This window comes from Passer domesticus, chromosome 4, assembly GCF_036417665.1.
Source record: "Passer domesticus isolate bPasDom1 chromosome 4, bPasDom1.hap1, whole genome shotgun sequence".
Classification (NCBI taxonomy): domain Eukaryota; kingdom Metazoa; phylum Chordata; class Aves; order Passeriformes; family Passeridae; genus Passer; species Passer domesticus.
Window position 1 is genome coordinate 800,022 of NC_087477.1, and position 71,028 is coordinate 871,049.

Below are 71,028 nucleotides of genomic sequence, written 5' to 3' on the forward strand. Positions count from 1 at the left end.
ATGGCTGCCATGGATACCGACCATAGAAACAGGGGGATGGTGATAGTTGCCATGGAAACTAACCATAGCCACAGTGGGCTGGGGATGGCTGCCATGGAAACTAACCGTGGCAACAGTGGGCTGGGGATGGCTGCCATGGAAACTGATCATAGCAACAAGGGGCAGGGGATGGTTACCATGGAAAGTGACCATAGCAACAGTGGGCTGCGGATGGTTACCATGGAAACTGACCATAGCAACGGGGTGCTGGGTATGGTTGCCATGGAAACCGAGCATAGCAGCAGGCGTGCTGGTGATGGTTGCGATGGAAACTGACCATAGCAACGGGGGGGATGGTTGCTATGGAAACTGACCATAGCAACCGGAGGTGGGGATGGTTGTCATGGAAACTGACCATAGCAACATGGGGTGGGGATGGCTGCCATGGAAACCGACCATAGCAAGGGGGGCTGGGGATGGTGTCTATGGAAACTGATCTTAGCAACAAGGGGCTGGGGATGGTTGCCACGGAAACTGATCATAGCAACAGTGTGCTGCTGATGGTTGCCATGGAAACTGACCATTGCAACGGGGGCTGTGATAGTTGCCATGGAACCTGACTTAGCAACAATGGGTTGGGGATGGTTGCCATGGAAACTGACCATAGCAACAGGGGGCTGGTAATGTTTGCCATGGAAACTGACCATAGGAACAAGGGGCTGGGAATGGTTGCCATGGAAAGTGACTATGGCAACTGGGGGCTGGGGATGGTTGCTATGGAAACTGACCATAGCAACGGGGGGCTGGTGATGGTTGCCATGGAACCTGGCATAGTAACAAGGTGCTGGGGATGGTTGTCATGGAAACTGGCCATAGCAACTGGGGGCTGGTGATAATTGCCGTGGAAACTGACCATAGTAAGAGTGGGCTGGGGTTGTTGCCATGGAAATTGATCACAGCAACTGGGGGGTGTTGATGTTTGCTGTGGAAACCGACCATATCAACAGGGGGCTGGGGTTGTTGCCATGGAAACTGACCATCGCAGCTGGGGGGTGTTGATGGTTACCATGGAAACTGACCATAGCAACAAGGGGCTGGGGATGGCTGCCATGGAAATAGACCATAGCAACTGCGGGGTGTAGATGGTTGCCATGGAAATTGACCATAGCAACAGGGGGCTCACGATTGTTGCCATGGAAACCGACCATAGCAACGGAGGGCTGGAGACGTTTTCCTTGGAAACTGACCATAGCAACAGGGAGCTAGGGATGGTTGCCATGGATACTGACCACAGCAACAGTGGGCTGAGGATGGTTGTCATGGAAACCGACCATAGCAACGAGAGGCTGGGGATGGTTGGTATGGAAACTATCCATAGCAAGAAGGGGCTGGTGATGCTAGCCATGGAAACTGACCATAGCAACAGGGGGCTGGGGATGGTTTCCATGGAAACCGACCATAGAAACGGGAGCTGGGGATGGTTGCCATGGAAACTGATCATAGAAACAGTGGGCTGGGGATGGCTGCCATGGAAACTGACCATAGCAACGGGGTGCTGGGAATGGTTGCCATGGAAACTGACCATAGCAACAGGGGGGTGGGGATGATTGCTATGGAAACTGACCATAGCAACAGGTGTCTGGTGGTGATTGCCGTGGAAACTGACCATAGCAACATGGGGCTGGTGATGGCTGCCATGGAAACCGAGCATAGCAACAGGGGGCTGGTGATGCTTTCCTTGGAAACTCACCATAGCAACAGGGGGCTGGTATGGTTGCCATGGAAACTGACCATAGGAACAAGGGGCTGGGAATGGTTGCCATGGAAACTGACCATAGGAACAAGGGGCTGGGAATGGTTGCCATGGAAACTGATCATAGCAACGGGGGGCTGGGGATGGTTGCCATGGAAACTGACCATAACAACGGGCGGGGGGATGGTTGCTATGGAAACTGACCCGAACAACAGGTGTCTGGTGATGATTGCCGTGGAAACTGACCATAGCAACAGGGTGCTGGTGATGGCTGCCATGGAAACCGACCATAGCAACAGGGGGCTGGGGTTGGTTGCCATGGAAACTGACCATAGCAACAGGGGGCTGGGGGTGGTTGCCATGGAAATTGATCATAGCAACTGGGGGGTGTTGATGGTTGCCATGGAAACAGACCATAGCAACTGGGGCTTGGGGATGGTTGCTATGGAAACTGACCATAGCAGCAAAGGGCTGGGGATGATTGCCATGGAAACTGACCATAGCAACAGGTGTCTGGTGATGATTGTCGTGGAAACTGACCATAGCAACAGGGGGCTGGGGTGATGGCTGCCATGGAAACCGAGCATAGCAACAGGGGGCTGGTGATGTTTTCTTTGGAAACTGGCCATAGCAACAGGGGGCTGGGAATGGTTGCCATGGAAACTGACCATAGGAACAAGGGGCTGGGGATGGTTGCCATGGAAACTGACCATAGCAACGGGCGGGCTGGTGATGGTTGCGATGGCAACTGACCATAGCAACGGGTGGGGGGATGGTTGCTATGGAAACTGACCATAACAACAGGTGTCTTGTGATGATTGCCGTGGAAACTGACCATAGCAACAGGGGGCTGGTGATGGCTGCCATGGAAACCGACCATAGCAACACGGGGCTGGGGATGGCTGCCATGGAAACTGACCATAGCAACAGGTGGCTGGGGTTGGTTGCCATGGATACCGACCATAGAAACAGGGGGATGGTGATGGTTGCCATGGAAACTGACCATAGCAACAGGGGACTGGGGTTCGCTGCCATGGATACTGACCACAGGAACTGTGGTCTGGTGATGGTGGCCATGGAAACTGACCATAGTAGTAGTGTATTGGTGATGGTTGCCATAGGAACTGACCATAGCAACAGGGGGCTGGGGATGGTTGCCATGGAAACTGACCATAGCAACAGGGGTCTGGTGATGGTAGCCATGGAAACCGACCATAGCAACAGGGGGATGGGGATGGTTGGCATGGAAACTGAGCTTAGCAACAGGGGGCTGCGGATGGTTGGTGTGAAAACTGACCATAGCAACAAGGCCTGTGGATGGTTGCCATGGAAACTGGCCATAGCAACTGGGGGGTGGTGATGGTTGCCATGGATAGTGACCATAGCTACAGGGGACTAGTGATGGTAGCCATAGAAACTGACCATAGTAACAGGTGGCTGGTGATGTCTGCCATGGAAACTGACCATAGCAACGGTAGCTGATGATGGTTGCCATGGAATCTGACCATAGTAACAGTGGACTAGGGATGGTTGCCATGGAAAGTGACCATAGCAACAGGGGTCTGGGGATGGTTGCCATGGAAACTGACCATAGCAACAGGGGGCTGGTTATGGTTGCCATGGAAACTGACCATATGTCTTGGTTTGAAAAGACAGGAGTCTGTGAAGGAAGGCAAAAAGCCTTCTGTGAAATGGAAAAGGTAAACCCCCTCCTTCCGAATTATCACAATTTCAGAATTAAAAGGGCTCTCAGGCAAAGATATGGGAATAACAGTTTTTTACTAGGAAGAAAAAAACCTAAATAACAATGTAATTTAGCACAAGCAAAAAACCACTGGCAGAGTGAGAAAAACCTGACACCCTGAGAAGTCAGGGTGTTGATAGTAGTCCAGCCAGATGGTGGCTGCTCCTCCTGGAGCGGCGATCTGCAGAAGGGTGTAGATCCTTTCTGAAAATGCGGCGAAGGAGCAGCTGGGCCTTGGTTCCTGATTCCTCTGGGAAATCCAGTGAAGAAGGCTGTCTGTGGTCTCAGAAATGCTTGTTTTATGGTGGCAGGGATGCTTGGCTCCTCCCTCTGGGTGGAGCATCTCCCAATGGGATGATGTAACTAATCTTACCAGCCACAGTGAGTAATTCAATAGCCCATTAGCAGGAGATTATCTTCCAGGCAGTGTCATTGTTCTTGAAAGAGATAAGAAAAACTGCCTAACCCCCAACAGATGGCAAAAATAGAATACATGCTTATTTTACAAGCCAGGACATTATCCACCCCTTATTCTATTTCCATCTGTGTCACAATGAAATCTTATACTCAGTTTTCACTTAAGACCAGGTTTCCCTGTGGTACACAACGGGTTTCCCCATCTTTCTGCATTACCCACCAAGTGTAACCAGGTCCTTGAGCAAAAACAATCCCACGGATGGGTTTGTCTCTGCCTGAGGTGGGATTAATCCAGACAGTTTTCCCTAAAATACCCTTCATATGTACCACAGGGACTTTATCTCCATCTATTGTGTGCAAGGGTTCAGACTGGGCAGGGCCAGCTCGATTGATGGACCCTCGGGTGTTGACCATCCAGGTTGCTTTTGCCAGGTTATTTTCCCAGATTCTAAATGTTCCCCCACCAAGTGCCTTCAGGGTAGTCTTAAGGAGTCCGTTGCACCATTCAACTTTGCCAGCAGCTGGAGCATGATAGGGGATATGATATATCCATTCGATACCATGTTCTCTGGCCCAGGTGTTGATAAGGCCGTTCTTGAAATGGGTGCCGTTGTCAGATTCAATCCTTTCAGGTGTGCCATGTCTCCATAGGACTTGCTTTTCCAGGCCTAAGATGGTGTTCCGGGCAGTGGCATGAGGTACAGGGTAGGTCTCTAGCCATCCAGTGGTGGCTTCCACCATGGTCAGCACGTAGCGCTTGCCTTGGCATGTCTGGGGCAGTGTGATGTAGTCAATCTGCCAGGCCTCCCCATACTTGTACTTGGACCACCGCCCCCCATACCACAGGGGCTTCACCCGCTTGGCCTGTTTGATGGCAGCACATGTCTCACAGTCGTGGATAACCTGAGAAATACTGTCCATGGTTAGATCCACCCCTCGGTCTCGTGCCCACTTGTAGGTGGCATCTCTGCCCTGATGACCCGAGGCATCGTGAGCCCATTGAGCCAGGAACAACTCCCCCTTATGGTGCCAATCTAAGTCTATCTTTGACACTTCTATTCTCGCTGCCTGATCTACCTGCTCGTTGTTTCGGTGTTCCTCATTAGCCCGACTTTTGGGGACATGGGCATCTACATGACGGACTTTCACCGTTAGTTTCTCCACCCGAGAGGCAATGTCTTTCCATATATCAGCAGCCCAGATTGGTTTTCCTTTACGTTGCCAGTTGGCTTTTCTCCACCTTCCCAGCCAGCCCCATAGAGCATTGGCTACCATCCATGAATCAGTATAAAGGTAGAGCTTTGGCCACCTCTCCCTTTCAGCAATGTCCAGGGCCAGCTGAACGGCCTTGAGTTCAGCAAGTTGGCTCGATCCACCTTCTCCTTCGGTAGCTTGTGCAACCTGTCGTGTGGGGCTCCATACGGCTGCTTTCCACTTCCGGTTCATCCCTACGATGCGACAAGAACCGTCAGTGAAAAGAGCGTAACGTGTTTCCTCTGCTGGTAGTTGGTTATAGGGTGGAGCTTCTTCAGCTCTTGTCGCTTGTACCTGCTCCTCATTGTCAGTGAGACTAAAGTTTTCACCTTCTGGCCAGTTCGTAATTATCTCTAAAATCCCAGGGCGATTCAGGTTTCCAATACGGGCGCGCTGGGTGATGAGGGCAATCCATTTGCTCCATGTGGCGTCGGTGGCGTGGTGGGTAGTAGGAACCTTTCCTTTGAACATCCACCCCAGCACTGGTAGTCGGGCTGCCAGGAGGAGTTGTGCTTCCGTGCCAATCACCTCTGAGGCGGCTTGAACTCCTTCATAGGCAGCCAAGATTTCCTTCTCTGTTGGGGTGTAGTTGGCTTCGGACCCTTTGAAACTTCGGCTCCAGAATCCCAATGGTCGACCTTAAGTCTCACCAGGCACCTTCTGCCAAAGGCTCCAGGAACAAACCATTGTTCCCGGCTGCAGAGTAGAGCACATTTTTGACTTCTGGTCCCGTTCTGACTGGGCCAAGGGCTACAGCATGAGCGATCTCCTGCTTGATCTGGGTGAAGGCTTGTTGCTGCTCAGGGCCCCAGTGGAAATCGTTCTTTTTGCGGGTAACCAGGTAAAGAGGGCTCACAATCTGGCTATACTCGGGAATGTGCATGCTCCAAAAACCTATGGCACCTAGGAAAGCTTGTGTTTCCTTCTTGCTGGTTGGTGGGGACATAGCGGTGATCTTGTTGATGACCTCAGTGGGAATCTGGCGCCGTCCGTCTTGCCATTTCACTCCCAGGAACTGGATTTCTCGGGCAGGTCCCTTGACTTTGCTCTTCTTGATGGCAAAGCCAGATTCTAGCAGTATCTGGATGATCCTCTTACCTTTCTCAAACACTTCTGCCGCTGTGTTCCCCCACACAATGATGTCATCGATGTACTGCAGGTGTTCTGGAGCCTCACCCTTTTCTAGTGCAGTCTGGATCAGTCCATGGCAGATAGTGGGACTGTGTTTCCACCCCTGGGGCAGTCGGTTCCAGGTGTACTGCACGCCCCTCCAGGTGAAAGCAAACTGAGGCCTGCATTCTGCTGCCAGAGGAATGGAGAAAAACGCATTAGCAATATCAATAGTGGCATACCACTTCGCTGCCTTGGACTCCAGCTCGTACTGGAGTTCCAGCATATCCGGTACAGCGGCGCTCAGCGGTGGAGTCACTTCATTCAAGGCACGATAGTCCACAGTCAATCTCCATTCTCCGTCAGATTTGCGCACAGGCCAGATGGGGCTGTTGAATAGTGAGTGGGTTTTGCTGACCACCCCTTGGCTCTCCAGCTCACGAATCATTCTGTGGATGGGGATCACGGCATCTCGATCCGTCCGATACTGCCGGCGGTGCACTGTCGAGGTCGCAATTGGCACGAGTTGCTCTTCCACCCTCAGGAGTCCTACTGCAGACGGGTTTTCTGACAGTCCAGGCAAGGTGTTCAATTGCTTAATGTCCCCTGCCTCTACAGCAGCTATGCCAAAAGCCCACCTGAGTCCCTTTGGGTCTTTGTAATAGCCGTTCCGGAGGAAGTCTATGCCCAGAATACACGGGGCCTCTGGGCCAGTCACTATAGGATGTTTCTGCCACTCCTTCCCAGTCAGGCTCACCTCGGCTTCCACCAGGGTCAATTGCTGTGATCCCCCTGTCACACCAGCAATAGAAACAGGCTCTGCCCCCACATGTCCCGATGGTATAAGGGTACACTGCGCACCAGTATCAACTAGGGCATCGTATTTTTGTGGCTCTGATGTGCCAGGCCATCGGATCCACACTGTCCAGAAGATCCGGTTTTCCTGTGCCTCTCCCTGGCTAGAGGCAGGGCCCCTCTAACACTGGTTATTATTCCTCTCCTGGGTATACATACTAGAGGTCCCTTCAAGGGGATCTGACAGATCGTACCCAAAAGCTTGGTCATGGGAGGTTGAGGCTACCTTCACCTTGGTGGAACTCCCCCGGTTAGAGTTTCCCTCCTTGAGTTGACAGACCCGTGCTGCCAGGACAGAAGTGGGTTTCCCATCCCACCTCCCCATGTCTTCCCCGTGGTCACGCAGGAAGAACCACAGATTAGCCCTTGGGGTGTACCCTCTCTCTCTAGCTGGGGAATGTTGGGCTCTGACTTTGGGGCCTGTGACTCGTACGGGTGCTGCATTAACCTTCCTCATTTCCTCCCTCATCTCTTCTTTGAACTCCTTAATCACAGCTGAGATATGAGCCTGCATTGGGCCATTAATCATACTCTCATAATTCCTAAGTTTGTTGGCAACAGAGCCCACTGTCTCTCGGTTAGTGTCAGCATCAATTGTTGCAATGAAAGTGGTGTACTGAGATGGCCCCAGATTTGCCAGACTCCACAGCATTTGCCCTGTGCACCTGACCTTGTCGGGGTCATTATTATGTTGTCCATCCCTCCCAAAGAGTACCTCTAATACTGCCACTTCCCTTAACTGTTGGATCCCTTCCTCCAGGGTCTTCCAACGCATTCTATGGTGGTGCTCCTGCATTCTCTCCCTGTGGACAAACCTCTCTCTGACACTCATTAAAAGCCGCTCCCAGAGAGAAAGGGATCCTGGCTCCCTTACAAAAATCTGATTCATACCTGAGTCCTGGATTAAGGGTCCCAAGTTCCTTGCCTCACCACCGTCCAGCTGCACGCCTGTACCCATAAGGTCCCAGACCCGGAGTAGCCAGGTAGTATAAGCCTCACGCCCTCGTCGCACAATGTCTTTGTGCAGATTACGGAGACTTTCGTACGTCAGGGACTCGGTGATGATCGCAACTCCTGGCTCCCCTGTGGGTTGTGAGGTTCCTCCATTCCTATCTCTATCTGGGTGCTCTGCTTTCATCTCAGACCTCCTTGTTTCTACCGGGGCAACTGCTGCTGGCTGTGACTGCCTTTGTGGTTCAGCTGGAGCCTGGACAGTTGTAACATTTGTGGGTTCCACAGCTGTACTATTAGACTGTCCCTCTTCAAGGCAAAAGGCGGGCTTCTCACCAGCTGGTGAAATGCACTCCTTCAGCATCTCTTGCATCTCCTGCATCTCCTTAACCAGCACCCTCACCCAATCTGGGTGGTTCGTTTCTGAGGCAGGCTGTGGGGCAGGGGCAGGCTCTGGAGCAGCAGCATCTCCAGTCTCTGGGGTAGTGTCAGGCTCTGCAGCAGCATCCCTAGTCTCTGGTGTAGGTGTCAGGGTAGTTATCCAGGTTAATCTTCTCTTATCTCTGAGTGCTAAACATAACAGCAACACCATCCATTGTATGATATCATTAGCACTTAGAGTGGATCTTAACCCTTCGAAAACTGGTGGAGCAGACCCAAAAAGATGGTTAAAAGGTTGGGAGAAAGTTTCCCCCCGTGTCATTTCTACACAGTAGGTACCATTATTAAAGTAACTCCAAAAACATGCAGTTAGTGTGTGATAGCTCTGAATCCATGTACCTGCCATCCAGAGGAAATTAAAGATCCATGAATCCTTCACCCAGAGGACAAACTTGATAACAGACACAGTGGCTTTAGTTATAGGACCCATATTTAGATAAGGGCCTGTAAATGGGAAGAATACACTTGCGACCACATGCCACCCAAACCAGGGAAAACTAGACCACATGGTGGTACTTAAAAATTAAACTACCTAAGAACTGTTAATCCCTTTTTTTTTTTTTCTCAATGCCCTCGAGCCCCTGTTCAGGCGCCAAAATCTGTCTTGGTTTGAAAAGACAGGAGTCTGTGAAGGAAGGCAAAAGCCTCCTGTGAAATGGAAAAGGTAAACCCCCTTCTTCCGAATTATCACAATTTCAGAATTAAAAGGGCTCTCAGGCAAAGATATGGGAATGGGAATAACAGTTTTTTACTAGGAAGAAAAAAAACCCTAAATAACAATGTAATTTAGCACAAGCAAAAAAACACTGGCAGAGTGAGAAAAACCTGACACCCTGAGAAGTCAGGGTGTTGATAGTAGTCCAGCCAGATGGTGGCTGCTCCTCCTGGAGCGGCGATCTGCAGAAGGGTGTAGATCCTTTCTGAAAATGCGGCGAAGGAGCAGCTGGGCCTTGGTTCCTGATTCCTCTGGGAAATCCAGCGAAGAAGGCTGTCTGTGGTCTCAGAAATGCTTGTTTTATGGTGGCAGGGATGCTTGGCTCCTCCCTCTGGGTGGAGCATCTCCCAATGGGATGATGTAACTAATCTTACCAGCCACAGTGAGTAATTCAATAGCCCATTAGCAGGAGATTATCTTCCAGGCAGTGTCATTGTTCTTGAAAGAGATAAGAAAAACTGCCTAACCCCCAACAGATGGCAAAAATAGAATACATGCTTATTTTACAAGCCAGGACACCTGGGTCTAAAGCTTGCATCTCTCAGTTCCTGATGCTATTTGCTACCCTTCAGCCTTGACTGGCCCTGATGTGACTGACTGCTGGGCAAGTGGGGCTGGGGATGCTCAGCCTGGAGAGAGGAGACACTGGGCAGCCTCACTGCGGCTCTGCAGGACTGGAAGGGTCCCGCAGGAAAGAAGGGGACAGAGTGTTCAGCAGGGCCTGTGCTGACAGGACAAGGGGGGATGGCTTTCAACTGCAGCAGGTTGATGGAAGCTGCATCTAAGGAAGCTGCTCTTTTCCACTGGGGGTGGTGGGGCACTGGCCCAGGCTGTGCAGAGAGGCTGTGCATGTCCCATCCTTGGCAACAGGGCTCTCAGCAGCATGCTCTGGGGGAAGACTGCTCAGCTGGGAACAAGATGTTGTTCTTCAGGCTCCCTTGCAAGCCCAACCGTTCAGGGACTCCATCATTCCATGGTCTCCACTGTCCACTTCAGATGGAGCCTGGGAACTGTGATGTCACAGCCCACGCTCCAGCTGGAACGTCCAGCGCCCAGCAAAGGGCACAACACAACCCTTGGCCGCTGTGTTGACACGCTCTGCACCTTGCTCCTGCCTTCGCCTTTCACTCTTCTTATCCCCCCGATACCCCGATCACCTCGATCATTCCTGACAGCTCCTGAGTGCCTGGATTTCATCATCCAGCCCTGCAGGATGCTCCCCTTTCTTCTGAGGAAGGTATGGTGCCATTCCATGGAGGTGGACACCCCCCACCTGCCCGGGTGGGCTGGAGCTCTGTGGGCATGGAGTGGGACAGGGACCCGCTCTGAGCTTTTGCTACCTACCTCTGCAGGCTGTCCCAGACAGAGAGGAGGAGATGGAGGTAGATACCAAGATTGATATGGAGGAGGAGATGGAAATAGACGGAGAAGACCCTGGAGAGGAAGAGATGGATGTGGATGAGGATGATGAAGAAGAGATGGACGTGGATGTGCATGAGGACGAAGAGATGGATGTGGATATGGAAGAGTCCATTGAGGACATGGATATTGATTAAGAAGGTGAGGAAGCGGCCATGATCTTGGCATGAAGAGCAATGCCAGCAGCAGGACAGGCAGAGTGGGTCTCCTGCTGCCAGGCTGGGGCTGGGCTGGGTGCTCCCTGCTCAGGGACATTGTACCCAGGGCACTGGATTCTGGTGGCCATCCACAGCCCGTCCTGTGCCTGCTTTGCTCCACACAAGCTCCATGCCAGACCCAGCCAGGCTCAGTTCTGGTAGCAGAGTCCTGCTGCTGGGTAAGCATGTGCCAGCCTGGGGGCACATGCAAGAGCCCTCTGTGCCTGACTGGAGTGACCGTGCCATTTGCTTTTCTTCCAGGTGCGATGGACATCACCGACAGAGGCACCACCCTTTTGTATATATGTTTTACACTTTGTTGTTGTTTTTTAGAATATAGATTTTAGGGCTATTTTGGACTTCTGTAAATACATTTCACATAGTTTTGCTAGGTAGGTTTTTCTCTATATATGTTCTATCAATTGTTGTTGTTACAAACATTCTTAGAATGTAAATATCTTCTGTATTTTTGCTTCTGTTCTTCTGTAATAAACAAATTTTATTTTTCACATCTCAGTTCTCCTTGCATTTGCTTCAGGCACAGGCAGCATTTTGACAAGTTGTGCTTTCCACTTGCTCCAGGTTCCCAGGGCTGGAGGTCCCTGGCACAGCCTCCCCAGGAGTGGGGGTCCCTGTGCACAGAGGGGTCCCACTGACAGAGGTGAGCCTCTCCTTGCAGTTTCTCTGGACACACTTGGGAGCTGTAGGGGCAAAGCCCAGCGTGCCCTGGCCCATGAATCCCATGTTGGAGCAGGGCTGAGCCTGTGTGCTCCTGCAGAGCTTCAGCCATGGCTCTTCCCTGGGCAGCCCCAGGGCTAAGGAGGGGGCACTGGGCTGTGGGCACCCTGAGGGGCTGGAGCCAGCCTGGAGGGAGCCTCAGCCCCACACGGACCAAGATTTCCTTTGGAAACCCTCTCTGTCCCCAGACTCTGCTGAGCACAACAAGAATTGATCCTCCTAGTTCAAGGTGTGAAGTTCATTGCCACAAATTTGTCCCTTGGACTTTGTCCTGGTTTAGGGAAAATTTGGGAGATAACCCCCAAAGGGGCTTCTCTACAAAAGCAGATTCAATTGCCCCTCCACCCTCCAACCAGTTTGGGAGAAAATATCTCCTTGGAGAAAAAGTGGAAAGAAACCTGTTTATTAAACAATAGAACCCAAACAATATTAAACAACAAAACTTTTCACTGATCAAAAAAAACAAGCAAACTCAGAACAGCCACCTCCCTGGGTTGCAGCTCGGCTCACTCAGTCTTTGATCAGTCTCTCTGGTGCTGGAAATGCTGCTGCCCAGGCTCAGACAGGGGGGCTACAGGTGGAGCTGCTGGTGCTCTTCTGGGTGTTCAGTGCAGAGCAGGCTTGAACAGGTCCAAGAAAAAAGGAAAAAATCACAGTCCAGGGAACTTCTTTGCTTCAGCTAGGTAAAACTAACTAAAAGCAAGAAAATAGGGAAAAAGGAGCTCTGTCCGGCTGTCTGTCCATCCGCAGAAAACACAGTCCAGGAGCAGGAATGTGGAGGAGTGAGAGCAGTCTGAAAACAAACTGTGCGCTTCTTCCCTCCCGTCCTCACTGTCTGGAAGAGAGTCTTAAAGGTTTAAAACATATTATTCAGCGTAAACAGAACAAGACGATTGGGGATAAAAGCATCATATATTCAACCCAGGACAACACTCTTCATGGCAATGCACAGCGTTTGGAGTTCCACACAAAGACCCATCTCTGGCCTCATTCATCAGCACTTGAAGCAAGTGTGCTCCGGCCTCTGGGAGTGCAGCTCGCTCACACGGGCTCACTGTGGACACGCCGCAATCACACAGTCATTGAGTGCACCAGAGAACCTGGCCTCTAATAAAAGGCAGGAATCCCGCAGCCCACCCAACCCAATGCCTTGCATGACTCTACTTTTTCCTTCTCCTCTCATCTCTCATGTCACTTTCCCCATTTCCTCTCTCTGCCAGCTTGGCTTCTCTCTCTCCTGGCTGCAGCTTCAGCCACATGTGTGACCCTGCAGGAACATCCTGACCTACAGGGAAGTGGGAGAGGACTCTTTGTCAGCAACTGAAGTGACAGAACAAGGGGGAATGGGATGAAACTGCAAGAGCTGGAATCCATTCCATGATGGCAAGAAGTTCTTTCCTGTCAGGGTGCTTGTCCCTGACACAGGGACCAGCGCAGAGAGGCTGTGCATGCCCCATGCCCATCAACATCCAAGGCCAGCTTGGACAGGGGCCGCAGCAACGTGCTGTGCTGGGAGGCTGCTCAGCTTGCAACCAGATGATCTTTAGGGTCCCTTCCAAGCCAAACCATTCAAGGATTTCATCATTCCACCATGCCCACCTCCCAGTGTGGAGCGGCCCTGAAACTTCTGTGACATCACAGCCCCCACAGTGTTCCAGGTGGAACGTCCAGCACCTGGAAACCACCACAGCAGACACTCTGCCTGCTGCCAGCGCTCAGTTGGCGCTCGCTCTGCGCTCTGCCCGTCAGCACTCAGCTGTTGCTGCTGCTGCCTGGCCTTTTCCTGCTGCCTGCTCTGGAGCACCAACCCCAGCAGGATGAGCACTGCTGCGCCTGTGGAGGTACTGTGCCATTCCAGGGAGGAGGCAGCCTGCTTGAGCAGGCTGCAGCCATGTAGGAATGGATGGTGTGGGACAGGAACCCCACTGTGAGATTGTGCTGTCTCTTGCAGACTAACAGAGACACTGTGGTGGCGATGGAAGTGGACATGGTGCTGAATGAGGAAGAAATCATGGAGGTGGACGTGGAAGAGCAGGTTGAGGACATGGAAGTAGATGTGGAGGATGACATCGAGCAGATGGAAGTGGACGAGGAGCATGAGGAGGAGCCCATGGTCCTTGGATGAAGATGGAGCCCCACAAGTAAGACAGGCAGATGCTCCCCATGCCCTGCCCACAGACACAGTGGCTGCCCTGACGCCAGGCTGGGGCTGGGCTGGATGGCCCCGCTCAGGGACACGCTGCCCGCAGGGGGCCTGGATTGTGCTGCCACAAGCACCAGCCCTGGCCTGCCCTGCACTTGCCTGGGGCCACACCAGCCCTGCCAGCCCTGTCCCAGCTCCTGGGGCCCAGCTCCCAGCCCAGCTGGGCCCAGGGCTGGCAGCAGACTCCAGCTTTGCTTCTTTCTTCCTTCCAGGACTGCTGGAGATGACGGCCGTACCTATTACGCCTGTGTATATATGTTTGAAAAGTTAGGATATTTTTGTAAATATGTTCTTAGGTTAGTAGTTCTCTATAAATATGTTTTGAAGATTGTTAGTCCATAGGATCCCATGTAAATAAATCCTGTAGATTGTTGTTGTTGTTGTTGTTATAAGGATTTTTGTAATGGAAGGTGTTCTGTAAATCCTCGTCTTTGCCGATCTTCGCCAAATAAATACTGCTTCTTTATAAAACTCCACTTCTCTTTCTCATTCCTTTGGGCACTGTCAGAACCCCGGACGTCTCGCTGACCATCCTAAATGATTCCAGCCCCAGCCAGGGGGCTTTAAATCCCTGGCAGGGGGTTCAGAGACCCTGGCATGTAGCCAAAGACCCCTGTGCCTTTGAATTTAACCCATAAAGCATGTTACCACCTTTATGTCAAGAATTAAAAGTCACAACAATTTAGATAGCCTAGTAATAGTAATCACAAAGTGAACGGAAAACATTTAGAGCACTGTACACAGAGGTTTTGAACCTTGTACGAAAGAGTTTGGAATTGTCTACATAGAAGTCAGAGGTTCTAAGATAGAAAAATTTGGGCGTACCCTATCCTTCCTCTTTCTTCTCCCTAGCATCCATATGAAAGATGATGTTAGCATCCACAAATTGGTTTCAAGTAGAAAGTCACTATCTAACTTAAGTAATAGGTATTAAAACATTCTTGTAAACATAGTATACGCACTTTTTAATATAAAAGATAACACCAACCCGAGAGGCAAAAAGAGTGCCTTGAGCTGAGCTGCTGAACAAACCTCAGCAGGCCAGACAAAAAATGTTTTAGACAAAACATAAAAATCAACCTTAAGAGCGTGAAGCACATACTTCTCAACTCTTCCTTTGACAGCTAAGTTAGAAAAAGAGACTTCTAACATACCTCGAAATCCCCTCAACCAAAGAAAACCCAAGAGGCACAGGCAGCGTTTGAACAGTTGGGATTTCCACTTGTTCCGGGATCCTGGGGCTGGAGCTCCCTGGGGCTGCTGCCACGGCCACCCCGCGGTTGGGGGTCCCTGTGCACAGGGGGTCCCACTGACACCACTACTGCCGCTGGCCACTGCTGCTGCTCCTGGGCTGGGGCACAGCCGCGTCCCCAAGAGCTGAGCTGTCACCAGCACAGAGGGGGCTCTCGCTGCACTGGCCCCTGCAGCCATGCCACCAAAGCAAGGCAGGAAACTTTCAGCCACCCTTCCTGCTGCAGCCACAGCCACTCCTGGCTCCAGAGCCGCCATCAGCCCACAGGGATGCAAAATCCACCTGCCCGCTCTCAAGGCTTGACAGCCTTGGCAACTGTGGCACCTGCATCTGGGCTGCTGCAGGGGCTGATGTTTAAGGCTTGCAGCCTCCAAAGGCTCCGGGCTCTGCTTCCCACCCTGCTCTGCACTGCCCTGGGCCCGCATTGCTCAAGAGACAAAAGCCAAGCCAGGGGATCCTCACCCTGCCCAAATTGCTGAATTGACTGCAGTACTTAGGACCTTCTCCACTTTCAAAGAACCTATTTGTTTGATCACTGATTCGGCAGATGTCTATGGCCTAGTTCAGCGGGCTGAAAATTCCATTTTCAAAGACATTTCTAACCCCAACTAGAGCATTTGCTTTCAGCATTCATTTCTCTTTTGTCCCACAGACAACACCCACGCTATATCATGCACACAAGGCCTCATACCACCCTTCCTGGGTTCATAGTAGGCAATGCTACAGCAGATGCCCCAGCAAGGGTTGTCCAAACTTCCCCACGGAATGTTTTTGAACAGGCTAGGATCCGCCACCACTTCCACCATCAAAACATTCCTGCACCGCTCAGCATCTTTAAAATTACCCAAGATCCATGGCAAACACCTGCCCAAATTTTCAGCAACGTGCCTTTGCTTCTGTCAGAGCTGCACTCAATCCAAGAGGACTAAAGACTCTCCAGATCGGGCAATCTCACATCACACACCAAGCCCCTTTTGGGAGACTAAAATACATCCCCGTCTCAATCCACACCGACAACGCTGCGGTTTTCGCCTTTGCCCATGCTGGTGAGAAATCAAAAGATGCTATAAAACGTTCCTTTTTAGCCTTTTCCACCTTCCCTGTTCCACAGGAAATTAAAACTGATCATGGTCCTGCTTATACCTCCCACTGATTCCAACCGTTTTCTGACCAGTGGGCTACAAAACATGTCACAGCCATACCACACTCTGCCACAGGACAGTCCATCGTCCAGAGGGCCCACTCTTCCATCCAAAGGATCCTTGATCAACAGAGACAGGGAGTCCACATAGTATCTCCCATTGAGAGCCTGGCCAAGGCCCTTGATGTGCTCAACTTTTTCAACACCTCATTTATGGAGCCAACTCCCCCAGTCATCAGGCATTTTGAATTTCATGTCACTGCAGGCCAGTGAAAAGAAAAGCCACCTGTCTTGATCAAAGACCCTGAATCCAAACAAATTATGGGCCCTTTCCCATTCATTACTTGGGGGAGAGGATATGCTTGTGTCTCTACAGCAGCACGCCCAAGATGGATCCCAGCAAAAAACATAAAACCCTTCTGCCAATGGCCAGGCAAACACCAGGGCCACCTTCAGAAGAACAGAATGAAAGCCTAAGAGAGACAGCAGCAGCCTGGAAAAGAAGAAGAAGAAGAAGGACAGAAGAAGATCTCCTAAGCAGTGTGGACCACACAGACCAACACCAAGAGAGCTCAGACACCACTATCCGGGATATATCGCTTAACATTTGGAAAAACTGTACTCTAGCCTTGATATTTGATTCTTCTAATAAGCTGACTTCAAACCCATGCCTTACAGAAGAGAAAGTTTAGTGGGACCAGAATTTAAGTTTCACATTGCAATCTCCCTATCTCTTTACTTTCAGGCCACCCAAGCCTCCACCCACTACTAAATTAGCTAAAGTCAAAGGATGCTGTCTTTTGTTGCCACTGCAGCAGGAAGCTGGATGCTCCTCACTATGCCACATGCCTTCAGCTGGCTGGTTCCACAGCCAAGCCACAATTTCTTGCCCATGGCCACGCTTGTCAACCTCTTCTCACAGAAGGACTCAGTATACCAGAGCGTCCAGCTGCTCACAGATCAAATCAACAAGATCCAGACGAAAGACAACAACGACTGGCTCACTGGACTTTTGAAAGACTGGGACACGAAAGGCTGGCTTTCACCTTTAGTTAAGACTGTTTTGTGGGCTTTGTTTCTGGTATTCATTGTCTTGGTTATTCTATCCAGTTTTGCTCAACGCATGCAGAAGTCCATGGCAGAAGCCTTCATTCCTGAAAACAAAAAGGGGGCAGTTGTGGAGACCCAGGGGCCTGCCATTGAACTGCAATACCTTAGGGCAAAGGGGACCAAGGTGAAACAGAGAAACCCCTCTGAATGCAAGGCTCTCACCCATGGCCACTTGCAGCCTCTTGCAATCTGCAGGTTTTGTTGCTATCACCCACTTCAACTGCCATTTTTTCCTTATATCTACTCTCCAGACAATGTTCTTCCCTCTCTTCTCCCCTCCTTCGCCCCTTCGCCCTCCAATATAAAACCCTCAGTCCCCAGCCTCATTTTCTCTCTGGCCCTGGACCCTCTTCATGGCAATGCACAGCGTTTGGGGTTCCACACAAAGACCCATCTCTGGCCTCATTCATCAGCACTTGAAGCAAGTGTGCTCCGGCCTCTGGGAGTGCAGCTCGCTCACACGGGCTCACTGTGGACACGCCGCAATCACACAGTCATTGAGTGCACCAGAGAACCTGGCCTCTAATAAAAGGCATGAATGCCACAAATCACCCAACCCAATGCCTTGCATGTCTCTACTTTTTCCTTCTTCTCTCATCTCTCATGTCACTTTCCCCATTTCCTCTCCCTGCCAGCTTGGCTTCTCTCTCTCCTGGCTGCAGCTTCAGCCACATGTGTGACACTGCAGGAACAGCCTGACCCACAGGGAAGTGGGAGAGGACTCTTTGTCAGCAACTGAAGTCACAGAACAAGGGCGAATGGGATGAAACTGCAAGAGCTGGAATCCATTCCATGATGGCAAGAAGTTCTTTCCTGTCAGGGTGCTTGTCCCTGACACAGGGACCAGCGCAGAGAGGCTGTGCATACCCCATGCCCACCAACATCCAAGGCCAGCTTGGACAGGGGCCGCAGCAACCTGCTGTGCTGCGAGGCTGCTCAGCTTGGAACCAGATGATCCTTAGGGTCCCTTCCAGGCCAAACCATTCAAGGATTTCATCATTCCACCATGCCCACCTCCCAGTGTGGAGCGGCCCTGAAACTTCTGTGACATCACAGCTCCCACAGCGTTCCAGGTGGAACGTCCAGCACCTGGAAACCACCACAGCAGACACTCTGCCTGCTGCCAGCGCTCAGTTGGCGCTCGCTCTGCGCTCTGCCCGTCAGCACTCAGCTGTTGCTGCTGCTGCCTGGCCTTTTCCTGCTGCCTGCTCTGGAGCACCAACCCCAGCAGGATGAGCACTGCTGCGCCAGTGGAGGTACTGTGCCATTCCAGGGAGGAGGCAGCCTGCTTGAGCAGGATGCAGCCATGTAGGAATGGATGGTGTGGGACAGGAACCCCACTGTGAGATTGTGCTGTCTCTTGCAGACTAACAGAGACACTGTGGAGGAGATGCAAGTGGACATGGTGCTGAATGAGGAAGAAAGGATGCAGGTGGATGTGGAAGACCAGGTTGAGGAGATGGAAGTTGATGAGGAGGATGACATCGAGGAGATGGAAGTGGATGAGAAGGATGAGGAGGAGCCCATGGTCCTTGGATGAAGATGGAGCCCCACAAGTAAGACAGGCAGATGCTCCCCATGCCCTGCCCACAGACACAGTGGCTGCCCTGACGCCAGGCTGGGGCTGGGCTGGATGGCCCCGCTCAGGGACACGCTGCCCGCAGGGGGCCTGGATTGTGCTGCCACAAGCACCAGCCCTGGCCTGCCCTGCACTTGCCTGGGGCCACACCAGCCCTGCCAGCCCTGTCCCAGCTCCTGGGGCCCAGCTGGGCCCAGTGCTGGCAGCTGACTCCAGCTTTGCTTCTTTCTTCCTTCCAGGACTGATGCAGATGATGGCTGTAGATATTACGGCAGTGTATATATGTTTGAAAAGTTAGGATATTTTTGTAAATATGTTCTTAGGTTAGTAGTTCTCTGTAAATATGTTTTGAAGATTGTTAGTCCATAGGATCCCATGTAAATAAATCCTGTAGATTGTTATTGTTGTTGTTGTTGTTGTTATAAGGATTGTTGTAATGAAAGGTGTTCTGTAAATCCTAGAGTTTAGCAATATTTGGCAAATAAATACGGCTTCTTTTTAAAACCTCACTTCTCTTTGTCATTCCTTTGGGCACGGGCAGCGTTTGCACAGTTGGGATTTCCACTTGTTCTGGGATCCCGCGGCTGGAGCTCCCTGGGGCTGCTGCCACGGCCACCCCGCAGCTGGGGGTCCCTGTGCACAGGGGGTCCCACTGACACCACTACTGCCGCTGGCCACTGCTGCTGCTCCTGGGCTGGGGCACAGCCGCGTCCCCAAGAGCTGAGCTCTCACCAGCACAGAGGGGGCTCTCACTGCACTGGCCCCTGCAGCCATGCCACCAAAGCAAGGCAGGAAACTTTCAGCCACCCTTCCTGCTGCAGCCACAGCCACTCCTGGCTCCAGAGCCGCCATCAGCCCACAGGGATGCAAAATCCACCTGCCCGCTCTCAAGGCCTTGACAGCCTTGGCAACTGTGGCACCTGCATCTGGGCTGCTGCAGGGGCTGATGTTTAAGGCTTGCAGCCTCCAAAGGCTCCGGGCTCTGCTTCCCACCCTGCTCTGCACTGCCCTGGCTCAGCATTGCTCAAGAGACAAAAGCCAAGCCCGGGGATCCTCACCCTGCCCAAATTGCTGAATTGACTGCAGTCCTTAGGATCTTCTCCACTTTCAGAGAACCTATTCGTTTGATCACTGATTCAGCAGATGTCTATGGCCTAGTGCAGCGGGCTGAAAATTCCATTTTCAAAGACATTTCTAACCCCAACTAGAGCATTTGCTTTCAGCATTCATTTCTCTTTTGTCCCACAGACAACACCCACGCTATATCATGCACACAAGGCCTCATACCACCCTTCCTGGGTTCATAGTAGGCAATGCTACAGCAGATGCCCCAGCAAGGGTTGTCCAAACTTCCCCACGGAATGTTTTTGAACAGGCTAGGATCCGCCACCACTTCCACCATCAAAACATTCCTGCACCGCTCAGCATCTTTAAAATTACCCAAGATCCATGGCAAACACCTGCCCAAATTGTCAGCAACGTGCCTTTGCTTCTGTCAGAGCTGCACTCAATCCAAGAGGACTAAAGACTCTCCAGATCAGGCAATCTCACATCACACACCAAGCCCCTTTTGGGAGACTAAAATACATCCCCGTCTCAATCCACACCGACAACGCTGCGGTTTTCGCCTTTGCCCATGCTGGTGAGAAATCAAAAGATGCTATAAAACGTTCCTTTTTAGCCTTTTCCACCTTCCCTGTTCCACAGGAAATTAAAACTGATCATGGTCCTGCTAATACCTCCCACTGATTCCAACCGTTTTCTGACCAGTGGGCTACAAAACATGTCACAGCCATACCACACTCTGCCACAGGACAGTCCATCGTCCAGAGGGCCCACTCTTCCATCCAAAGGATCCTTGATCAACAGAGACAGGGAGTCCACATAGTATCTCCCACTGGAGGCCAAGGCCCTTGATGTGCTCAACTTTTTCAACAACTCCCCCAGTCATCAGGCATTTTATATTTAATTGGCAGCCCAATAAAAAGAAAAGCCACCTGTGTTGATCAAAGACCCTGAATCCAAACAAATTATGGGCCCTTTCCCATTCATTACTTGGGAGGGAGGATATGCTTGTGTCTCTACAGCAGCAGGCCCAAGACGCATCCCAGCAAAAAACATAAAACTCTTCTGCCAATGGCCAGGCAAACACCAGGGCCACCTTCAGAAAAACAGAACAAAAGCCTAAGAGAGACAGCAGCAGCCTGGAAAAGAAGAAGAAGAAGGACAGAAGAAGATCTCCTAAGCAGTGTGGACCGCACACACCAACACCAAGAGAGCTCAGACACCACTAACTGCGATATACCGCTTAACAATTGGAAAAACTGTATTCTAGCCTTGATATTTGATTCTTCTAATAAGCTGACTTCAAACCCTTGCCTTACAGAAGAGAAAGTTTAGTGGGACCAGAATTTAAGTTTCACATTGCAATCTCCCTATCTCTTTACTTTCAGGCCACCCAAGCCTCCACCCACTAGTAAATTAGCTAAAGTCAAAGGATGCTGTCCTTTCTTGCCACTGCAGCAGGAAGCTGGATGCTCCTAACTATGCCGCATGCCTTCGCATGGGTGGTTCCACAGCCAAGCCACAATTTCTTGCCCATGGCCACACATGTCAACCTCTTCTCACATAGGGACTCAGTATACCAGAGCGGCCAGCTGCTCACAGATCAAATCAATAAGATCCAGACAAAAGGCAACAACGACTGGCTCACTGGACTGTTGAAAGACTGGGGCATGAAAGGCTGGCTTTCATCTTTACGTCCAACAATATGAAGTCTAATAAGTCTAAGTGCCGTGTTCTGCATTTTGGCCACAAAAATCCCCTACAGCGTTACAGGCTGGGGACGGTGTGGCTGGATAGTGTTCAGGCAGAAAGGGACCTGGGGGTGCTGGTTGACAGCCGATTGGATATGAGCCAGCAATGTGCCTTGGTGGCCAAGAAGGCCAACGGCATCCTGGCCTGCATTAGGACTTGTGTGAGCAGCAGGAGCAGGGAGGTCATTCTCCCCCTGTACTCGGCACTGGTGAGGCCACATCTTGAGTACTGTGTCCAGTTCTGGGCCCCTCAATTTAGGAAGGATATTGAGATACTTGAGCGTGTCCAGAGGAGAGCAACGAGGCTGGTGAGGGGCTTGGAAAACAAGCCCTACGAGGAACATTTGAGGGAGCTGGGGTTGTTTAGCCTGGAGAAGAGGAGGCTTAGAGGTGACCTTATTGCTCTCTACAACTTCCTGAAGGGAGGTTGTAGACAGGTGGGGGTCGGTCTCTTCCACCGGGCAGCAACTGACAGAACAAGGGGACACAGTCTCAAGCTACGTCAGGGAAGGTATAGGTTAGATATTAGGAAAAAAAATTTCACTGAAAGAATAATAAAGCACTGGAACTGTCTTCCCAGGGAGGTGGTGGAATCACCATCACTGGATGTGTTTAAAAAAAGACTGGACATGCCACTTGGTGCTATAGTCTAGTTGAGATGTTAGGGCATAGGTTGGACTTGATGATCTTAGGGGTCTCTTCCAAACTCATGTTTCTGTGATTCTGTGATTTAGTCAAGACTGTTTTGTGGGCTTTGTTTCTTGTATTCATTGTCTTGGTTATTCTATCCAGTTTTGCTCAACGCTTGCAAAAGTCCATGGCAGAAGCCTTCATTCTTGAAAACAAAAAGGGGGCACTTGTGGAGGCCCAGGGGCCTCTCATTGCAACTGTAATACCTTAGGGCAAAGGGGACCAAGGTGAAACAGAGAAACCCCTCTGAATGCAAGGCTCTCACCCATGGCCACTTGCAGCCTCTTGCAATCCGCAGGTTTTGTTGCTATCACCCACTTCAACTGCCATTTTTTCCTTATATCTACTCTCCAGACAATGTTCTCCTCTCTCTTCTCCCCTGCTGGTCCTGGCTTCACCCCTTCTCCCCCCCGAATGAAACCTCATTCCCCAGCCTCATTTTCTCTCTGGCCCTGGACCCTCTTCATGGCAATGCACAGCGTTTGGAGTTCCACACAAAGACCCATCTCTGGCCTCATTCATCAGCACTTGAAGCAAGTGTGCTCCGGCCTCTGGGAGTGCAGCTCGCTCACACGGGCTCACTGTGGACACGCCGCAATCACACAGTCATTGAGTGCACCAGAGAACCTGGCCTCTAATAAAAGGCAGGAATGCCACAAATCACCCAACCCAATGCCTTGCATGTCTCTACTTTTTCCTTCTCCTCTCATCTCTCATGTCACTTTCCCCATTTCCTCTCTCTGCCAGCTTGGCTTCTCTCTCTCCTGGCTGCAGCTTCAGCCACATGTGTGACACTGCAGGAACAGCCTGACCCACAGGGAAGTGGGAGAGGACTCTTTGTCAGCAACTGAAGTCACAGAACAAGGGGGAATGGGATGAAACTGCAAGAGCTGGAATCCATTCCATGATGGCAAGAAGTTCTTTCCTGTCAGGGTGCTTGTCCCTGACACAGGGACCAGCGCAGAGAGGCTGTGCATACCCCATGCCCACCAACATCCAAGGCCAGCTTGGACAGGGGCCGCAGCAACCTGCTGTGCTGGGAGGCTGCTCAGCTTGCAACCAGATGATCTTTAGGGTCCCTTCCAAGCCAAACCATTCAAGGATTTCATCATTCCACCATGCCCACCTCCCAGTGTGGAGCGGCCCTGAAACTTCTGTGACATCACAGCTCCCACAGTGTTCCAGGTGGAACGTCCAGCACCTGGAAACCACCACAGCAGACACTCTGCCTGCTGCCAGCGCTCAGTTGGCGCTCGCTCTGCGCTCTGCCCGTCAGCACTCAGCTGTTGCTGCTGCTGCCTGGCCTTTTCCTGCTGCCTGCTCTGAAGCACCAACCCTAGCAGGATGAGCACTGCTGCGCCAGTGGAGGTACTGTGCCATTCCAGGGAGGAGGCAGCCTGCTTGAGCAGGCTGCAGCCATGTAGGAATGGATGGTGTGGGACAGGAACCCCACTGTGAGATTGTGCTGTCTCTTGCAGACTAACAGAGACACTGTGGTGGCGATGGAAGTGGACATGGTGCTGAATGAGGAAGAGATGATGGAGGTGGACGTGGAAGACCAGGTTGAGGACATGGAAGTAGATGTGGAGGATGACATCGAGGCGATGGAAGTGGATGAGAAGGATGAGGAGGAGCCCATGGTCCTTGGATGAAGATGGAGCCCCACAAGTAAGACAGGCAGATGCTCTCCATGCCCTGCCCACAGACACAGTGGCTGCCCTGGCGCCAGGCTGGGGCTGGGCTGGATGGCCCCGCTCAGGGACACGCTGCCCGCAGGGGGCCTGGATTGTGCTGCCACAAGCACCAGCCCTGGCCTGCCCTGCACTTGCCTGGGGCCACACCAGCCCTGCCAGCCCTGTCCCAGCTCCTGGGGCCCAGCTGGGCCCAGTGCTGGCAGCTGACTCCAGCTTTGCTTCTTTCTTCCTTCCAGGACTGATGCAGATGATGGCTGTAGATATTACGGCAGTGTATATATGTTTGAAAAGTTAGGATATTTTTGTAAATATGTTCTTAGGTTAGTAGTTCTTTGTAAATATGTTTTGAAGATTGTTACTCCATAGGATCCCATGGAAATATGTGCAGTAGATTGTTGTTGTTGTTGTTATGAGGATTGTTGTAATGAAATGTGTTCTGTAAATCCTCGTGTTTGCCGATGTTCAGCAAATAAATAATGATTCTTTATAAAACTTCACTTCTCCTTCTCATTCCTTTGGGCACTGTCAGAACCCCGGACCTCCCCCTGACCATCCTAAATGATTCCAGCCCCAGCCAGGGGGCTTTAAATCCCTGGCAGGGGGTTCAGAGACCCTGGCATGTAGCCAAAGACCCCTGGGCCTTTGAATTTAACCCATAAAGCATGTTACCACCTTTATGTCAAGAATTAAAAGTCACAACAATTTAGATAGTCTAGTAATAGTAATCACAAAGTGAACGGAAAACATTTAGAGCACTGTAGACAGAGGTTTTGAACCTTGTACGAAAGAGTTTGGTATTATCTACATAGATAGAAAAATTTGGGTGTACCCAGTCCTTCCTCTTTCTTCTCGCTAGCATCCATATGAAAGACGATATTACCATTCACATATTGGTTTCAAGTAGAAAGTCACTATCTAACTTAAGTAATAGCTATTAAAACATTCTTGTAAACATAGTATAGTCAGGTTTTAATATAAAAGATAACACCAACCCAAGAGGCAAAAAGAGTACCTTAAGCTGACCTGCTGAACAAACCTCAGCAGGCCAGCAAAAAAATGTTTTAGACAAAATATAAAAATCAACCTTAAGAGAGTGAAGCACATACTTCTCAACTCTTCCTTCGACAGCTAAGTTAGAGAAAAAGAGACTTCTAACGTACCTCGAAATCCCCTCAACCAAAGAAAACCCAAGAGGCACAGGCAGCGTTTGCACAGTTGGGATTTCCACTTGTTGCGGGATCCCGGGGCTGGAGCTCCCTGGGGCTGCTGCCACGGCCACCCCGCGGCTGGGGCTCCCTGTGCACAGGGGGTCCCACTGACACCACTGCTGCCGCTGGCCACTGCTGCTGCTCCTGGGCTGGGGCACAGCCGCGTCCCCAAGAGCTGAGCTCTCACCAGCACAGAGGGGGCTCTCACTGCACTGGCCCCTGCAGCCATGCCACCAAAGCAAGGCAGGAAACTTTCAGCCACCCTTCCTGCTGCAGCCACAGCCACTCCTGGCTCCAGAGCCGCCATCAGCCCACAGGGATGCAAAATCCACCTGCCCGCTCTCAAGGCCTTGACAGCCTTGGCAACTGTGGCACCTGCATCTGGGCTGCTGCAGGGGCTGATGTTTAAGGCTTGCAGCCTCCAAAGGCTCCGGGCTCTGCTTCCCACCCTGCTCTGCACTGCCCTGGGCCCGCATTGCTCAAGAGACAAAAGCCAAGCCAGGGGATCCTCACCCTGCCCAAATTGCTGAATTGACTGCAGTCCTTAGGACCTTCTCCACTTTCAAAGAACCTCTTCCTTTGATCACTGATTCGGCACATGTCTATGACCTAGTGCAGCGGGCCGAAAATTCCATTTTCAAAGACATTTCTAACCCCAACTAGAGCATTTGCTTTCCCCTTTCATTTCTCTTCTGTCCCACAGACAACACCCACACTATATCATGCACACAAGGTCTCATACCACCCTTCCTGCATTTATAGTAGGCAATGCTAGAGCAGATGCCTCAGCAATGCTTCTCCAAACCTCCCTACGGAATCTTTCTGACCAGGCTAGGATCCGCCACCACTTCTACCATCAAAACATTCCTGCACCGCTCAGCATCTTTAAAATTACCCAAGATCAGGCAAGATTCATGGCAGCCACCTGCCCAAATTGTCAGCAACGTGCCTTTGCTTCTGTCAGAGCTGCACTCAATCCAAGAGGACTAAAGACTCTCCAGATCGGGCAATCTCACATCACACACCAAGCCCCTTTTGGGAGACTAAAATACATCCCCGTCTCAATCCACACCGACAACGCTGCGGTTTCTGCCCCTGCCCATGCTGCTGAAAAATCAAAAGATGCTATAAAACGTTCCTTTTTAGCCTTTTCCACCTCCCCTGTTCCACAGGAAATTAAAACTGATCATGGTCCTGCTTATACCTCCCACTGATTCCAACTGTTTTCTGACCAGTGGGCTACAAAACATGTCACAGCCATACCACACTCTGCCACAGGACAGTCCATAGTCCAGAGGGCCCACTCTTCCATCCAAAGGATCCTTGATCAACAGAGACAGGGAGTCCACATATTATCTCCCATTGAGAGCCTGGCCAAGGCCCTTGATGTGCTCAACTTTTTCAACAACTCCCCCAGTCATCAGGCATTTTATATTTAATTGGCAGCCCAATAAAAAGAAAAGCCACCTGTGTTGATCAAAGACCCTGAATCCAAACAAATTATGGGCCCTTTCCCATTCATTACTTGGGAGGGAGGATATGCTTGTGTCTCTACAGCAGCAGGCCCAAGACGCATCCCAGCAAAAAACATAAAACTCTTCTGCCAATGGCCAGGCAAACACCACAGCCACCATCAGAAAAACAGAACAAAAGCCTAAGAGAGACAGCAGCAGCCTGGAAAAGAAGAAGAAGAAGGCCAGAAGAAGATCTCCTAAGCAGTGTGGACCGCACAGACCAACACCAAGAGAGCTCAGACACCACTAACTGCGATATACCGCTTAACAATTGGAAAAACTGTATTCTAGCCTTGATATTTGATTCTTCTAATAAGCTGACTTCAAACCCTTGCCTTACAGAAGAGAAAGTTTAGTGGGACCAGAATTTAAGTTTCACATTGCAATCTCCCTATCTCTTTACTTTCAGGCCACCCAAGCCTCCACCCACTAGTAAATTAGCTAAAGTCAAAGGATGCTGTCCTTTCTTGCCACTGCAGCAGGAAGCTGGATGCTCCTAACTATGCCGCATGCCTTCGCATGGGTGGTTCCACAGCCAAGCCACAATTTCTTGCCCATGGCCACACATGTCAACCTCTTCTCACATAGGGACTCAGTATACCAGAGCGGCCAGCTGCTCACAGATCAAATCAATAAGATCCAGACAAAAGGCAACAACGACTGGCTCACTGGACTGTTGAAAGACTGGGGCATGAAAGGCTGGCTTTCATCTTTACGTCCAACAATATGAAGTCTAATAAGTCTAAGTGCCGTGTTCTGCATTTTGGCCACAAAAATCCCCTACAGCGTTACAGGCTGGGGACGGTGTGGCTGGATAGTGTTCAGGCAGAAAGGGACCTGGGGGTGCTGGTTGACAGCCGATTGGATATGAGCCAGCAATGTGCCTTGGTGGCCAAGAAGGCCAACGGCATCCTGGCCTGCATTAGGACTTGTGTGAGCAGCAGGAGCAGGGAGGTCATTCTCCCCCTGTACTCGGCACTGGTGAGGCCACATCTTGAGTACTGTGTCCAGTTCTGGGCCCCTCAATTTAGGAAGGATATTGAGATACTTGAGCGTGTCCAGAGGAGAGCAACGAGGCTGGTGAGGGGCTTGGAAAACAAGCCCTACGAGGAACATTTGAGGGAGCTGGGGTTGTTTAGCCTGGAGAAGAGGAGGCTTAGAGGTGACCTTATTGCTCTCTACAACTTCCTGAAGGGAGGTTGTAGACAGGTGGGGGTCGGTCTCTTCCACCGGGCAGCAACTGACAGAACAAGGGGACACAGTCTCAAGCTACGTCAGGGAAGGTATAGGTTAGATATTAGGAAAAAAAATTTCACTGAAAGAATAATAAAGCACTGGAACTGTCTTCCCAGGGAGGTGGTGGAATCACCATCACTGGATGTGTTTAAAAAAAGACTGGACATGCCACTTGGTGCTATAGTCTAGTTGAGATGTTAGGGCATAGGTTGGACTTGATGATCTTAGGGGTCTCTTCCAAACTCATGTTTCTGTGATTCTGTGATTTAGTCAAGACTGTTTTGTGGGCTTTGTTTCTTGTATTCATTGTCTTGGTTATTCTATCCAGTTTTGCTCAACGCTTGCAAAAGTCCATGGCAGAAGCCTTCATTCTTGAAAACAAAAAGGGGGCACTTGTGGAGGCCCAGGGGCCTCTCATTGCAACTGTAATACCTTAGGGCAAAGGGGACCAAGGTGAAACAGAGAAACCCCTCTGAATGCAAGGCTCTCACCCATGGCCACTTGCAGCCTCTTGCAATCCGCAGGTTTTGTTGCTATCACCCACTTCAACTGCCATTTTTTCCTTATATCTACTCTCCAGACAATGTTCTCCTCTCTCTTCTCCCCTGCTGGTCCTGGCTTCACCCCTTCTCCCCCCCGAATGAAACCTCATTCCCCAGCCTCATTTTCTCTCTGGCCCTGGACCCTCTTCATGGCAATGCACAGCGTTTGGAGTTCCACACAAAGACCCATCTCTGGCCTCATTCATCAGCACTTGAAGCAAGTGTGCTCCGGCCTCTGGGAGTGCAGCTCGCTCACACGGGCTCACTGTGGACACGCCGCAATCACACAGTCATTGAGTGCACCAGAGAACCTGGCCTCTAATAAAAGGCAGGAATGCCACAAATCACCCAACCCAATGCCTTGCATGTCTCTACTTTTTCCTTCTCCTCTCATCTCTCATGTCACTTTCCCCATTTCCTCTCTCTGCCAGCTTGGCTTCTCTCTCTCCTGGCTGCAGCTTCAGCCACATGTGTGACACTGCAGGAACAGCCTGACCCACAGGGAAGTGGGAGAGGACTCTTTGTCAGCAACTGAAGTCACAGAACAAGGGGGAATGGGATGAAACTGCAAGAGCTGGAATCCATTCCATGATGGCAAGAAGTTCTTTCCTGTCAGGGTGCTTGTCCCTGACACAGGGACCAGCGCAGAGAGGCTGTGCATACCCCATGCCCACCAACATCCAAGGCCAGCTTGGACAGGGGCCGCAGCAACCTGCTGTGCTGGGAGGCTGCTCAGCTTGCAACCAGATGATCTTTAGGGTCCCTTCCAAGCCAAACCATTCAAGGATTTCATCATTCCACCATGCCCACCTCCCAGTGTGGAGCGGCCCTGAAACTTCTGTGACATCACAGCTCCCACAGTGTTCCAGGTGGAACGTCCAGCACCTGGAAACCACCACAGCAGACACTCTGCCTGCTGCCAGCGCTCAGTTGGCGCTCGCTCTGCGCTCTGCCCGTCAGCACTCAGCTGTTGCTGCTGCTGCCTGGCCTTTTCCTGCTGCCTGCTCTGAAGCACCAACCCTAGCAGGATGAGCACTGCTGCGCCAGTGGAGGTACTGTGCCATTCCAGGGAGGAGGCAGCCTGCTTGAGCAGGCTGCAGCCATGTAGGAATGGATGGTGTGGGACAGGAACCCCACTGTGAGATTGTGCTGTCTCTTGCAGACTAACAGAGACACTGTGGTGGCGATGGAAGTGGACATGGTGCTGAATGAGGAAGAGATGATGGAGGTGGACGTGGAAGACCAGGTTGAGGACATGGAAGTAGATGTGGAGGATGACATCGAGGCGATGGAAGTGGATGAGAAGGATGAGGAGGAGCCCATGGTCCTTGGATGAAGATGGAGCCCCACAAGTAAGACAGGCAGATGCTCTCCATGCCCTGCCCACAGACACAGTGGCTGCCCTGGCGCCAGGCTGGGGCTGGGCTGGATGGCCCCGCTCAGGGACACGCTGCCCGCAGGGGGCCTGGATTGTGCTGCCACAAGCACCAGCCCTGGCCTGCCCTGCACTTGCCTGGGGCCACACCAGCCCTGCCAGCCCTGTCCCAGCTCCTGGGGCCCAGCTGGGCCCAGTGCTGGCAGCTGACTCCAGCTTTGCTTCTTTCTTCCTTCCAGGACTGATGCAGATGATGGCTGTAGATATTACGGCAGTGTATATATGTTTGAAAAGTTAGGATATTTTTGTAAATATGTTCTTAGGTTAGTAGTTCTTTGTAAATATGTTTTGAAGATTGTTACTCCATAGGATCCCATGGAAATATGTGCAGTAGATTGTTGTTGTTGTTGTTATGAGGATTGTTGTAATGAAATGTGTTCTGTAAATCCTCGTGTTTGCCGATGTTCAGCAAATAAATAATGATTCTTTATAAAACTTCACTTCTCCTTCTCATTCCTTTGGGCACTGTCAGAACCCCGGACCTCCCCCTGACCATCCTAAATGATTCCAGCCCCAGCCAGGGGGCTTTAAATCCCTGGCAGGGGGTTCAGAGACCCTGGCATGTAGCCAAAGACCCCTGGGCCTTTGAATTTAACCCATAAAGCATGTTACCACCTTTATGTCAAGAATTAAAAGTCACAACAATTTAGATAGTCTAGTAATAGTAATCACAAAGTGAACGGAAAACATTTAGAGCACTGTAGACAGAGGTTTTGAACCTTGTACGAAAGAGTTTGGTATTATCTACATAGATAGAAAAATTTGGGTGTACCCAGTCCTTCCTCTTTCTTCTCGCTAGCATCCATATGAAAGACGATATTACCATTCACATATTGGTTTCAAGTAGAAAGTCACTATCTAACTTAAGTAATAGCTATTAAAACATTCTTGTAAACATAGTATAGTCAGGTTTTAATATAAAAGATAACACCAACCCAAGAGGCAAAAAGAGTACCTTAAGCTGACCTGCTGAACAAACCTCAGCAGGCCAGCAAAAAAATGTTTTAGACAAAATATAAAAATCAACCTTAAGAGAGTGAAGCACATACTTCTCAACTCTTCCTTCGACAGCTAAGTTAGAGAAAAAGAGACTTCTAACGTACCTCGAAATCCCCTCAACCAAAGAAAACCCAAGAGGCACAGGCAGCGTTTGCACAGTTGGGATTTCCACTTGTTGCGGGATCCCGGGGCTGGAGCTCCCTGGGGCTGCTGCCACGGCCACCCCGCGGCTGGGGCTCCCTGTGCACAGGGGGTCCCACTGACACCACTGCTGCCGCTGGCCACTGCTGCTGCTCCTGGGCTGGGGCACAGCCGCGTCCCCAAGAGCTGAGCTCTCACCAGCACAGAGGGGGCTCTCACTGCACTGGCCCCTGCAGCCATGCCACCAAAGCAAGGCAGGAAACTTTCAGCCACCCTTCCTGCTGCAGCCACAGCCACTCCTGGCTCCAGAGCCGCCATCAGCCCACAGGGATGCAAAATCCACCTGCCCGCTCTCAAGGCCTTGACAGCCTTGGCAACTGTGGCACCTGCATCTGGGCTGCTGCAGGGGCTGATGTTTAAGGCTTGCAGCCTCCAAAGGCTCCGGGCTCTGCTTCCCACCCTGCTCTGCACTGCCCTGGGCCCGCATTGCTCAAGAGACAAAAGCCAAGCCAGGGGATCCTCACCCTGCCCAAATTGCTGAATTGACTGCAGTCCTTAGGACCTTCTCCACTTTCAAAGAACCTCTTCCTTTGATCACTGATTCGGCACATGTCTATGACCTAGTGCAGCGGGCCGAAAATTCCATTTTCAAAGACATTTCTAACCCCAACTAGAGCATTTGCTTTCCCCTTTCATTTCTCTTCTGTCCCACAGACAACACCCACACTATATCATGCACACAAGGTCTCATACCACCCTTCCTGCATTTATAGTAGGCAATGCTAGAGCAGATGCCTCAGCAATGCTTCTCCAAACCTCCCTACGGAATCTTTCTGACCAGGCTAGGATCCGCCACCACTTCTACCATCAAAACATTCCTGCACCGCTCAGCATCTTTAAAATTACCCAAGATCAGGCAAGATTCATGGCAGCCACCTGCCCAAATTGTCAGCAACGTGCCTTTGCTTCTGTCAGAGCTGCACTCAATCCAAGAGGACTAAAGACTCTCCAGATCGGGCAATCTCACATCACACACCAAGCCCCTTTTGGGAGACTAAAATACATCCCCGTCTCAATCCACACCGACAACGCTGCGGTTTCTGCCCCTGCCCATGCTGCTGAAAAATCAAAAGATGCTATAAAACGTTCCTTTTTAGCCTTTTCCACCTCCCCTGTTCCACAGGAAATTAAAACTGATCATGGTCCTGCTTATACCTCCCACTGATTCCAACTGTTTTCTGACCAGTGGGCTACAAAACATGTCACAGCCATACCACACTCTGCCACAGGACAGTCCATAGTCCAGAGGGCCCACTCTTCCATCCAAAGGATCCTTGATCAACAGAGACAGGGAGTCCACATATTATCTCCCATTGAGAGCCTGGCCAAGGCCCTTGATGTGCTCAACTTTTTCAACAACTCCCCCAGTCATCAGGCATTTTATATTTAATTGGCAGCCCAATAAAAAGAAAAGCCACCTGTGTTGATCAAAGACCCTGAATCCAAACAAATTATGGGCCCTTTCCCATTCATTACTTGGGAGGGAGGATATGCTTGTGTCTCTACAGCAGCAGGCCCAAGACGCATCCCAGCAAAAAACATAAAACTCTTCTGCCAATGGCCAGGCAAACACCACAGCCACCATCAGAAAAACAGAACAAAAGCCTAAGAGAGACAGCAGCAGCCTGGAAAAGAAGAAGAAGAAGGACAGAAGAAGATCTCCTAAGCAGTGTGGACCGCACAGACCAACACCAAGAGAGCTCAGACACCACTAACTGCGATATACCGCTTAACAATTGGAAAAACTGTATTCTAGCCTTGATATTTGATTCTTCTAATAAGCTGACTTCAAACCCTTGCCTTACAGAAGAGAAAGTTTAGTGGGACCAGAATTTAAGTTTCACATTGCAATCTCCCTATCTCTTTACTTTCAGGCCACCCAAGCCTCCACCCACTAGTAAATTAGCTAAAGTCAAAGGATGCTGTCCTTTCTTGCCACTGCAGCAGGAAGCTGGATGCTCCTAACTATGCCGCATGCCTTCGCATGGGTGGTTCCACAGCCAAGCCACAATTTCTTGCCCATGGCCACACATGTCAACCTCTTCTCACATAGGGACTCAGTATACCAGAGCGGCCAGCTGCTCACAGATCAAATCAATAAGATCCAGACAAAAGGCAACAACGACTGGCTCACTGGACTGTTGAAAGACTGGGGCATGAAAGGCTGGCTTTCATCTTTACGTCCAACAATATGAAGTCTAATAAGTCTAAGTGCCGTGTTCTGCATTTTGGCCACAAAAATCCCCTACAGCGTTACAGGCTGGGGACGGTGTGGCTGGATAGTGTTCAGGCAGAAAGGGACCTGGGGGTGCTGGTTGACAGCCGATTGGATATGAGCCAGCAATGTGCCTTGGTGGCCAAGAAGGCCAACGGCATCCTGGCCTGCATTAGGACTTGTGTGAGCAGCAGGAGCAGGGAGGTCATTCTCCCCCTGTACTCGGCACTGGTGAGGCCACATCTTGAGTACTGTGTCCAGTTCTGGGCCCCTCAATTTAGGAAGGATATTGAGATACTTGAGCGTGTCCAGAGGAGAGCAACGAGGCTGGTGAGGGGCTTGGAAAACAAGCCCTACGAGGAACATTTGAGGGAGCTGGGGTTGTTTAGCCTGGAGAAGAGGAGGCTTAGAGGTGACCTTATTGCTCTCTACAACTTCCTGAAGGGAGGTTGTAGACAGGTGGGGGTCGGTCTCTTCCACCGGGCAGCAACTGACAGAACAAGGGGACACAGTCTCAAGCTACGTCAGGGAAGGTATAGGTTAGATATTAGGAAAAAAATTTTCACTGAAAGAATAATAAAGCACTGGAACTGTCTTCCCAGGGAGGTGGTGGAATCACCATCACTGGATGTGTTTAAAAAAAGACTGGACATGCCACTTGGTGCTATAGTCTAGTTGAGATGTTAGGGCATAGGTTGGACTTGATGATCTTAGGGGTCTCTTCCAAACTCATGATTCTGTGATTCTGTGATTTAGTCAAGACTGTTTTGTGGGCTTTGTTTCTTGTATTCATTGTCTTGGTTATTCTATCCAGTTTTGCTCAACGCTTGCAAAAGTCCATGGCAGAAGCCTTCATTCTTGAAAACAAAAAGGGGGCACTTGTGGAGGCCCAGGGGCCTCTCATTGCAACTGTAATACCTTAGGGCAAAGGGGACCAAGGTGAAACAGAGAAACCCCTCTGAATGCAAGGCTCTCACCCATGGCCACTTGCAGCCTCTTGCAATCTGCAGGTTTTGTTGCTATCACCCACTTCAACTGCCATTTTTTCCTTATATCTACTCTCCAGAGAATGTTCTCCTCTCTCTTCTCCCCTGCTGGTCCTGGCTTCACCCCTTCTCCCCCCCGAATGAAACCCTCAGACCCCCGTCTCATTTTCTCTCTGGCCCTGGACCCTCTTCATGGCAATGCACAGCGTTTGGAGTTCCACACAAAGACCCATCTCTGGCCTCATTCATCAGCACTTGAAGCAAGTGTGCTCCGGCCTCTGGGAGTGCAGCTCGCTCACACGGGCTCACTGTGGACACGCCGCAATCACACAGTCATTGAGTGCACCAGAGAACCTGGCCTCTAATAAAAGGCAGGAATCCCGCAGCCCACCCAACCCAATGCCTTGCATGACTCTACTTTTTCCTTCTCCTCTCATCTCTCATGTCACTTTCCCCATTTCCTCTCTCTGCCAGCTTGGCTTCTCTCTCTCCTGGCTGCAGCTTCAGCCACATGTGTGACACAGCAGGAACAGCCTGACCCACAGGGAAGTGGGAGAGGACTCTTTGTCAGCAACTGAAGTCACAGAACAAGGGGGAATGGGATGAAACTGCAAGAGCTGGAATCCATTCCATGATGGCAAGAAGTTCTTTCCTGTCAGGGTGCTTGTCCCTGACACAGGGACCAGCGCAGAGAGGCTGTGCATACCCCATGCCCACCAACATCCAAGGCCAGCTTGGACAGGGGCCGCAGCAACCTGCTGTGCTGGGAGGCTGCTCAGCTTGGAACCAGATGATCCTTAGGGTCCCTTCCAGGCCAAACCATTCAAGGATTTCATCATTCCACCATGCCCATCTCCCAGTGTGGAGCGGCCCTGAAACTTCTGTGACATCACAGCTCCCACAGCGTTCCAGGTGGAACGTCCAGCACCTGGAAACCACCACAGCAGACACTCGGCCTGCTGCCAGCGCTCAGTTGGCGCTCGCTCTGCGCTCTGCCCGTCAGCACTCAGCTGTTGCTGCTGCTGCCTGGCCTTTTCCTGCTGCCTGCTCTGGAGCACCAACCCCAGCAGGATGAGCACTGCTGCGCCAGTGGAGGTACTGTGCCATTCCAGGGAGGAGGCAGCCTGCTTGAGCAGGCTGCAGCCATGTGGGAATGGATGGTGTGGGACAGGAACCCCACTGTGAGATTGTGCTGTCTCTTGCAGACTAACAGAGACACTGTGGTGGCGATGGAAGTGGACATGGTGCTGAATGAGGAAGAGATGATGGAGGTGGACGTGGAAGACCAGGTTGAGGAGATGGAAGTTGATGAGGAGGACGACATCGAGGCGATGGAAGTGGATGAGAAGGATGAGGAGGAGCCCATGGTCCTTGGATGAAGATGGAGCCCCACAAGTAAGACAGGCAGATGCTCCCCATGCCCTGCCCACAGACACAGTGGCTGCCCTGGCGCCAGGCTGGGGCTGGGCTGGATGGCCCCGCTCAGGGACACGCTGCCCGCAGGGGGCCTGGATTGTGCTGCCACAAGCACCAGCCCTGGCCTGCCCTGCACTTGCCTGGGGCCACACCAGCCCTGCCAGCCCTGTCCCAGCTCCTGGGGCCCAGCTGGGCCCAGTGCTGGCAGCTGACTCCAGCTTTGCTTCTTTCTTCCTTCCAGGACTGATGCAGATGATGGCTGTAGATATTACGGCGGTGTATATATGTTTGAAAAGTTAGGATATTTTTGTAAATATGTTCTTAGGTTAGTAGTTCTTTGTAAATATGTTTTGAAGATTGTTACTCCATAGGATCCCATGGAAATATGTGCAGTAGATTGTTGTTGTTGTTGTTATGAGGATTGTTGTAATGAAATGTGTTCTGTAAATCCTCGTGTTTGCCGATGTTCAGCAAATAAATAATGATTCTTTATAAAACTTCACTTCTCTTTCTCATTCCTTTGGGCACTGTCAGAACCCCGGACCTCCCCCTGACCATCCTAAATGATTCCAGCCCCAGCCAGGGGGCTTTAAATCCCTGGCAGGGGGTTCAGAGACCCTGGCATGTAGCCAAAGACCCCTGGGCCTTTGAATTTAACCCATAAAGCATGTTACCACCTTTATGTCAAGAATTAAAAGTCACAACAATTTAGATAGTCTAGTAATAGTAATCACAAAGTGAACGGAAAACATTTAGAGCACTGTAGACAGAGGTTTTGAACCTTGTACGAAAGAGTTTGGTATTATCTACATAGATAGAAAAATTTGGGTGTACCCAGTCCTTCCTCTTTCTTCTCGCTAGCATCCATATGAAAGACGATATTACCATTCACATATTGGTTTCAAGTAGAAAGTCACTATCTAACTTAAGTAATAGGTATTAAAACATTCTTGTAAACATAGTATAGTCAGGTTTTAATATAAAAGATAACACCAACCCAAGAGGCAAAAAGAGTACCTTAAGCTGACCTGCTGAACAAACCTCAGCAGGCCAGCAAAAAAATGTTTTAGACAAAATATAAAAATCAACCTTAAGAGAGTGAAGCACATACTTCTCAACTCTTCCTTCGACAGCTAAGTTAGAGAAAAAGAGACTTCTAACGTACCTCGAAATCCCCTCAACCAAAGAAAACCCAAGAGGCACAGGCAGCGTTTGCACAGTTGGGATTTCCACTTGTTCCGGGATCCCGGGGCTGGAGCTCCCTGGGGCTGCTGCCACGGCCACCCCGCGGCTGGGGCTCCCTGTGCACAGGGGGTCCCACTGACACCACTGCTGCCGCTGGCCACTGCTGCTGCTCCTGGGCTGGGGCACAGCCGCGTCCCCAAGAGCTGAGCTCTCACCAGCACAGAGGGGGCTCTCACTGCACTGGCCCCTGCAGCCATGCCACCAAAGCAAGGCAGGAAACTTTCAGCCACCCTTCCTGCTGCAGCCACAGCCACTCCTGGCTCCAGAGCCGCCATCAGCCCACAGGGATGCAAAATCCACCTGCCCGCTCTCAAGGCCTTGACAGCCTTGGCAACTGTGGCACCTGCATCTGGGCTGCTGCAGGGGCTGATGTTTAAGGCTTGCAGCCTCCAAAGGCTCCGGGCTCTGCTTCCCACCCTGCTCTGCACTGCCCTGGGCCCGCATTGCTCAAGAGACAAAAGCCAAGCCAGGGGATCCTCACCCTGCCCAAATTGCTGAATTGACTGCAGTCCTTAGGACCTTCTCCACTTTCAAAGAACCTCTTCCTTTGATCACTGATTCGGCACATGTCTATGACCTAGTGCAGCGGGCCGAAAATTCCATTTTCAAAGACATTTCTAACCCCAACTAGAGCATTTGCTTTCCCCTTTCATTTCTCTTCTGTCCCACAGACAACACCCACACTATATCATGCACACAAGGTCTCATACCACCCTTCCTGCATTTATAGTAGGCAATGCTAGAGCAGATGCCTCAGCAATGCTTCTCCAAACCTCCCTACGGAATCTTTCTGACCAGGCTAGGATCCGCCACCACTTCTACCATCAAAACATTCCTGCACCGCTCAGCATCTTTAAAATTACCCAAGATCAGGCAAGATTCATGGCAGCCACCTGCCCAAATTGTCAGCAACGTGCCTTTGCTTCTGTCAGAGCTGCACTCAATCCAAGAGGACTAAAGACTCTCCAGATCGGGCAATCTCACATCACACACCAAGCCCCTTTTGGGAGACTAAAATACATCCCCGTCTCAATCCACACCGACAACGCTGCGGTTTCTGCCCCTGCCCATGCTGCTGAAAAATCAAAAGATGCTATAAAACGTTCCTTTTTAGCCTTTTCCACCTCCCCTGTTCCACAGGAAATTAAAACTGATCATGGTCCTGCTTATACCTCCCACTGATTCCAACCGTTTTCTGACCAGTGGGCTACAAAACATGTCACAGCCATACCACACTCTGCCACAGGACAGTCCATAGTCCAGAGGGCCCACTCTTCCATCCAAAGGATCCTTGATCAACAGAGACAGGGAGTCCACATAGTATCTCCCATTGGAGGCCAAGGCCCTTGATGTGCTCAACTTTTTCAACAACTCCCCCAGTCATCAGGCATTTTATATTTAATTGGCAGCCCAATAAAAAGAAAAGCCACCTGTGTTGATCAAAGACCCTGAATCCAAACAAATTATGGGCCCTTTCCCATTCATTACTTGGGAGGGAGGATATGCTTGTGTCTCTACAGGAGCAGGCCCAAGACGCATCCCAGCAAAAAACATAAAACTCTTCTGCCAATGGCCAGGCAAACACCACAGCCACCATCAGAAAAACAGAACAAAAGCCTAAGAGAGACAGCAGCAGCCTGCAAAAGAAGAAGAAGGACAGAAGAAGATCTCCTAAGCAGTGTGGACCACACACACCAACACCAAGAGAGCTCAGACACCACTAACTGCGATATCCCGCTTAACAATTGGAAAAACTGTATTCTAGCCTTGATATTTGATTCTTCTAATAAGCTGACTTCAAACCCTTGCCTTACAGAAGAGAAAGTTTAGTGGGACCAGAATTTCAGTTTCACATTGCAATCTCCCTATCTCTTTACTTTCAGGCCACCCAAGCCTCCACCCACTAGTAAATTAGCTAAAGTCAAAGGATGCTGTCCTTTCTTGCCACTGCAGCAGGAAGCTGGATGCTCCTCACTATGCCGCATGCCTTCGCATGGGTGGTTCCACAGCCAAGCCACAATTTCTTGCCCATGGCCACACATGTCAACCTCTTCTCACATAGGGACTCAGTATACCAGAGCGGCCAGCTGCTCACAGATCAAATCAATAAGATCCAGACAAAAGGCAACAACGACTGGCTCACTGGACTGTTGAAAGACTGGGGCATGAAAGGCTGGCTTTCATCTTTACGTCCAACAATATGAAGTCTAATAAGTCTAAGTGCCGTGTTCTGCATTTTGGCCACAAAAATCCCCTACAGCGTTACAGGCTGGGGACGGTGTGGCTGGATAGTGTTCAGGCAGAAAGGGACCTGGGGGTGCTGGTTGACAGCCGATTGGATATGAGCCAGCAATGTGCCTTGGTGGCCAAGAAGGCCAACGGCATCCTGGCCTGCATTAGGACTTGTGTGAGCAGCAGGAGCAGGGAGGTCATTCTCCCCCTGTACTCGGCACTGGTGAGGCCACATCTTGAGTACTGTGTCCAGTTCTGGGCCCCTCAATTTAGGAAGGATATTGAGATACTTGAGCGTGTCCAGAGGAGAGCAACGAGGCTGGTGAGGGGCTTGGAAAACAAGCCCTACGAGGAACATTTGAGGGAGCTGGGGTTGTTTAGCCTGGAGAAGAGGAGGCTTAGAGGTGACCTTATTGCTCTCTACAACTTCCTGAAGGGAGGTTGTAGACAGGTGGGGGTCGGTCTCTTCCACCGGGCAGCAACTGACAGAACAAGGGGACACAGTCTCAAGCTATGTCAGGGAAGGTATAAGTTAGATATTAGGAAAAAAATTTTCACTGAAAGAATAATAAAGCACTGGAATTGTCTTCCCAGGGAGGTGGTGGAATCACCATCACTGGATGTGTTTAAAAAAAGACTGGACATGCCACTTGGTGCTATAGTCTAGTTGAGATGTTAGGGCATAGGTTGGACTTGATGATCTTAGGGGTCTCTTCCAAACTCATGTTTCTGTGATTCTGTGATTTAGTCAAGACTGTTTTGTGGGCTTTGTTTCTTGTATTCATTGTCTTGGTTATTCTATCCAGTTTTGCTCAACGCTTGCAAAAGTCCATGGCAGAAGCCTTCATTCTTGAAAACAAAAAGGGGGCACTTGTGGAGGCCCAGGGGCCTCTCATTGCAACTGTAATACCTTAGGGCAAAGGGGACCAAGGTGAAACAGAGAAACCCCTCTGAATGCAAGGCTCTCACCCATGGCCACTTGCAGCCTCTTGCAATCCGCAGGTTTTGTTGCTATCACCCACTTCAACTGCCATTTTTTCCTTAGATCTACTCTCCAGAGAATGTTCTCCTCTCTCTTCTCCCCTGCTGGTCCTGGCTTCACCCCTTCTCCCCCCCGAATGAAACCCTCAGACCCCAGCCTCATTTTCTCTCTGGCCCTGGACCCTCTTCATGGCAATGCACAGCGTTTGGAGTTCCACACAAAGACCCATCTCTGGCCTCATTCATCAGCACTTGAAGCAAGTGTGCTCCGGCCTCTGGGAGTGCAGCTCGCTCACACGGGCTCACTGTGGACACGCCGCAATCACACAGTCATTGAGTGCACCAGAGAACCTGGCCTCTAATAAAAGGCATGAATGCCACAAATCACCCAACCCAATGCCTTGCATGTCTCTACTTTTTCCTTCTCCTCTCATCTCTCATGTCACTTTCCCCATTTCCTCTCTCTGCCAGCTTGGCTTCTCTCTCTCCTGGCTGCAGCTTCAGCCACATGTGTGACACTGCAGGAACAGCCTGACCCACAGGGAAGTGGGAGGGGACTCTTTGTCAGCAACTGAAGTCACAGAACAAGGGGGAATGGGATGAAACTGCAAGAGCTGGAATCCATTCCATGATGGCAAGAAGTTCTTTCCTGTCAGGGTGCTTGTCCCTGACACAGGGACCAGCGCAGAGAGGCTGTGCATACCCCATGCCCACCAACATCCAAGGCCAGCTTGGACAGGGGCCGCAGCAACCTGCTGTGCTGGGAGGCTGCTCAGCTTGGAACCAGATGATCCTTAGGGTCCCTTCCAGGCCAAACCATTCAAGGATTTCATCATTCCACCATGCCCATCTCCCAGTGTGGAGCGGCCCTGAAACTTCTGTGACATCACAGCTCCCACAGCGTTCCAGGTGGAACGTCCAGCACCTGGAAACCACCACAGCAGACACTCGGCCTGCTGCCAGCGCTCAGTTGGCGCTCGCTCTGCGCTCTGCCCGTCAGCACTCAGCTGTTGCTGCTGCTGCCTGGCCTTTTCCTGCTGCCTGCTCTGGAGCACCAACCCCAGCAGGATGAGCACTGCTGCGCCAGTGGAGGTACTGTGCCATTCCAGGGAGGAGGCAGCCTGCTTGAGCAGGCTGCAGCCATGTGGCAATGGATGGTGTGGGACAGGAACCCCACTGTGAGATTGTGCTGTCTCTTGCAGACTAACAGAGACACTGTGGTGGCGATGGAAGTGGACATGGTGCTGAATGAGGAAGAGATGATGGAGGTGGACGTGGAAGACCAGGTTGAGGAGATGGAAGTTGATGAGGAGGATGACATCGAGGCGATGGAAGTGGATGAGAAGGATGAGGAGGAGCCCATGGTCCTTGGATGAAGATGGAGCCCCACAAGTAAGACAGGCAGATGCTCTCCATGCCCTGCCCACAGACACAGTGGCTGCCCTGGCGCCAGGCTGGGGCTGGGCTGGATGGCCCCGCTCAGGGACACGCTGCCCGCAGGGGGCCTGGATTGTGCTGCCACAAGCACCAGCCCTGGCCTGCCCTGCACTTGCCTGGGGCCACACCAGCCCTGCCAGCCCTGTCCCAGCTCCTGGGGCCCAGCTGGGCCCAGTGCTGGCAGCTGACTCCAGCTTTGCTTCTTTCTTCCTTCCAGGACTGATGCAGATGATGGCTGTAGATATTACGGCGGTGTATATATGTTTGAAAAGTTAGGATATTTTTGTAAATATGTTCTTAGGTTAGTAGTTCTTTGTAAATATGTTTTGAAGATTGTTACTCCATAGGATCCCATGGAAATATGTGCAGTAGATTGTTGTTGTTGTTGTTATGAGGATTGTTGTAATGAAATGTGTTCTGTAAATCCTCGTGTTTGCCGATGTTCAGCAAATAAATAATGATTCTTTATAAAACTTCACTTCTCTTTCTCATTCCTTTGGGCACTGTCAGAACCCCGGACCTCCCCCTGACCATCCTAAATGATTCCAGCCCCAGCCAGGGGGCTTTAAATCCCTGGCAGGGGGTTCAGAGACCCTGGCATGTAGCCAAAGACCCCTGGGCCTTTGAATTTAACCCATAAAGCATGTTACCACCTTTATGTCAAGAATTAAAAGTCACAACAATTTAGATAGTCTAGTAATAGTAATCACAAAGTGAACGGAAAACATTTAGAGCACTGTAGACAGAGGTTTTGAACCTTGTACGAAAGAGTTTGGTATTATCTACATAGATAGAAAAATTTGGGTGTACCCAGTCCTTCCTCTTTCTTCTCGCTAGCATCCATATGAAAGACGATATTACCATTCACATTGTGGTTTCAAGTAGAAAGTCACTATCTAACTTAAGTAATAGGTATTAAAACATTCTTGTAAACATAGTATAGTCAGGTTTTAATATAAAAGATAACACCAACCCAAGAGGCAAAAAGAGTACCTTAAGCTGACCTGCTGAACAAACCTCAGCAGGCCAGCAAAAAAATGTTTTAGACAAAATATAAAAATCAACCTTAAGAGAGTGAAGCACATACTTCTCAACTCTTCCTTCGACAGCTAAGTTAGAGAAAAAGAGACTTCTAACGTACCTCGAAATCCCCTCAACCAAAGAAAACCCAAGAGGCACAGGCAGCGTTTGCACAGTTGGGATTTCCACTTGTTCCGGGATCCCGGGGCTGGAGCTCCCTGGGGCTGCTGCCACGGCCACCCCGCGGCTGGGGCTCCCTGTGCACAGGGGGTCCCACTGACACCACTGCTGCCGCTGGCCACTGCTGCTGCTCCTGGGCTGGGGCACAGCCGCGTCCCCAAGAGCTGAGCTCTCACCAGCACAGAGGGGGCTCTCACTGCACTGGCCCCTGCAGCCATGCCACCAAAGCAAGGCAGGAAACTTTCAGCCACCCTTCCTGCTGCAGCCACAGCCACTCCTGGCTCCAGAGCCGCCATCAGCCCACAGGGATGCAAAATCCACCTGCCCGCTCTCAAGGCCTTGACAGCCTTGGCAACTGTGGCACCTGCATCTGGGCTGCTGCAGGGGCTGATGTTTAAGGCTTGCAGCCTCCAAAGGCTCCGGGCTCTGCTTCCCACCCTGCTCTGCACTGCCCTGGGCCCGCATTGCTCAAGAGACAAAAGCCAAGCCAGGGGATCCTCACCCTGCCCAAATTGCTGAATTGACTGCAGTCCTTAGGACCTTCTCCACTTTCAAAGAACCTCTTCCTTTGATCACTGATTCGGCACATGTCTATGACCTAGTGCAGCGGGCCGAAAATTCCATTTTCAAAGACATTTCTAACCCCAACTAGAGCATTTGCTTTCCCCTTTCATTTCTCTTCTGTCCCACAGACAACACCCACACTATATCATGCACACAAGGTCTCATACCACCCTTCCTGCATTTATAGTAGGCAATGCTAGAGCAGATGCCTCAGCAATGCTTCTCCAAACCTCCCTACGGAATCTTTCTGACCAGGCTAGGATCCGCCACCACTTCTACCATCAAAACATTCCTGCACCGCTCAGCATCTTTAAAATTACCCAAGATCAGGCAAGATTCATGGCAGCCACCTGCCCAAATTGTCAGCAACGTGCCTTTGCTTCTGTCAGAGCTGCACTCAATCCAAGAGGACTAAAGACTCTCCAGATCGGGCAATCTCACATCACACACCAAGCCCCTTTTGGGAGACTAAAATACATCCCCGTCTCAATCCACACCGACAACGCTGCGGTTTCTGCCCCTGCCCATGCTGCTGAAAAATCAAAAGATGCTATAAAACGTTCCTTTTTAGCCTTTTCCACCTCCCCTGTTCCACAGGAAATTAAAACTGATCATGGTCCTGCTTATACCTCCCACTGATTCCAACTGTTTTCTGACCAGTGGGCTACAAAACATGTCACAGCCATACCACACTCTGCCACAGGACAGTCCATAGTCCAGAGGGCCCACTCTTCCATCCAAAGGATCCTTGATCAACAGAGACAGGGAGTCCACATATTATCTCCCATTGAGAGCCTGGCCAAGGCCCTTGATGTGCTCAACTTTTTCAACAACTCCCCCAGTCATCAGGCATTTTATATTTAATTGGCAGCCCAATAAAAAGAAAAGCCACCTGTGTTGATCAAAGACCCTGAATCCAAACAAATTATGGGCCCTTTCCCATTCATTACTTGGGAGGGAGGATATGCTTGTGTCTCTACAGCAGCAGGCCCAAGACGCATCCCAGCAAAAAACATAAAACTCTTCTGCCAATGGCCAGGCAAACACCACAGCCACCATCAGAAAAACAGAACAAAAGCCTAAGAGAGACAGCAGCAGCCTGGAAAAGAAGAAGAAGAAGGACAGAAGAAGATCTCCTAAGCAGTGTGGACCGCACAGACCAACACCAAGAGAGCTCAGACACCACTAACTGCGATATACCGCTTAACAATTGGAAAAACTGTATTCTAGCCTTGATATTTGATTCTTCTAATAAGCTGACTTCAAACCCTTGCCTTACAGAAGAGAAAGTTTAGTGGGACCAGAATTTAAGTTTCACATTGCAATCTCCCTATCTCTTTACTTTCAGGCCACCCAAGCCTCCACCCACTAGTAAATTAGCTAAAGTCAAAGGATGCTGTCCTTTCTTGCCACTGCAGCAGGAAGCTGGATGCTCCTAACTATGCCGCATGCCTTCGCATGGGTGGTTCCACAGCCAAGCCACAATTTCTTGCCCATGGCCACACATGTCAACCTCTTCTCACATAGGGACTCAGTATACCAGAGCGGCCAGCTGCTCACAGATCAAATCAATAAGATCCAGACAAAAGGCAACAACGACTGGCTCACTGGACTGTTGAAAGACTGGGGCATGAAAGGCTGGCTTTCATCTTTACGTCCAACAATATGAAGTCTAATAAGTCTAAGTGCCGTGTTCTGCATTTTGGCCACAAAAATCCCCTACAGCGTTACAGGCTGGGGACGGTGTGGCTGGATAGTGTTCAGGCAGAAAGGGACCTGGGGGTGCTGGTTGACAGCCGATTGGATATGAGCCAGCAATGTGCCTTGGTGGCCAAGAAGGCCAACGGCATCCTGGCCTGCATTAGGACTTGTGTGAGCAGCAGGAGCAGGGAGGTCATTCTCCCCCTGTACTCGGCACTGGTGAGGCCACATCTTGAGTACTGTGTCCAGTTCTGGGCCCCTCAATTTAGGAAGGATATTGAGATACTTGAGCGTGTCCAGAGGAGAGCAACGAGGCTGGTGAGGGGCTTGGAAAACAAGCCCTACGAGGAACATTTGAGGGAGCTGGGGTTGTTTAGCCTGGAGAAGAGGAGGCTTAGAGGTGACCTTATTGCTCTCTACAACTTCCTGAAGGGAGGTTGTAGACAGGTGGGGGTCGGTCTCTTCCACCGGGCAGCAACTGACAGAACAAGGGGACACAGTCTCAAGCTACGTCAGGGAAGGTATAGGTTAGATATTAGGAAAAAAATTTTCACTGAAAGAATAATAAAGCACTGGAACTGTCTTCCCAGGGAGGTGGTGGAATCACCATCACTGGATGTGTTTAAAAAAAGACTGGACATGCCACTTGGTGCTATAGTCTAGTTGAGATGTTAGGGCATAGGTTGGACTTGATGATCTTAGGGGTCTCTTCCAAACTCATGATTCTGTGATTCTGTGATTTAGTCAAGACTGTTTTGTGGGCTTTGTTTCTTGTATTCATTGTCTTGGTTATTCTATCCAGTTTTGCTCAACGCTTGCAAAAGTCCATGGCAGAAGCCTTCATTCTTGAAAACAAAAAGGGGGCACTTGTGGAGGCCCAGGGGCCTCTCATTGCAACTGTAATACCTTAGGGCAAAGGGGACCAAGGTGAAACAGAGAAACCCCTCTGAATGCAAGGCTCTCACCCATGGCCACTTGCAGCCTCTTGCAATCCGCAGGTTTTGTTGCTATCACCCACTTCAACTGCCATTTTTTCCTTAGATCTACTCTCCAGAGAATGTTCTCCTCTCTCTTCTCCCCTGCTGGTCCTGGCTTCACCCCTTCTCCCCCCCGAATGAAACCCTCAGACCCCCGTCTCATTTTCTCTCTGGCCCTGGACCCTCTTCATGGCAATGCACAGCGTTTGGAGTTCCACACAAAGACCCATCTCTGGCCTCATTCATCAGCACTTGAAGCAAGTGTGCTCCGGCCTCTGGGAGTGCAGCTCGCTCACACGGGCTCACTGTGGACACGCCGCAATCACACAGTCATTGAGTGCACCAGAGAACCTGGCCTCTAATAAAAGGCAGGAATCCCGCAGCCCACCCAACCCAATGCCTTGCATGACTCTACTTTTTCCTTCTCCTCTCATCTCTCATGTCACTTTCCCCATTTCCTCTCTCTGCCAGCTTGGCTTCTCTCTCTCCTGGCTGCAGCTTCAGCCACATGTGTGACACAGCAGGAACAGCCTGACCCACAGGGAAGTGGGAGAGGACTCTTTGTCAGCAACTGAAGTCACAGAACAAGGGGGAATGGGATGAAACTGCAAGAGCTGGAATCCATTCCATGATGGCAAGAAGTTCTTTCCTGTCAGGGTGCTTGTCCCTGGCACAGGGACCAGCGCAGAGAGGCTGTGCATACCCCATGCCCACCAACATCCAAGGCCAGCTTGGACAGGGGCCGCAGCAACCTGCTGTGCTGGGAGGCTGCTCAGCTTGGAACCAGATGATCCTTAGGGTCCCTTCCAGGCCAAACCATTCAAGGATTTCATCATTCCACCATGCCCATCTCCCAGTGTGGAGCGGCCCTGAAACTTCTGTGACATCACAGCTCCCACAGCGTTCCAGGTGGAACGTCCAGCACCTGGAAACCACCACAGCAGACACTCGGCCTGCTGCCAGCGCTCAGTTGGCGCTCGCTCTGCGCTCTGCCCGTCAGCACTCAGCTGTTGCTGCTGCTGCCTGGCCTTTTCCTGCTGCCTGCTCTGGAGCACCAACCCCAGCAGGATGAGCACTGCTGCGCCAGTGGAGGTACTGTGCCATTCCAGGGAGGAGGCAGCCTGCTTGAGCAGGCTGCAGCCATGTGGGAATGGATGGTGTGGGACAGGAACCCCACTGTGAGATTGTGCTGTCTCTTGCAGACTAACAGAGACACTGTGGTGGCGATGGAAGTGGACATGGTGCTGAATGAGGAAGAGATGATGGAGGTGGACGTGGAAGACCAGGTTGAGGAGATGGAAGTTGATGAGGAGGACGACATCGAGGCGATGGAAGTGGATGAGAAGGATGAGGAGGAGCCCATGGTCCTTGGATGAAGATGGAGCCCCACAAGTAAGACAGGCAGATGCTCCCCATGCCCTGCCCACAGACACAGTGGCTGCCCTGGCGCCAGGCTGGGGCTGGGCTGGATGGCCCCGCTCAGGGACACGCTGCCCGCAGGGGGCCTGGATTGTGCTGCCACAAGCACCAGCCCTGGCCTGCCCTGCACTTGCCTGGGGCCACACCAGCCCTGCCAGCCCTGTCCCAGCTCCTGGGGCCCAGCTGGGCCCAGTGCTGGCAGCTGACTCCAGCTTTGCTTCTTTCTTCCTTCCAGGACTGATGCAGATGATGGCTGTAGATATTACGGCGGTGTATATATGTTTGAAAAGTTAGGATATTTTTGTAAATATGTTCTTAGGTTAGTAGTTCTTTGTAAATATGTTTTGAAGATTGTTACTCCATAGGATCCCATGGAAATATGTGCAGTAGATTGTTGTTGTTGTTGTTATGAGGATTGTTGTAATGAAATGTGTTCTGTAAATCCTCGTGTTTGCCGATGTTCAGCAAATAAATAATGATTCTTTATAAAACTTCACTTCTCTTTCTCATTCCTTTGGGCACTGTCAGAACCCCGGACCTCCCCCTGACCATCCTAAATGATTCCAGCCCCAGCCAGGGGGCTTTAAATCCCTGGCAGGGGGTTCAGAGACCCTGGCATGTAGCCAAAGACCCCTGGGCCTTTGAATTTAACCCATAAAGCATGTTACCACCTTTATGTCAAGAATTAAAAGTCACAACAATTTAGATAGTCTAGTAATAGTAATCACAAAGTGAACGGAAAACATTTAGAGCACTGTAGACAGAGGTTTTGAACCTTGTACGAAAGAGTTTGGTATTATCTACATAGATAGAAAAATTTGGGTGTACCCAGTCCTTCCTCTTTCTTCTCGCTAGCATCCATATGAAAGACGATATTACCATTCACATATTGGTTTCAAGTAGAAAGTCACTATCTAACTTAAGTAATAGGTATTAAAACATTCTTGTAAACATAGTATAGTCAGGTTTTAATATAAAAGATAACACCAACCCAAGAGGCAAAAAGAGTACCTTAAGCTGACCTGCTGAACAAACCTCAGCAGGCCAGCAAAAAAATGTTTTAGACAAAATATAAAAATCAACCTTAAGAGAGTGAAGCACATACTTCTCAACTCTTCCTTCGACAGCTAAGTTAGAGAAAAAGAGACTTCTAACGTACCTCGAAATCCCCTCAACCAAAGAAAACCCAAGAGGCACAGGCAGCGTTTGCACAGTTGGGATTTCCACTTGTTCCGGGATCCCGGGGCTGGAGCTCCCTGGGGCTGCTGCCACGGCCACCCCGCGGCTGGGGCTCCCTGTGCACAGGGGGTCCCACTGACACCACTGCTGCCGCTGGCCACTGCTGCTGCTCCTGGGCTGGGGCACAGCCGCGTCCCCAAGAGCTGAGCTCTCACCAGCACAGAGGGGGCTCTCACTGCACTGGCCCCTGCAGCCATGCCACCAAAGCAAGGCAGGAAACTTTCAGCCACCCTTCCTGCTGCAGCCACAGCCACTCCTGGCTCCAGAGCCGCCATCAGCCCACAGGGATGCAAAATCCACCTGCCCGCTCTCAAGGCCTTGACAGCCTTGGCAACTGTGGCACCTGCATCTGGGCTGCTGCAGGGGCTGATGTTTAAGGCTTGCAGCCTCCAAAGGCTCCGGGCTCTGCTTCCCACCCTGCTCTGCACTGCCCTGGGCCCGCATTGCTCAAGAGACAAAAGCCAAGCCAGGGGATCCTCACCCTGCCCAAATTGCTGAATTGACTGCAGTCCTTAGGACCTTCTCCACTTTCAAAGAACCTCTTCCTTTGATCACTGATTCGGCACATGTCTATGACCTAGTGCAGCGGGCCGAAAATTCCATTTTCAAAGACATTTCTAACCCCAACTAGAGCATTTGCTTTCCCCTTTCATTTCTCTTCTGTCCCACAGACAACACCCACACTATATCATGCACACAAGGTCTCATACCACCCTTCCTGCATTTATAGTAGGCAATGCTAGAGCAGATGCCTCAGCAATGCTTCTCCAAACCTCCCTACGGAATCTTTCTGACCAGGCTAGGATCCGCCACCACTTCTACCATCAAAACATTCCTGCACCGCTCAGCATCTTTAAAATTACCCAAGATCAGGCAAGATTCATGGCAGCCACCTGCCCAAATTGTCAGCAACGTGCCTTTGCTTCTGTCAGAGCTGCACTCAATCCAAGAGGACTAAAGACTCTCCAGATCGGGCAATCTCACATCACACACCAAGCCCCTTTTGGGAGACTAAAATACATCCCCGTCTCAATCCACACCGACAACGCTGCGGTTTCTGCCCCTGCCCATGCTGCTGAAAAATCAAAAGATGCTATAAAACGTTCCTTTTTAGCCTTTTCCACCTCCCCTGTTCCACAGGAAATTAAAACTGATCATGGTCCTGCTTATACCTCCCACTGATTCCAACCGTTTTCTGACCAGTGGGCTACAAAACATGTCACAGCCATACCACACTCTGCCACAGGACAGTCCATAGTCCAGAGGGCCCACTCTTCCATCCAAAGGATCCTTGATCAACAGAGACAGGGAGTCCACATAGTATCTCCCATTGGAGGCCAAGGCCCTTGATGTGCTCAACTTTTTCAACAACTCCCCCAGTCATCAGGCATTTTATATTTAATTGGCAGCCCAATAAAAAGAAAAGCCACCTGTGTTGATCAAAGACCCTGAATCCAAACAAATTATGGGCCCTTTCCCATTCATTACTTGGGAGGGAGGATATGCTTGTGTCTCTACAGGAGCAGGCCCAAGACGCATCCCAGCAAAAAACATAAAACTCTTCTGCCAATGGCCAGGCAAACACCACAGCCACCATCAGAAAAACAGAACAAAAGCCTAAGAGAGACAGCAGCAGCCTGCAAAAGAAGAAGAAGGACAGAAGAAGATCTCCTAAGCAGTGTGGACCACACACACCAACACCAAGAGAGCTCAGACACCACTAACTGCGATATCCCGCTTAACAATTGGAAAAACTGTATTCTAGCCTTGATATTTGATTCTTCTAATAAGCTGACTTCAAACCCTTGCCTTACAGAAGAGAAAGTTTAGTGGGACCAGAATTTCAGTTTCACATTGCAATCTCCCTATCTCTTTACTTTCAGGCCACCCAAGCCTCCACCCACTAGTAAATTAGCTAAAGTCAAAGGATGCTGTCCTTTCTTGCCACTGCAGCAGGAAGCTGGATGCTCCTCACTATGCCGCATGCCTTCGCATGGGTGGTTCCACAGCCAAGCCACAATTTCTTGCCCATGGCCACACATGTCAACCTCTTCTCACATAGGGACTCAGTATACCAGAGCGGCCAGCTGCTCACAGATCAAATCAATAAGATCCAGACAAAAGGCAACAACGACTGGCTCACTGGACTGTTGAAAGACTGGGGCATGAAAGGCTGGCTTTCATCTTTACGTCCAACAATATGAAGTCTAATAAGTCTAAGTGCCGTGTTCTGCATTTTGGCCACAAAAATCCCCTACAGCGTTACAGGCTGGGGACGGTGTGGCTGGATAGTGTTCAGGCAGAAAGGGACCTGGGGGTGCTGGTTGACAGCCGATTGGATATGAGCCAGCAATGTGCCTTGGTGGCCAAGAAGGCCAACGGCATCCTGGCCTGCATTAGGACTTGTGTGAGCAGCAGGAGCAGGGAGGTCATTCTCCCCCTGTACTCGGCACTGGTGAGGCCACATCTTGAGTACTGTGTCCAGTTCTGGGCCCCTCAATTTAGGAAGGATATTGAGATACTTGAGCGTGTCCAGAGGAGAGCAACGAGGCTGGTGAGGGGCTTGGAAAACAAGCCCTACGAGGAACATTTGAGGGAGCTGGGGTTGTTTAGCCTGGAGAAGAGGAGGCTTAGAGGTGACCTTATTGCTCTCTACAACTTCCTGAAGGGAGGTTGTAGACAGGTGGGGGTCGGTCTCTTCCACCGGGCAGCAACTGACAGAACAAGGGGACACAGTCTCAAGCTATGTCAGGGAAGGTATAAGTTAGATATTAGGAAAAAAATTTTCACTGAAAGAATAATAAAGCACTGGAATTGTCTTCCCAGGGAGGTGGTGGAATCACCATCACTGGATGTGTTTAAAAAAAGACTGGACATGCCACTTGGTGCTATAGTCTAGTTGAGATGTTAGGGCATAGGTTGGACTTGATGATCTTAGGGGTCTCTTCCAAACTCATGTTTCTGTGATTCTGTGATTTAGTCAAGACTGTTTTGTGGGCTTTGTTTCTTGTATTCATTGTCTTGGTTATTCTATCCAGTTTTGCTCAACGCTTGCAAAAGTCCATGGCAGAAGCCTTCATTCTTGAAAACAAAAAGGGGGCACTTGTGGAGGCCCAGGGGCCTCTCATTGCAACTGTAATACCTTAGGGCAAAGGGGACCAAGGTGAAACAGAGAAACCCCTCTGAATGCAAGGCTCTCACCCATGGCCACTTGCAGCCTCTTGCAATCCGCAGGTTTTGTTGCTATCACCCACTTCAACTGCCATTTTTTCCTTAGATCTACTCTCCAGAGAATGTTCTCCTCTCTCTTCTCCCCTGCTGGTCCTGGCTTCACCCCTTCTCCCCCCCGAATGAAACCCTCAGACCCCAGCCTCATTTTCTCTCTGGCCCTGGACCCTCTTCATGGCAATGCACAGCGTTTGGAGTTCCACACAAAGACCCATCTCTGGCCTCATTCATCAGCACTTGAAGCAAGTGTGCTCCGGCCTCTGGGAGTGCAGCTCGCTCACACGGGCTCACTGTGGACACGCCGCAATCACACAGTCATTGAGTGCACCAGAGAACCTGGCCTCTAATAAAAGGCATGAATGCCACAAATCACCCAACCCAATGCCTTGCATGTCTCTACTTTTTCCTTCTCCTCTCATCTCTCATGTCACTTTCCCCATTTCCTCTCTCTGCCAGCTTGGCTTCTCTCTCTCCTGGCTGCAGCTTCAGCCACATGTGTGACACTGCAGGAACAGCCTGACCCACAGGGAAGTGGGAGGGGACTCTTTGTCAGCAACTGAAGTCACAGAACAAGGGGGAATGGGATGAAACTGCAAGAGCTGGAATCCATTCCATGATGGCAAGAAGTTCTTTCCTGTCAGGGTGCTTGTCCCTGACACAGGGACCAGCGCAGAGAGGCTGTGCATACCCCATGCCCACCAACATCCAAGGCCAGCTTGGACAGGGGCCGCAGCAACCTGCTGTGCTGGGAGGCTGCTCAGCTTGGAACCAGATGATCCTTAGGGTCCCTTCCAGGCCAAACCATTCAAGGATTTCATCATTCCACCATGCCCATCTCCCAGTGTGGAGCGGCCCTGAAACTTCTGTGACATCACAGCTCCCACAGCGTTCCAGGTGGAACGTCCAGCACCTGGAAACCACCACAGCAGACACTCGGCCTGCTGCCAGCGCTCAGTTGGCGCTCGCTCTGCGCTCTGCCCGTCAGCACTCAGCTGTTGCTGCTGCTGCCTGGCCTTTTCCTGCTGCCTGCTCTGGAGCACCAACCCCAGCAGGATGAGCACTGCTGCGCCAGTGGAGGTACTGTGCCATTCCAGGGAGGAGGCAGCCTGCTTGAGCAGGCTGCAGCCATGTGGCAATGGATGGTGTGGGACAGGAACCCCACTGTGAGATTGTGCTGTCTCTTGCAGACTAACAGAGACACTGTGGTGGCGATGGAAGTGGACATGGTGCTGAATGAGGAAGAGATGATGGAGGTGGACGTGGAAGACCAGGTTGAGGAGATGGAAGTTGATGAGGAGGATGACATCGAGGCGATGGAAGTGGATGAGAAGGATGAGGAGGAGCCCATGGTCCTTGGATGAAGATGGAGCCCCACAAGTAAGACAGGCAGATGCTCTCCATGCCCTGCCCACAGACACAGTGGCTGCCCTGGCGCCAGGCTGGGGCTGGGCTGGATGGCCCCGCTCAGGGACACGCTGCCCGCAGGGGGCCTGGATTGTGCTGCCACAAGCACCAGCCCTGGCCTGCCCTGCACTTGCCTGGGGCCACACCAGCCCTGCCAGCCCTGTCCCAGCTCCTGGGGCCCAGCTGGGCCCAGTGCTGGCAGCTGACTCCAGCTTTGCTTCTTTCTTCCTTCCAGGACTGATGCAGATGATGGCTGTAGATATTACGGCGGTGTATATATGTTTGAAAAGTTAGGATATTTTTGTAAATATGTTCTTAGGTTAGTAGTTCTTTGTAAATATGTTTTGAAGATTGTTACTCCATAGGATCCCATGGAAATATGTGCAGTAGATTGTTGTTGTTGTTGTTATGAGGATTGTTGTAATGAAATGTGTTCTGTAAATCCTCGTGTTTGCCGATGTTCAGCAAATAAATAATGATTCTTTATAAAACTTCACTTCTCTTTCTCATTCCTTTGGGCACTGTCAGAACCCCGGACCTCCCCCTGACCATCCTAAATGATTCCAGCCCCAGCCAGGGGGCTTTAAATCCCTGGCAGGGGGTTCAGAGACCCTGGCATGTAGCCAAAGACCCCTGGGCCTTTGAATTTAACCCATAAAGCATGTTACCACCTTTATGTCAAGAATTAAAAGTCACAACAATTTAGATAGTCTAGTAATAGTAATCACAAAGTGAACGGAAAACATTTAGAGCACTGTAGACAGAGGTTTTGAACCTTGTACGAAAGAGTTTGGTATTATCTACATAGATAGAAAAATTTGGGTGTACCCAGTCCTTCCTCTTTCTTCTCGCTAGCATCCATATGAAAGACGATATTACCATTCACATTGTGGTTTCAAGTAGAAAGTCACTATCTAACTTAAGTAATAGCTATTAAAACATTCTTGTAAACATAGTATAGTCAGGTTTTAATATAAAAGATAACACCAACCCAAGAGGCAAAAAGAGTACCTTAAGCTGACCTGCTGAACAAACCTCAGCAGGCCAGCAAAAAAATGTTTTAGACAAAATATAAAAATCAACCTTAAGAGAGTGAAGCACATACTTCTCAACTCTTCCTTCGACAGCTAAGTTAGAGAAAAAGAGACTTCTAACGTACCTCGAAATCCCCTCAACCAAAGAAAACCCAAGAGGCACAGGCAGCGTTTGCACAGTTGGGATTTCCACTTGTTCCGGGATCCCGGGGCTGGAGCTCCCTGGGGCTGCTGCCACGGCCACCCCGCGGCTGGGGCTCCCTGTGCACAGGGGGTCCCACTGACACCACTGCTGCCGCTGGCCACTGCTGCTGCTCCTGGGCTGGGGCACAGCCGCGTCCCCAAGAGCTGAGCTCTCACCAGCACAGAGGGGGCTCTCACTGCACTGGCCCCTGCAGCCATGCCACCAAAGCAAGGCAGGAAACTTTCAGCCACCCTTCCTGCTGCAGCCACAGCCACTCCTGGCTCCAGAGCCGCCATTAGCCCACAGGGATGCAAAATCCACCTGCCCGCTCTCAAGGCCTTGACAGCCTTGGCAACTGTGGCACCTGCATCTGGGCTGCTGCAGGGGCTGATGTTTAAGGCTTGCAGCCTCCAAAGGCTCCGGGCTCTGCTTCCCACCCTGCTCTGCACTGCCCTGGGCCCGCATTGCTCAAGAGACAAAAGCCAAGCCAGGGGATCCTCACCCTGCCCAAATTGCTGAATTGACTGCAGTCCTTAGGACCTTCTCCACTTTCAAAGAACCTCTTCCTTTGATCACTGATTCGGCACATGTCTATGACCTAGTGCAGCGGGCCGAAAATTCCATTTTCAAAGACATTTCTAACCCCAACTAGAGCATTTGCTTTCCCCTTTCATTTCTCTTCTGTCCCACAGACAACACCCACACTATATCATGCACACAAGGTCTCATACCACCCTTCCTGCATTTATAGTAGGCAATGCTAGAGCAGATGCCTCAGCAATGCTTCTCCAAACCTCCCTACGGAATCTTTCTGACCAGGCTAGGATCCGCCACCACTTCTACCATCAAAACATTCCTGCACCGCTCAGCATCTTTAAAATTACCCAAGATCAGGCAAGATTCATGGCAGCCACCTGCCCAAATTGTCAGCAACGTGCCTTTGCTTCTGTCAGAGCTGCACTCAATCCAAGAGGACTAAAGACTCTCCAGATCGGGCAATCTCACATCACACACCAAGCCCCTTTTGGGAGACTAAAATACATCCCCGTCTCAATCCACACCGACAACGCTGCGGTTTCTGCCCCTGCCCATGCTGCTGAAAAATCAAAAGATGCTATAAAACGTTCCTTTTTAGCCTTTTCCACCTCCCCTGTTCCACAGGAAATTAAAACTGATCATGGTCCTGCTTATACCTCCCACTGATTCCAACCGTTTTCTGACCAGTGGGCTACAAAACATGTCACAGCCATACCACACTCTGCCACAGGACAGTCCATAGTCCAGAGGGCCCACTCTTCCATCCAAAGGATCCTTGATCAACAGAGACAGGGAGTCCACATAGTATCTCCCATTGGAGGCCAAGGCCCTTGATGTGCTCAACTTTTTCAACAACTCCCCCAGTCATCAGGCATTTTATATTTAATTGGCAGCCCAATAAAAAGAAAAGCCACCTGTGTTGATCAAAGACCCTGAATCCAAACAAATTATGGGCCCTTTCCCATTCATTACTTGGGAGGGAGGATATGCTTGTGTCTCTACAGCAGCAGGCCCAAGACGCATCCCAGCAAAAAACATAAAACTCTTCTGCCAATGGCCAGGCAAACACCACAGCCACCATCAGAAAAACAGAACAAAAGCCTAAGAGAGACAGCAGCAGCCTGCAAAAGAAGAAGAAGGACAGAAGAAGATCTCCTAAGCAGTGTGGACCACACACACCAACACCAAGAGAGCTCAGACACCACTAACTGCGATATCCCGCTTAACAATTGGAAAAACTGTATTCTAGCCTTGATATTTGATTCTTCTAATAAGCTGACTTCAAACCCTTGCCTTACAGAAGAGAAAGTTTAGTGGGACCAGAATTTCAGTTTCACATTGCAATCTCCCTATCTCTTTACTTTCAGGCCACCCAAGCCTCCACCCACTAGTAAATTAGCTAAAGTCAAAGGATGCTGTCCTTTCTTGCCACTGCAGCAGGAAGCTGGATGCTCCTCACTATGCCGCATGCCTTCGCATGGGTGGTTCCACAGCCAAGCCACAATTTCTTGCCCATGGCCACACATGTCAACCTCTTCTCACATAGGGACTCAGTATACCAGAGCGGCCAGCTGCTCACAGATCAAATCAATAAGATCCAGACAAAAGGCAACAACGACTGGCTCACTGGACTGTTGAAAGACTGGGGCATGAAAGGCTGGCTTTCATCTTTACGTCCAACAATATGAAGTCTAATAAGTCTAAGTGCCGTGTTCTGCATTTTGGCCACAAAAATCCCCTACAGCGTTACAGGCTGGGGACGGTGTGGCTGGATAGTGTTCAGGCAGAAAGGGACCTGGGGGTGCTGGTTGACAGCCGATTGGATATGAGCCAGCAATGTGCCTTGGTGGCCAAGAAGGCCAACGGCATCCTGGCCTGCATTAGGACTTGTGTGAGCAGCAGGAGCAGGGAGGTCATTCTCCCCCTGTACTCGGCACTGGTGAGGCCACATCTTGAGTACTGTGTCCAGTTCTGGGCCCCTCAATTTAGGAAGGATATTGAGATACTTGAGCGTGTCCAGAGGAGAGCAACGAGGCTGGTGAGGGGCTTGGAAAACAAGCCCTATGAGGAACATTTGAGGGAGCTGGGGTTGTTTAGCCTGGAGAAGAGGAGGCTTAGAGGTGACCTTATTGCTCTCTACAACTTCCTGAAGGGAGGTTGTAGACAGGTGGGGGTCGGTCTCTTCCACCGGGCAGCAACTGACAGAACAAGGGGACACAGTCTCAAGCTACGTCAGGGAAGGTATAGGTTAGATATTAGGAAAAAAATTTTCACTGAAAGAATAATAAAGCACTGGAATTGTCTTCCCAGGGAGGTGGTGGAATCACCATCACTGGATGTGTTTAAAAAAAGACTGGACATGCCACTTGGTGCTATAGTCTAGTTGAGATGTTAGGGCATAGGTTGGACTTGATGATCTTAGGGGTCTCTTCCAAACTCATGTTTCTGTGATTCTGTGATTTAGTCAAGACTGTTTTGTGGGCTTTGTTTCTTGTATTCATTGTCTTGGTTATTCTATCCAGTTTTGCTCAACGCTTGCAAAAGTCCATGGCAGAAGCCTTCATTCTTGAAAACAAAAAGGGGGCACTTGTGGAGGCCCAGGGGCCTCTCATTGCAACTGTAATACCTTAGGGCAAAGGGGACCAAGGTGAAACAGAGAAACCCCTCTGAATGCAAGGCTCTCACCCATGGCCACTTGCAGCCTCTTGCAATCCGCAGGTTTTGTTGCTATCACCCACTTCAACTGCCATTTTTTCCTTAGATCTACTCTCCAGAGAATGTTCTCCTCTCTCTTCTCCCCTGCTGGTCCTGGCTTCACCCCTTCTCCCCCCCGAATGAAACCCTCAGACCCCAGCCTCATTTTCTCTCTGGCCCTGGACCCTCTTCATGGCAATGCACAGAGTTTGGAGTTCCACACAAAGACCCATCTCTGGCCTCATTCATCAGCACTTGAAGCAAGTGTGCTCCGGCCTCTGGGAGTGCAGCTCGCTCACACGGGCTCACTGTGGACACGCCGCAATCACACAGTCATTGAGTGCACCAGAGAACCTGGCCTCTAATAAAAGGCATGAATGCCACAAATCACCCAACCCAATGCCTTGCATGTCTCTACTTTTTCCTTCTCCTCTCATCTCTCATGTCACTTTCCCCATTTCCTCTCTCTGCCAGCTTGGCTTCTCTCTCTCCTGGCTGCAGCTTCAGCCACATGTGTGACACTGCAGGAACAGCCTGACCCACAGGGAAGTGGGAGAGGACTCTTTGTCAGCAACTGAAGTCACAGAACAAGGGGGAATGGGATGAAACTGCAAGAGCTGGAATCCATTCCATGATGGCAAGAAGTTCTTTCCTGTCAGGGTGCTTGTCCCTGACACAGGGACCAGCGCAGAGAGGCTGTGCATACCCCATGCCCGCCAACATCCAAGGCCAGCTTGGACAGGGGCCGCAGCAACCTGCTGTGCTGGGAGGCTGCTCAGCTTGGAACCAGATGATCCTTAGGGTCCCTTCCAGGCCAAACCATTCAAGGATTTCATCATTCCACCATGCCCATCTCCCAGTGTGGAGCGGCCCTGAAACTTCTGTGACATCACAGCTCCCACAGCGTTCCAGGTGGAACGTCCAGCACCTGGAAACCACCACAGCAGACACTCGGCCTGCTGCCAGCGCTCAGTTGGCGCTCGCTCTGCGCTCTGCCCGTCAGCACTCAGCTGTTGCTGCTGCTGCCTGGCCTTTTCCTGCTGCCTGCTCTGGAGCACCAACCCCAGCAGGATGAGCACTGCTGCGCCAGTGGAGGTACTGTGCCATTCCAGGGAGGAGGCAGCCTGCTTGAGCAGGCTGCAGCCATGTGGGAATGGATGGTGTGGGACAGGAACCCCACTGTGAGATTGTGCTGTCTCTTGCAGACTAACAGAGACACTGTGGTGGCGATGGAAGTGGACATGGTGCTGAATGAGGAAGAGATGATGGAGGTGGACGTGGAAGACCAGGTTGAGGAGATGGAAGTTGATGAGGAGGATGACATCGAGGCGATGGAAGTGGATGAGAAGGATGAGGAGGAGCCCATGGTCCTTGGATGAAGATGGAGCCCCACAAGTAAGACAGGCAGATGCTCCCCATGCCCTGCCCACAGACACAGTGGCTGCCCTGGCGCCAGGCTGGGGCTGGGCTGGATGGCCCCGCTCAGGGACACGCTGCCCGCAGGGGGCCTGGATTGTGCTGCCACAAGCACCAGCCCTGGCCTGCCCTGCACTTGCCTGGGGCCACACCAGCCCTGCCAGCCCTGTCCCAGCTCCTGGGGCCCAGCTGGGCCCAGTGCTGGCAGCTGACTCCAGCTTTGCTTCTTTCTTCCTTCCAGGACTGATGCAGATGATGGCTGTAGATATTACGGCGGTGTATATATGTTTGAAAAGTTAGGATATTTTTGTAAATATGTTCTTAGGTTAGTAGTTCTTTGTAAATATGTTTTGAAGATTGTTAGTCCATAGGATCCCATGGAAATATGTGCAGTAGATTGTTGTTGTTGTTGTTATGAGGATTGTTGTAATGAAATGTGTTCTGTAAATCCTCGTGTTTGCCGATGTTCAGCAAATAAATAATGATTCTTTATAAAACTTCACTTCTCTTTCTCATTCCTTTGGGCGCTGTCAGAACCCCGGACCTCCCCCTGACCATCCTAAATGATTCCAGCCCCAGCCAGGGGGCTTTAAATCCCTGGCAGGGGGTTCAGAGACCCTGGCATGTAGCCAAAGACCCCTGGGCCTTTGAATTTAACCCATAAAGCATGTTACCACCTTTATGTCAAGAATTAAAAGTCACAACAATTTAGATAGTCTAGTAATAGTAATCACAAAGTGAACGGAAAACATTTAGAGCACTGTAGACAGAGGTTTTGAACCTTGTACGAAAGAGTTTGGTATTATCTACATAGATAGAAAAATTTGGGTGTACCCAGTCCTTCCTCTTTCTTCTCGCTAGCATCCATATGAAAGACGATATTACCATTCACATTGTGGTTTCAAGTAGAAAGTCACTATCTAACTTAAGTAATAGCTATTAAAACATTCTTGTAAACATAGTATAGTCAGGTTTTAATATAAAAGATAACACCAACCCAAGAGGCAAAAAGAGTACCTTAAGCTGACCTGCTGAACAAACCTCAGCAGGCCAGCAAAAAAATGTTTTAGACAAAATATAAAAATCAACCTTAAGAGAGTGAAGCACATACTTCTCAACTCTTCCTTCGACAGCTAAGTTAGAGAAAAAGAGACTTCTAACGTACCTCGAAATCCCCTCAACCAAAGAAAACCCAAGAGGCACAGGCAGCGTTTGCACAGTTGGGATTTCCACTTGTTGCGGGATCCCGGGGCTGGAGCTCCCTGGGGCTGCTGCCACGGCCACCCCGCGGCTGGGGCTCCCTGTGCACAGGGGGTCCCACTGACACCACTGCTGCCGCTGGCCACTGCTGCTGCTCCTGGGCTGGGGCACAGCCGCGTCCCCAAGAGCTGAGCTCTCACCAGCACAGAGGGGGCTCTCACTGCACTGGCCCCTGCAGCCATGCCACCAAAGCAAGGCAGGAAACTTTCAGCCACCCTTCCTGCTGCAGCCACAGCCACTCCTGGCTCCAGAGCCGCCATCAGCCCACAGGGATGCAAAATCCACCTGCCCGCTCTCAAGGCCTTGACAGCCTTGGCAACTGTGGCACCTGCATCTGGGCTGCTGCAGGGGCTGATGTTTAAGGCTTGCAGCCTCCAAAGGCTCCGGGCTCTGCTTCCCACCCTGCTCTGCACTGCCCTGGGCCCGCATTGCTCAAGAGACAAAAGCCAAGCCAGGGGATCCTCACCCTGCCCAAATTGCTGAATTGACTGCAGTCCTTAGGACCTTCTCCACTTTCAAAGAACCTCTTCCTTTGATCACTGATTCGGCACATGTCTATGACCTAGTGCAGCGGGCCGAAAATTCCATTTTCAAAGACATTTCTAACCCCAACTAGAGCATTTGCTTTCCCCTTTCATTTCTCTTCTGTCCCACAGACAACACCCACACTATATCATGCACACAAGGTCTCATACCACCCTTCCTGCATTTATAGTAGGCAATGCTAGAGCAGATGCCTCAGCAATGCTTCTCCAAACCTCCCTACGGAATCTTTCTGACCAGGCTAGGATCCGCCACCACTTCTACCATCAAAACATTCCTGCACCGCTCAGCATCTTTAAAATTACCCAAGATCAGGCAAGATTCATGGCAGCCACCTGCCCAAATTGTCAGCAACGTGCCTTTGCTTCTGTCAGAGCTGCACTCAATCCAAGAGGACTAAAGACTCTCCAGATCGGGCAATCTCACATCACACACCAAGCCCCTTTTGGGAGACTAAAATACATCCCCGTCTCAATCCACACCGACAACGCTGCGGTTTCTGCCCCTGCCCATGCTGCTGAAAAATCAAAAGATGCTATAAAACGTTCCTTTTTAGCCTTTTCCACCTCCCCTGTTCCACAGGAAATTAAAACTGATCATGGTCCTGCTTATACCTCCCACTGATTCCAACCATTTTCTGACCAGTGGGCTACAAAACATGTCACAGCCATACCACACTCTGCCACAGGACAGTCCATAGTCCAGAGGGCCCACTCTTCCATCCAAAGGATCCTTGATCAACAGAGACAGGGAGTCCACATAGTATCTCCCATTGGAGGCCAAGGCCCTTGATGTGCTCAACTTTTTCAACAACTCCCCCAGTCATCAGGCATTTTATATTTAATTGGCAGCCCAATAAAAAGAAAAGCCACCTGTGTTGATCAAAGACCCTGAATCCAAACAAATTATGGGCCCTTTCCCATTCATTACTTGGGAGGGAGGATATGCTTGTGTCTCTACAGCAGCAGGCCCAAGACGCATCCCAGCAAAAAACATAAAACTCTTCTGCCAATGGCCAGGCAAACACCACAGCCACCATCAGAAAAACAGAACAAAAGCCTAAGAGAGACAGCAGCAGCCTGCAAAAGAAGAAGAAGGACAGAAGAAGATCTCCTAAGCAGTGTGGACCACACACACCAACACCAAGAGAGCTCAGACACCACTAACTGCGATATACCGCTTAACAATTGGAAAAACTGTATTCTAGCCTTGATATTTGATTCTTCTAATAAGCTGACTTCAAACCCTTGCCTTACAGAAGAGAAAGTTTAGTGGGACCAGAATTTCAGTTTCACATTGCAATCTCCCTATCTCTTTACTTTCAGGCCACCCAAGCCTCCACCCACTAGTAAATTAGCTAAAGTCAAAGGATGCTGTCCTTTCTTGCCACTGCAGCAGGAAGCTGGATGCTCCTCACTATGCCGCATGCCTTCGCATGGGTGGTTCCACAGCCAAGCCACAATTTCTTGCCCATGGCCACACATGTCAACCTCTTCTCACATAGGGACTCAGTATACCAGAGCGGCCAGCTGCTCACAGATCAAATCAATAAGATCCAGACAAAAGGCAACAACGACTGGCTCACTGGACTGTTGAAAGACTGGGGCATGAAAGGCTGGCTTTCATCTTTACGTCCAACAATATGAAGTCTAATAAGTCTAAGTGCCGTGTTCTGCATTTTGGCCACAAAAATCCCCTACAGCGTTACAGGCTGGGGACGGTGTGGCTGGATAGTGTTCAGGCAGAAAGGGACCTGGGGGTGCTGGTTGACAGCCGATTGGATATGAGCCAGCAATGTGCCTTGGTGGCCAAGAAGGCCAACGGCATCCTGGCCTGCATTAGGACTTGTGTGAGCAGCAGGAGCAGGGAGGTCATTCTCCCCCTGTACTCGGCACTGGTGAGGCCACATCTTGAGTACTGTGTCCAGTTCTGGGCCCCTCAATTTAGGAAGGATATTGAGATACTTGAGCGTGTCCAGAGGAGAGCAACGAGGCTGGTGAGGGGCTTGGAAAACAAGCCCTATGAGGAACATTTGAGGGAGCTGGGGTTGTTTAGCCTGGAGAAGAGGAGGCTTAGAGGTGACCTTATTGCTCTCTACAACTTCCTGAAGGGAGGTTGTAGACAGGTGGGGGTCGGTCTCTTCCACCGGGCAGCAACTGACAGAACAAGGGGACACAGTCTCAAGCTACGTCAGGGAAGGTATAGGTTAGATATTAGGAAAAAAATTTTCACTGAAAGAATAATAAAGCACTGGAATTGTCTTCCCAGGGAGGTGGTGGAATCACCATCACTGGATGTGTTTAAAAAAAGACTGGACATGCCACTTGGTGCTATAGTCTAGTTGAGATGTTAGGGCATAGGTTGGACTTGATGATCTTAGGGGTCTCTTCCAAACTCATGTTTCTGTGATTCTGTGATTTAGTCAAGACTGTTTTGTGGGCTTTGTTTCTTGTATTCATTGTCTTGGTTATTCTATCCAGTTTTGCTCAACGCTTGCAAAAGTCCATGGCAGAAGCCTTCATTCTTGAAAACAAAAAGGGGGCACTTGTGGAGGCCCAGGGGCCTCTCATTGCAACTGTAATACCTTAGGGCAAAGGGGACCAAGGTGAAACAGAGAAACCCCTCTGAATGCAAGGCTCTCACCCATGGCCACTTGCAGCCTCTTGCAATCCGCAGGTTTTGTTGCTATCACCCACTTCAACTGCCATTTTTTCCTTATATCTACTCTCCAGACAATGTTCTCCTCTCTCTTCTCCCCTGCTGGTCCTGGCTTCACCCCTTCTCCCCCCCGAATGAAACCCTCAGACCCCAGCCTCATTTTCTCTCTGGCCCTGGACCCTCTTCATGGCAATGCACAGAGTTTGGAGTTCCACACAAAGACCCATCTCTGGCCTCATTCATCAGCACTTGAAGCAAGTGTGCTCCGGCCTCTGGGAGTGCAGCTCGCTCACACGGGCTCACTGTGGACACGCCGCAATCACACAGTCATTGAGTGCACCAGAGAACCTGGCCTCTAATAAAAGGCATGAATGCCACAAATCACCCAACCCAATGCCTTGCATGTCTCTACTTTTTCCTTCTCCTCTCATCTCTCATGTCACTTTCCCCATTTCCTCTCTCTGCCAGCTTGGCTTCTCTCTCTCCTGGCTGCAGCTTCAGCCACATGTGTGACACTGCAGGAACAGCCTGACCCACAGGGAAGTGGGAGAGGACTCTTTGTCAGCAACTGAAGTCACAGAACAAGGGGGAATGGGATGAAACTGCAAGAGCTGGAATCCATTCCATGATGGCAAGAAGTTCTTTCCTGTCAGGGTGCTTGTCCCTGACACAGGGACCAGCGCAGAGAGGCTGTGCATACCCCATGCCCGCCAACATCCAAGGCCAGCTTGGACAGGGGCCGCAGCAACCTGCTGTGCTGGGAGGCTGCTCAGCTTGGAACCAGATGATCCTTAGGGTCCCTTCCAGGCCAAACCATTCAAGGATTTCATCATTCCACCATGCCCATCTCCCAGTGTGGAGCGGCCCTGAAACTTCTGCGACATCACAGCTCCCACAGCGTTCCAGGTGGAACGTCCAGCACCTGGAAACCACCACAGCAGACACTCGGCCTGCTGCCAGCGCTCAGTTGGCGCTCGCTCTGCGCTCTGCCCGTCAGCACTCAGCTGTTGCTGCTGCTGCCTGGCCTTTTCCTGCTGCCTGCTCTGGAGCACCAACCCCAGCAGGATGAGCACTGCTGCGCCAGTGGAGGTACTGTGCCATTCCAGGGAGGAGGCAGCCTGCTTGAGCAGGCTGCAGCCATGTGGGAATGGATGGTGTGGGACAGGAACCCCACTGTGAGATTGTGCTGTCTCTTGCAGACTAACAGAGACACTGTGGTGGCGATGGAAGTGGACATGGTGCTGAATGAGGAAGAGATGATGGAGGTGGACGTGGAAGACCAGGTTGAGGAGATGGAAGTTGATGAGGAGGATGACATCGAGGCGATGGAAGTGGATGAGAAGGATGAGGAGGAGCCCATGGTCCTTGGATGAAGTTGGAGCCCCACAAGTAAGACAGGCAGATGCTCCCCATGCCCTGCCCACAGACACAGTGGCTGCCCTGGCGCCAGGCTGGGGCTGGGCTGGATGGCCCCGCTCAGGGACACGCTGCCCGCAGGGGGCCTGGATTGTGCTGCCACAAGCACCAGCCCTGGCCTGCCCTGCACTTGCCTGGGGCCACACCAGCCCTGCCAGCCCTGTCCCAGCTCCTGGGGCCCAGCTGGGCCCAGTGCTGGCAGCTGACTCCAGCTTTGCTTCTTTCTTCCTTCCAGGACTGATGCAGATGATGGCTGTAGATATTACGGCGGTGTATATATGTTTGAAAAGTTAGGATATTTTTGTAAATATGTTCTTAGGTTAGTAGTTCTTTGTAAATATGTTTTGAAGATTGTTAGTCCATAGGATCCCATGGAAATATGTGCAGTAGATTGTTGTTGTTGTTGTTATGAGGATTGTTGTAATGAAATGTGTTCTGTAAATCCTCGTGTTTGCCGATGTTCAGCAAATAAATAATGATTCTTTATAAAACTTCACTTCTCTTTCTCATTCCTTTGGGCGCTGTCAGAACCCCGGACCTCCCCCTGACCATCCTAAATGATTCCAGCCCCAGCCAGGGGGCTTTAAATCCCTGGCAGGGGGTTCAGAGACCCTGGCATGTAGCCAAAGACCCCTGGGCCTTTGAATTTAACCCATAAAGCATGTTACCACCTTTATGTCAAGAATTAAAAGTCACAACAATTTAGATAGTCTAGTAATAGTAATCACAAAGTGAACGGAAAACATTTAGAGCACTGTAGACAGAGGTTTTGAACCTTGTACGAAAGAGTTTGGTATTATCTACATAGATAGAAAAATTTGGGTGTACCCAGTCCTTCCTCTTTCTTCTCGCTAGCATCCATATGAAAGACGATATTACCATTCACATATTGGTTTCAAGTAGAAAGTCACTATCTAACTTAAGTAATAGGTATTAAAACATTCTTGTAAACATAGTATAGTCAGGTTTTAATATAAAAGATAACACCAACCCAAGAGGCAAAAAGAGTACCTTAAGCTGACCTGCTGAACAAACCTCAGCAGGCCAGCAAAAAAATGTTTTAGACAAAATATAAAAATCAACCTTAAGAGAGTGAAGCACATACTTCTCAACTCTTCCTTCGACAGCTAAGTTAGAGAAAAAGAGACTTCTAACGTACCTCGAAATCCCCTCAACCAAAGAAAACCCAAGAGGCACAGGCAGCGTTTGCACAGTTGGGATTTCCACTTGTTCCGGGATCCCGGGGCTGGAGCTCCCTGGGGCTGCTGCCACGGCCACCCCGCGGCTGGGGCTCCCTGTGCACAGGGGGTCCCACTGACACCACTGCTGCCGCTGGCCACTGCTGCTGCTCCTGGGCTGGGGCACAGCCGCGTCCCCAAGAGCTGAGCTCTCACCAGCACAGAGGGGGCTCTCACTGCACTGGCCCCTGCAGCCATGCCACCAAAGCAAGGCAGGAAACTTTCAGCCACCCTTCCTGCTGCAGCCACAGCCACTCCTGGCTCCAGAGCCGCCATCAGCCCACAGGGATGCAAAATCCACCTGCCCGCTCTCAAGGCTTGACAGCCTTGGCAACTGTGGCACCTGCATCTGGGCTGCTGCAGGGGCTGATGTTTAAGGCTTGCAGCCTCCAAAGGCTCCGGGCTCTGCTTCCCACCCTGCTCTGCACTGCCCTGGGCCCGCATTGCTCAAGAGACAAAAGCCAAGCCAGGGGATCCTCACCCTGCCCAAATTGCTGAATTGACTGCAGTCCTTAGGACCTTCTCCACTTTCAAAGAACCTCTTCCTTTGATCACTGATTCGGCACATGTCTATGACCTAGTGCAGCGGGCCGAAAATTCCATTTTCAAAGACATTTCTAACCCCAACTAGAGCATTTGCTTTCCCCTTTCATTTCTCTTCTGTCCCACAGACAACACCCACACTATATCATGCACACAAGGTCTCATACCACCCTTCCTGCATTTATAGTAGGCAATGCTAGAGCAGATGCCTCAGCAATGCTTCTCCAAACCTCCCTACGGAATCTTTCTGACCAGGCTAGGATCCGCCACCACTTCTACCATCAAAACATTCCTGCACCGCTCAGCATCTTTAAAATTACCCAAGATCAGGCAAGATTCATGGCAGCCACCTGCCCAAATTGTCAGCAACGTGCCTTTGCTTCTGTCAGAGCTGCACTCAATCCAAGAGGACTAAAGACTCTCCAGATCGGGCAATCTCACATCACACACCAAGCCCCTTTTGGGAGACTAAAATACATCCCCGTCTCAATCCACACCGACAACGCTGCGGTTTCTGCCCCTGCCCATGCTGCTGAAAAATCAAAAGATGCTATAAAACGTTCCTTTTTAGCCTTTTCCACCTCCCCTGTTCCACAGGAAATTAAAACTGATCATGGTCCTGCTTATACCTCCCACTGATTCCAACCATTTTCTGACCAGTGGGCTACAAAACATGTCACAGCCATACCACACTCTGCCACAGGACAGTCCATAGTCCAGAGGGCCCACTCTTCCATCCAAAGGATCCTTGATCAACAGAGACAGGGAGTCCACATAGTATCTCCCATTGGAGGCCAAGGCCCTTGATGTGCTCAACTTTTTCAACAACTCCCCCAGTCATCAGGCATTTTATATTTAATTGGCAGCCCAATAAAAAGAAAAGCCACCTGAGTTGATCAAAGACCCTGAATCCAAACAAATTATGGGCCCTTTCCCATTCATTACTTGGGAGGGAGGATATGCTTGTGTCTCTACAGCAGCAGGCCCAAGACGCATCCCAGCAAAAAACATAAAACTCTTCTGCCAATGGCCAGGCAAACACCACAGCCACCATCAGAAAAACAGAACAAAAGCCTAAGAGAGACAGCAGCAGCCTGGAAAAGAAGAAGAAGAAGGACAGAAGAAGATCTCCTAAGCAGTGTGGACCGCACAGACCAACACCAAGAGAGCTCAGACACCACTAACTGCGATATACCGCTTAACAATTGGAAAAACTGTATTCTAGCCTTGATATTTGATTCTTCTAATAAGCTGACTTCAAACCCTTGCCTTACAGAAGAGAAAGTTTAGTGGGACCAGAATTTCAGTTTCACATTGCAATCTCCCTATCTCTTTACTTTCAGGCCACCCAAGCCTCCACCCACTAGTAAATTAGCTAAAGTCAAAGGATGCTGTCCTTTCTTGCCACTGCAGCAGGAAGCTGGATGCTCCTAACTATGCCGCATGCCTTCGCATGGGTGGTTCCACAGCCAAGCCACAATTTCTTGCCCATGGCCACACATGTCAACCTCTTCTCACATAGGGACTCAGTATACCAGAGTGGCCAGCTGCTCACAGATCAAATCAATAAGATCCAGACAAAAGGCAACAACGACTGGCTCACTGGACTGTTGAAAGACTGGGGCATGAAAGGCTGGCTTTCATCTTTACGTCCAACAATATGAAGTCTAATAAGTCTAAGTGCCATGTTCTGCATTTTGGCCACAAAAATCCCCTACAGCGTTACAGGCTGGGGACGGTGTGGCTGGATAGTGTTCAGGCAGAAAGGGACCTGGGGGTGCTGGTTGACAGCCGATTGGATATGAGCCAGCAATGTGCCTTGGTGGCCAAGAAGGCCAACGGCATCCTGGCCTGCATTAGGACTTGTGTGAGCAGCAGGAGCAGGGAGGTCATTCTCCCCCTGTACTCGGCACTGGTGAGGCCACATCTTGAGTACTGTGTCCAGTTCTGGGCCCCTCAATTTAGGAAGGATATTGAGATACTTGAGCGTGTCCAGAGGAGAGCAACGAGGCTGGTGAGGGGCTTGGAAAACAAGCCCTATGAGGAACATTTGAGGGAGCTGGGGTTGTTTAGCCTGGAGAAGAGGAGGCTTAGAGGTGACCTTATTGCTCTCTACAACTTCCTGAAGGGAGGTTGTAGACAGGTGGGGGTCGGTCTCTTCCACCGGGCAGCAACTGACAGAACAAGGGGACACAGTCTCAAGCTACGTCAGGGAAGGTATAGGTTAGATATTAGGAAAAAAATTTTCACTGAAAGAATAATAAAGCACTGGAACTGTCTTCCCAGGGAGGTGGTGGAATCACCATCACTGGATGTGTTTAAAAAAAGACTGGACATGCCACTTGGTGCTATAGTCTAGTTGAGATGTTAGGGCATAGGTTGGACTTGATGATCTTAGGGGTCTCTTCCAAACTCATGATTCTGTGATTCTGTGATTTAGTCAAGACTGTTTTGTGGGCTTTGTTTCTTGTATTCATTGTCTTGGTTATTCTATCCAGTTTTGCTCAACGCTTGCAAAAGTCCATGGCAGAAGCCTTCATTCTTGAAAACAAAAAGGGGGCACTTGTGGAGGCCCAGGGGCCTCTCATTGCAACTGTAATACCTTAGGGCAAAGGGGACCAAGGTGAAACAGAGAAACCCCTCTGAATGCAAGGCTCTCACCCATGGCCACTTGCAGCCTCTTGCAATCTGTAGGTTTTGTTGCTATCACCCACTTCAACTGCCATTTTTTCCTTAGATCTACTCTCCAGAGAATGTTCTCCTCTCTCTTCTCCCCTGCTGGTCCTGGCTTCACCCCTTCTCCCCCCCGAATGAAACCCTCAGTCCCCAGCCTCATTTTCTCTCTGGCCCTGGACCCTCTTCATGGCAATGCACAGCGTTTGGAGTTCCACACAAAGACCCATCTCTGGCCTCATTCATCAGCACTTGAAGCAAGTGTGCTCCGGCCTCTGGGAGTGCAGCTCGCTCACACGGGCTTACTGTGGACACGCCGCAATCACACAGTCATTGAGTGCACCAGAGAACCTGGCCTCTAATAAAAGGCATGAATGCCACAAATCACCCAACCCAATGCCTTGCATGTCTCTACTTTTTCCTTCTTCTCTCATCTCTCATGTCACTTTCCCCATTTCCTCTCTCTGCCAGCTTGGCTTCTCTCTCTCCTGGCTGCAGCTTCAGCCACATGTGTGACACTGCAGGAACAGCCTGACCCACAGGGAAGTGGGAGAGGACTCTTTGTCAGCAACTGAAGTCACAGAACAAGGGGGAATGGGATGAAACTGCAAGAGCTGGAATCCATTCCATGATGGCAAGAAGTTCTTTCCTGTCAGGGTGCTTGTCCCTGGCACAGGGACCAGCGCAGAGAGGCTGTGCATACCCCATGCCCACCAACATCCAAGGCCAGCTTGGACAGGGGCCACAGCAACCTGCTGTGCTGGGAGGCTGCTCAGCTTGCAACCAGATGATCCTTAGGGTCCCTTCCAGGCCAAACCATTCAAGGATTTCATCATTCCACCATGCCCACCTCCCAGTGTGGAGCGGCCCTGAAACTTCTGTGACATCACAGCTCCCACAGTGTTCCAGGTGGAACGTCCAGCACCTGGAAACCACCACAGCAGACACTCTGCCTGCTGCCAGCGCTCATTTGGCGCTCGCTCTGCGCTCTGCCCGTCAGCACTCAGCTGTTGCTGCTGCTGCCTGGGCTTTTCCTGCTGCCTGCTCTGGAGCACCAACCCCAGCAGGATGAGCACTGCTGCGCCAGTGGAGGTACTGTGCCATTCCAGGGAGGAGGCAGCCTGCTTGAGCAGGCTGCAGCCACGTGGCAATGGATGGTGTGGGACAGGAACCCCACTGTGACATTGTGCTGTCTCTTGCAGACTAACAGAGACACTGTGGTGGCGATGGAAGTGGACATGGTGCTGAATGAGGAAGAAATGATGGAGGTGGACGTGGAAGAGCAGGTTGAGGACATGGAAGTAGATGTGGAGGATGACATCAAGGAGATGGAAGTGACACCAGGAGGAATTTCCCCAGGGAAATGCTGCTCTGGCCTTGGCAGGGGCTGCCCAG

The 71,028-nt window shown here is 50.7% G+C and overlaps 1 protein-coding gene and 4 long non-coding RNA genes across 7 annotated transcripts; all 5 read left to right on the forward strand.

Moving 5' to 3' along the window:
* The first annotated feature begins 10,301 nt into the window (after positions 1-10,301).
* On the forward strand, positions 10,302-11,346 carry LOC135298337 (ribosomal RNA processing protein 1 homolog). Its single transcript, XM_064415909.1, has 3 exons — positions 10,302-10,456; positions 10,572-10,779; positions 11,097-11,346. Exons 1-2 carry the CDS (start codon positions 10,433-10,435, stop codon positions 10,773-10,775), a joined length of 228 nt encoding a protein of 75 aa, XP_064271979.1. The 5' UTR covers positions 10,302-10,432; the 3' UTR covers positions 10,776-10,779; positions 11,097-11,346.
* Positions 11,347-23,853: 12,507 nt separating this feature from the next.
* LOC135298349 (uncharacterized) lies at positions 23,854-24,550 on the forward strand. The gene is made up of 2 exons (XR_010360338.1): positions 23,854-24,032; positions 24,295-24,550. It is a non-coding gene; the product is annotated as an uncharacterized LOC135298349 (long non-coding RNA).
* Positions 24,551-29,731: 5,181 nt separating this feature from the next.
* LOC135298350 (uncharacterized) lies at positions 29,732-30,428 on the forward strand. Its single transcript, XR_010360339.1, has 2 exons — positions 29,732-29,910; positions 30,173-30,428. It is a non-coding gene; the product is annotated as an uncharacterized LOC135298350 (long non-coding RNA).
* Positions 30,429-41,240: 10,812 nt separating this feature from the next.
* LOC135298344 (uncharacterized) lies at positions 41,241-42,178 on the forward strand. 2 transcript variants are annotated; one of them, XR_010360333.1, is made up of 3 exons: positions 41,241-41,360; positions 41,471-41,660; positions 41,923-42,178. It is a non-coding gene; the product is annotated as an uncharacterized LOC135298344 (long non-coding RNA). The 2 variants fall into 2 exon arrangements; XR_010360332.1 differs by having other exon boundaries at positions 41,255-41,660.
* Positions 42,179-52,990: 10,812 nt separating this feature from the next.
* On the forward strand, positions 52,991-53,928 carry LOC135298343 (uncharacterized). 2 transcript variants are annotated; one of them, XR_010360331.1, is made up of 3 exons: positions 52,991-53,110; positions 53,221-53,410; positions 53,673-53,928. It is a non-coding gene; the product is annotated as an uncharacterized LOC135298343 (long non-coding RNA). The 2 variants fall into 2 exon arrangements; XR_010360330.1 differs by having other exon boundaries at positions 53,005-53,410.
* The last annotated feature ends 17,100 nt before the right edge of the window (positions 53,929-71,028 follow it).

Bases quoted from the DNA above. Each gene is read 5' to 3' on its own strand.
- LOC135298337 (XM_064415909.1), top strand. From the start codon at position 10,433: ATGCTCCCCTTTCTTCTGAGGAAG. The intron at 10,457-10,571 runs GTATGGTGCCAT...CTACCTCTGCAG, and splicing joins TCCCCTTTCTTCTGAGGAAG to GCTGTCCCAGACAGAGAGGA.